This window comes from Vanellus vanellus, assembly GCF_965231255.1.
Source record: "Vanellus vanellus genome assembly, chromosome: 6".
NCBI lineage: Eukaryota > Metazoa > Chordata > Aves > Charadriiformes > Charadriidae > Vanellus > Vanellus vanellus.
The window spans coordinates 15,391,899-15,463,987 of NC_138911.1; the positions used below are offsets into that span (position 1 = coordinate 15,391,899).

A 72,089-nucleotide genomic window follows, 5' to 3' on the forward strand; every position below is an offset into this window, starting at 1 on the left:
AGAAAGATAACTCTGAAGGTCAAAGCTATTTAGAACCTGGAAGCACAATTTCAGAAACAGTGACTGTACAACAGCCACTGCCCTTTAGGTTTAGGGAAAACTACCTCAGTAAAGATGTAACATCTGAGGAGAGCCAGTTGTCTGTATTTACCCAAATCTCAAAGACTATTCTTAAAACTACTTACAAGTGACAGCAACAGTTACTATGAGGAACTGGCTGAGGTCTGCTTACACTTTCCGCACAAGGAGCAGATCCACATTACCTGCAATGATTCCATCAACCTCTCCAATTTTGTTCCCCTTCCTCCGCCCTCCCCCCCCCCCCCCCCAAATCTTTTCTGCATTTTCTAAATTTCCAGTTCTTCCTTCTGTCACTGTTCTCCTCCCTAGTTCTCCCTGCAGGACACTGAGACACGGCCTCACATAAATAAATACATTCGCTGTGAATGACCATGTCACTTTACTAACTTTTGTCTGTATCAGATCCAAAATCCAGTTTACGCACAGACACAAACTGTACAGCTGGTCTAGAAGACCAACAACCACTACCCAGATCTGACACTGCAGGACAGAAATATGGAAACCATAGCCACACATCTGCTTCACCTTGAAAACTGCCCATTTACATGCAGCTTCCTGAAAGGGGCAGAAGTTTATAAGACACCAACCATTTAGAGACAACACAAACTTAATGAAAATTTATTCTTTCAGTAAGTCATAGCCAGCTCTTATGCGACCAGGGCAGAAGCTGTTGATGATTCACTAAAAAGAGAGAAGAAAAAGACAGAGAGAGAGAAAAATATTAATTGCAAAGGCAGTTTTTCAAACTAGTTGCCAAAATACTGCTTCAGTTCAAACCTTTAACTACCAGTCCTGAGCTTAATCACTACCCGTTTAAAATTTTATTGCATAAAGGAAGATTTCTCCCTTCCTTTTAAAATACAAATACTAGGGTAACAACACAAAACCGTATATTAAAAAACCCCCACAAACTGGCTAGTTGCACTCAAGTCTTTTCAGACAAAAAGCTCACCCTGATATCCATTTGATTTTCCTAGAGAAAATCTCCAAATTACTTTCATTTTTGCCACAGCTAAGCCATTTCTCAATAAATTTTGAAGTAACATGAACTACAAAAGTATCTGAGTGAGAACAGAGATTGCAGTTTGTATAAATGATTATACAAATTATCTAGTAGTGACTTCAATTGTCGAGACAATTAGTTTTTCCAGATGTTGTGACAGTCATTTTGCCCAGCAATAAGTTCCATTAATTTATCAGTTAGTGTTTATGAAAATACCTATTTTTTGCTGCCTGATTTACCTATATGACTGATCATCATGCACTCTTCTCCCTTTGAATCACAGCCTCAGCATCTTGTTTACAAAACCTACAAGACCTCGGTGAAAACAGTAACATAAGAGAAGACTTACTACTTCCAATTGGGCGGCAGCACTCTCTTAGTCTTGTAGTAGCGAGCCAACCTATGGATTCTGCTTTCAATCAGAATCAGACGGAACTTGGCATCTTTATCCTTGAAAAGAAAGTTATATTACATCCAATCACTACTTTGACTTCTCAACAATGTACAATTCAGATGAGCTTTAATAAAGTAAAAAAATCCACAGCTACTGCTACAAACTCCACATTCCCATTACCAAAGTCTGATGAATACAGTAAAATCAGAACAGGACCAGAAATATGTGGTTTAAGCAGTGCTTTTAAGATCCTTTTCACAGACAAAGACCATTCATTCCCCTTTATCAAAATGCCTCCCCAAATCCCTAGCTTTACTCAAAGGGGGTGGGCTAACAGGAACTACACTAAGAGTCTTTGCTTTGTCAAGCTATAAATATAAACTACTATATTATTTGAAAAAAACCCAAACAAACATAGAGAGTTACCCACTTAAATTAGCACTTACCTTTCTGTTTCTCTCAAGATGTTTGCGAACAGCAACAGCTTTCTTAATCAAGTGATAAAGGTCCTCTGGAAGGTCCGGGGCCAGTCCCTTCGATTTAAGGATTCTCAAAATTTTGTTGCCAGTAACAAAGCGAACCTGGGCAACACCATGGGAATCCCTCAGGATCACACCTGAAACAAACATTTACATCTCACATTGAAAAGAAAAACCTTACACAAACAAATCTTGTGAAGCGACCTTACAGTTACAAGATATACAAAAAAGGTCTTCTCTAAATTAAAAACATTTCTGGTGGAACTGTGAACAAGTGGTAAACAATGAGTGAGCAAAATACAACTTACAGAAGCCAAAATACTTTATCAGATAGCACTCAACAGACAACTAACCTCCCCCATCGCATTTAGGCAGGTAACACATTACATGCTACAGTATTATTGGGAAATTTTCAACAGGCCTCGTTAAAGCTAGGTATTCAATCACCTTTTTCTCTATGGTTAACAAAGATGTCACAGAAATCTTTTTTAAAAAAAAGTATCACACTACAGGGATCATTAATATTCTCAGGATTAAAAAAAGTCATTCACATAGCACATAATTACACTGCATAGCTCTTGACCATATAAAGTTGTAGCATGCATACACTTAAGCAGAATTCTAGACGCGTCCAAACTACTGAGAACTAGTCTATTACGCAGCTACAGTGCCTGGCTCAGTAAACTCCTAAACATCGCACTGCTGATACTTGAGATGTGATGTCAAGTTTTTCTCAAAGAAACTGAGCAGACTAAACTTCCCTATAGCAGCTGTTAATGGCCATTCCCAAGGACAGCTTATAAGATTAAACAGATGCTTCGCATCTTCTGCTTGGAAAAAAATTACTTAACTACTTCACCAAATATGCTTCTTGCAAGAATGAGGCATATTACATTTTTAGTGGTATCCATACAGTGAATACATATGTACATCAGGAAAACTCTATTTTCTTAGCATGTTATTTACCACAAGTTGAAGGAACAATTACATTATTACAGTCAGAAAAACATGTTGTGTCTCCGTTTAGGAATTATTAATAAACCTTACCAATTTGTGAGGGAGTCAGGCCTTTTTTAGCCAGCTTATAGATCTGTTCCTTTACATCATCAGAAGTAAGTTTCAGCCACTAAAGAAAATTAGAAATAAAAAACCAAAAACAAACAACTAATGAACACTGGTTAATACAGAAGCATAGGCTAACTATATGAAAGCTTTTTATAAAGTGGTAGAAATAGATGCTTTGTAATGCTTGAAAAAACAATCAAGAACTGAAATTCTACTTCTAATTATATACAAAGTTTTTTACATCTTATGAACCTATAGTTCTAGTGAAATATAGCATGGGATGGCAGAGGTGAAGGAAGAAAGTCTCTATTTAAAACACCCCATATAGCCTCCAACCAGCTGCTTTATCATCAGTTTACTTTAACTGCCACACCAGAAGCATAAATACAAATTTAAAGAGGAAAAAAAAAAAATCACTGTTATTGGCAAGGAACTTTTTAGTTGGGCCTTTGACAGAAATGTGAAATTGAGAACCATTTAGCCACCTCTTAGTAAAGCGCCTAGAGGGATGAGTGAAAACCAGACTTTAAGTACACAAGTTAATTCATAAATGAAAGAAATTGATCTATCCACATAGGACTGTGCCTTTTCTATTACTTCTACGATTATTAAGGGGAAGACACCACCAACAAGCTAGGTAACCCTCACTCTTTCAGTGAGCTATAAGACCTCCTACTTTTTTTAATACTGTCACAGTACGAAACAGAAAAGCACAGCAAAAAAATATATTTAGAAGAGTGCTATACATTACAATAAAAGACAGAATACAAATAAAACTAAGCAAAAAACCCACAGATTTTTTTAAAAAAACTATAGCATTTGAGCATCCCAATAATTATTAATCTGTTTAACCATCAGTAGTACTTCAAGCAGCTTCATGTTATCTTACTTTAAATTGCATCTCTTTACTTTTGTATTTCGTGCTTTAATTCATGTTTCCATTTAACTGTTATTCGGCATGTGCTTTTCCACGTGCATCACAAATTGATCTTTCTGCCAACAAATATATCCTCCGAGATACAGACTTGCAAAGCAAGGCAGATAAAGCAACTGACAGGTAAGTCTTTCAACTGGAAGTACCCCGAATGAACTAAGGGCATGCTGAAGTTACTTAAGTTAGTACTCTGACCAGCAAATTACTGTTGTAACTATTTAAAAAAACAGTCGGTTTAGTTCACGATGGCAAACGCCAAATTCATGTGTGAAGAGAGTAATTTAATCTCTAGGAATTAGCAACATACAGACTAAAAGCAATTGAAGCAGCACTTAAATAAAGAGGGGTACAAAAAGGGAGTTGTTTTTCGCAATAAATCATCTGGCCAGGAAACGACACTTGCTTCCTCAGTACCCTAAAGACCATAGGCTACGGTAGCATTTTACCAGGCCAGAATTTAAAAATGACACCACAAAATATTTCAGATCTCTTCGTTTTGTTTCTCCTCCCGCGCACTGCTGAGCTGCACTATAGGAACCGGGCCCTGCACCGAACGCCACTCGGCAGCCGCGCGGGCCCGCCGAAGCGCGCAGGGGACAGGGACGTTACTTACCGTAGGCACGCTGCGTCTGTAGGGCAAGGCTGACTGGGACAAGCCCTTTCTGTGGGGAAGAAGCAGATCACAGACTAAGCCGAGCTGGACAAGCTAGCCTGCCGCCCTGACCCCACCACAAAGCAGCCTACTACAAGCGCTTCCTACAGGGCCGCGTCGAGCCTGCGCGGCCGAGGCCTGCGGCCTCCCTCCTCACCTGCAGGCAGTGCCGCCACCAATACAGGCCGCGCCGGGTCCGCACCGGGAAGAGGAGCCCGGCCACTACAACCATGCCCCTGCCCGGGGCCGGCCAAGAGAACGCGCTCCTCAGCACCAGCCCGAGCCTTTCCCCACCCTGCCGCCATATCTCCACCCCCCACCCCCCCCATCGCCACACACGCCGCGTTACTCCCGCAGCATCCCTTCTGCTCCCACACCCGTCCGCGGCGCCCTGTTATCACCCGCAACAGCCCCAGCCCGGCCCCGTACGCCAGCCCCAACCCCAGCCCCTTACCCGGGAGCGTGCATGCGACCCATGATGGCGGCGGCAGAAAAGAAAGAACGACGCGAGGCAGCTGCCCTTCCCGCCTCACTTCCGCAGGAAGGGGCGTTCCTGCGCCTAGCCCCGCCCCGCTCCTCGAGCCAATCGGAGTCGGCGGGGCCGCGCTGCGCACGCCGCCAGCCGAGGGCCCGGCGTGCACCGCGCTCCCGCGCGAGCCTGGCGCTGTGGGAGGCCGCGCTGGGCCAGGTCCGGCGCCGCCGTCAGGGCGGTAACCGGCGGCGGGTGGCGACCGCCCTCCCTGGCACCGACAAACGGAATCACGGAAATTTCAGAGTTGGAAGGGACCTCTAGAGATCATCTAGTCCAACTCCCCTGATAAAACAGGATTGCCTAGAGCACATTACTCAGGACTGCATCCAGGCGGGTCTTGAAAATCTGCAGAAAAGGGGACTCAACCTCCCTAGGCAGCCTGTGCCAGTGCTCGGTCACCCTCACCGTGAAGAAGTTTTTCCGCGTATTTGAACGGAACTTCCTGTGTTCCGACTTGAACCCATTGGCCCTCAGCCTGTCCCTGGGACCCACCGAAAAGAGCCTGGCTCCATCCTCCTTCAGCCCACCCTTTAGATACTTGTATGCCATAACGAGGCCTCCCTTCCGCCTTCTCTTCTCCAGGCTAAAGAGTCCCAGCTCTCTCAGCCTTTCCTCATAAGGGACATCATCTTAGTTGCTCTTCGCTGGACTCGCTCCAGCAGTTCCCTGTCCCTCTTGAACTGGGGAGCCCAAAACTGGACACAGTATTCCAGTTGTGGCCTCACCAGTGCAGAGTAGAGGGGGGAGAATGACCTCCCTCGACTTACTGGCCACACTCTTCCCTATGCAGCCCAGGGTTGCGTTGGCGTTTTTGGCAACAAGAGCACCTTGCTGGCTCATGGATAATTTACTGTCTACTAGGACCCCCAGCAGGTCCACCCCTAACCTATACTGGTACCTAGCATTCTTCCTCCCCAGGTGCAGGACCTTGCACTTGCTCTTGTTGAACCTCATTAGGTTCTTCTCTGCCCAACTCTCCAGCCTGTCCAGGTCACAGCAGCCCTCTGGAGCATTAGCCACCCCTCCCAGAGAGAACAGCACACTTTTTTTTCCCAGAATACTGTTTAATGTACATACAGGACAGTTAACGGAGTCACATTTAACCCAACGGAGGGCAATATTGTACATCTTTATTAACGAGCTCGTTTAATTAAAGTATTTGGTTCTTACAGATATATAGACAAAGGGAGGCAGACTGTTTGCTCTCGCTGAATTTCGTCACCTGCAGCACTACCTCAGTCACAGTGTGGCAGCGAGGCGCCCAGGGAGGGATGGCGGCGGTGCCAGGCCCAGGAGGAGCCCCCACCTTAAGGCAGGTGACAGGGAGCTATACACAGCATGAGTTGTAAAAAAAAAATACAGAAAAGGACTTTTTATCAAAGATCGCACATGCTTCCAGAGATAGGTAGCTGTAGATCGTAAAAAGGCAGTAATAAAAATTTCAGTGCAAAGTTCTAGGTTAATAGAGAAGAAGAGGTCTTAGCGCAAGCTGTTACTCTGAAATACCAAAACAAGGTCTGTATAGACAATAATATTCCTGGCTGCATAAAAGATTTTTTTTTTTCTTTTCATTAAATAAGATATAAAAAGCTGTTAGAACTAAGTTTTCAAGCTATTTAGTGTACTGGTATGTTCCACCCCAAGTGAATATTTTCCTCTTTCACATCCATCTTTTTTTATATGTAGTTTATTAAAGTCTTATTGCAACAATCACTTTTTTTTTTTTTCAATTGAGAATAGTGCAAAGAGGTGCAAGCTCGATGCTATTCCTCTACATGTGAAGAGAGGCCAAGGCCAGATCCCACAGACAAAATAAAATCCATGACCATAAAATGCTTCAGCCAGTGACTATTTTGAAAAGGAAGGGAAAGGCACAAAATGAGTTAAGCTATGAAGAAGATTAAATCAGAAGTCAGGACAAGTGCCAACAATAATACAGTACTATACATTTTTTTTTTCCAGAGTCCAGACAACTGTTAAAACTGTAAATCATTTCTTAAATGATTTTAGTTTATTTGTATTTTGTGCTGTAAGACACTGTGCTTTAATAGCAAACTGCAAAAAAGGCAGTACATATTGCTTTCATTTTATTTCACAATGGAACGTTTCACAAAAACAGTAGTCTACTTTCCTGTGTTTAAGTGACTTGTGATTCTAATGATGGAATGGAGTTAAGTCTCAAAAGCATCAAGTGAGCAGGAAATATATCTAGTTAGTTATATAGTTTATTATTTACAGGCTATATACTAAATGAAAAATATGCAGAATATGCCTAATAAAACTGGGGTGTGTTAGTGCCCATTAACATCTAACATTCAAGATATTCTTAGCTTTTTAATTGTAATAATTCCTACAAAATTGGACCATGACTATTTTAGGCACCAGGAGCTTCAAGTTCACTTCTCTCTTCCATATTGAAGGCAGATTGGTCAGTAGCAGGGGAAGGAAAATCGGATTATAGGTTTTTATAGTGTTGGGTAGACAGAAGGCTTTCCCTGTATTGTGTCTTCATCTAGTCATAGTCAGTGGTGATAGTTTGTCTTACTTCAAGATTTAGTACTAAAGTGTGCAACTTCATAGTTTTGTTTAGACTGAACATGATCATCCTAAAACAGAGTAAGGTGATTAAAAAGGCTACACCTGCAGTGCAGAAACACCTAATTAAATAACCAGTGGTATTAACAGGAGATAGTAAGTGACATCTGTTCTCCACTGTCACAATATAGTTCAAATCTAACGTTCCTTGGAATTAAGTACTTTCAGTGGAATTAATTCTTACTGGGAGTGAGAAAGAGTGTTGCTGTAAACTGTTAAAAAAAGTGACCAAGTTCCTCTCTCAAAGCTGTTAATGCAACTCTTTTCTGGCCCGCAATGCATCCAGCAGTTGTGCTTTTTAACTAGAGGCCATTCTTTACCTGGGGGTACAGGTGCAAATGCCACTTTGGATTAAGACATTTCAGAACATTGAGAGAACATTCTCAGAACACTGAGAAGCTGGGCACAATTCCTAGGCACCACATTCAGACAGCCTTCATTCAGTTTTTGGAGATCATGAGTAGAAAAAAAATTTGTGTAAGTTGCACTAACTATGAAGATCAGTGTAAATGATGTTATTTGTAAGTAACACATGTCAGGAAGAGACTTCCAGTAGGACCTGCAAGGTATCAAATACGAGAACGTTTCCTCCTTTTTAAGGAGCTGAAAGTTAACCAGAAATTTAAATACCAGAAATGAGGTAAAAAGAGAAGCATTTGAATTATAAGGCACCATTATTTACAACTTCCATTATTGGCACTCACTCCAATAAGTCATAGAGAAGCATGAATCTGGGATTAAATGCAACGCTAAGAAATTTTCTCAGCCCTTCAACCTTCATTTCTACAGGTGTGTGTGAAGCCACCAAAATTTTACCCGTCACTGCTTCTGTGATGTCTAGTTAGTAGCGGGAATGTAATCCTAAAATGTCATTTCTTTGATGTTCTCCAGCATCATGCCATGGATGACACAACACAGGTAACAAAAAGTAAAAATGTGCTATATCCACAGGCCTAATGATTAAGTTACGGTTTAACCAACCGGCATGGTCAAACTGTTCATCTCGCTTTCATTTAAAAACCTCTTCCTTTACCCACAACTCAAACATTTACAATGATTCTTTGATAACATCGCATAAGCATAAACCAGGTTTTCTAGAAATCCTCCAAATTAGGCTACATGAACATTGGTCCAACAGATCTGTTGAAATGCAGAGTCTCTTATTTTAAGATGTACAAGTTATCTTCAAGTAGGAAGATGCACAAAGCACAAGTGAATACAATAGTTCTGGTCTTACTCAGGTGTAGAAATGAGTTCACAGATAGGGTACAGCAGTTAGTCGATACCAGTTAACAGTCTCTTTGCTCAAGTTGAAGTCCTTTAGTGAGAGTGTAATTCCACCCAAGAAAAAGTTCTCACGTAACGATTCTGCACTGAGCACACTTAACTGAAGTTCTCTCTGTTTCAGAGTTTCCATGCTATATCCACTGTACACAAGCTAGAAGGTAAGAAGTCAAGAATTTTTTTGGTTATCCAAATGAAGTTACATAGACTGCCCTTTCTTCTGACTGCCTAGCCACTGACTGGTATCTTAATTGCACCTTACGACCATTCAGTTTGTCTGCTTCTCAGAGGATAGGCTGAAGTAAATCCATATTTTATTTTGTGCTCCCAATAATAAGTGTTTAAAAGGACCGGTGGTTTTAGATGGGAGCACTATTTACATGCCAAGGCTTCTGAATTCATTCTTCTCCACATTATGAATCAATTAATCCAGGGCCGTGGGAATCTTTATTCCTTCTCCTCATCATTTCTTAGAGTCAGTGTGAGAAATTTCTGCTTACTTGTAATAGTACATTTACCTACTTAGTTGATTTGCCCTTTTTTTTTTTTTTTTTTAATTACTGCTTAGAATAAGAGACAATAGCAAAACATAGGGAGTTACTACATAAATTTTAACTTGCCATTTCATTGAAAGTTGGGTTTCTTGTCTTCCGGGAGATTTTGGTTTTCCGTTTGGATGTTTTGTGCGTATCTGGAAGTAAGTATGTTTTTACATAGGGATTTGGATCTGCACCATCTTCTGTAACCTACAATCCAAAACCAAGACTAGTTAGTGTAAACCTAGCTGCATATTTATTTTCAAGTATCTACACTTTGCAGTCACGCTAACCAAAAGCGGCAGTTAAGTAAGTTGGTGGTTGGAAAATTTGGAAGAAGAAAGGTGGATTGATGTAGAAATGGTAGAACTAAATCAAGAAGGTAATTGACAAAACGGAAACAGTTTTTGGCAGTGAGATCAGTATCTCTACTTACCAGGTCTTTAATGTGCATCACCATGATAAAGAGAGTACTATTTCTATATGATATGGAGAGCTTCACTTCTCCTCCCACTTTGCCTGAGGCAGGACTTGATGGACTTGCATCTGAAAAATATACAGTTATTTCCTCTGTAATATTTGTACATTTTCAGCAGTACTACACTGACTTATTATACAAGAATAAAAAATAGAAGCCTTAGATCAAGTTCAATTTCTGATTTTATTTCTAGTTCCCTAATAAGAGGGCAAGGCCATAGGTTTTAAAGACTTTTGCATTCTACTGTAAACCAACTTGGAGGTTTAGAGTAAAAACTAGAATCATTTAGTCAAGCCATAAGCAAGCCCAAGTGATCACATGTATTGTTGCAATTTTTAGTATGCTTTTATTTCATTGAAATTGTATGCAGGCACATTTTGGAAAGAGTGATGCAAAGCTTTCAATGAGGGAAAACTACCGTTAATTAAAAAAGATTTCTTTTTTTTTAAAAAAAAATAAAAATCACATTGTAAAGGTGTCATACTATAGTCATCCTATTTATAAACATCCCCCCAAAACATTACCTACCTGTAGGTCTGGCTATTCCATCTATTCCTTCCACTTTTTCATCACGAAGTAATGGATGGAAAAAAGTATAAACAAGATCACACTAAATTTGGAAGAAACGTTACATATTAGTTCAGTGTTAACAAGTACCAAAGTCTGAAAACTCACATTGGATTTGCTTAAGTTATTTGAACTCACTTCTGCCACCTCTGAAGAACTGTTCATCAGACTCTGTATGTAGCTGTTGAGCTCCACTTTTCTTTTAGCTGCTACATCTTTTATATGTGTTCTTCCCAGAACCATCTTATTAGGAAAGCTACAAGGGAAGAACAGGATAGAATTTTCAGTTAATTTCTCTGAAGTACGTACAGTTAGATTTCATTGCCATTTCAATCCTGAAGTGCTGACATCCATTTTTTTATGTCAATTGTGAGTTGAAACACAGCACGCTAATAGGTAACAACATTATAGAAAGGCAAGGAAACATTTCTAGGCAAGTGCTATAAATGATACAACACACAGAATAAAGACTCCGAGTTGATGCTCTGGCTCTCCTCCTTAAAAGACAACAGTTTTCTCCCTCAATTGCCAACTTTGAGGTCTAGTTTGCCCCTCAGCAGTTTTGTCTCCATTTCAAGCTATTTCTTCCTCCACCCAGCTGGGAACAGTTTATTTACTTCTGTTATAATAGTGATGAGCGAGTCAGGAACATACCCTGGTAACTTCCAAAGAGGAAAGAGAATGCCAAGTTTGTTGTGGAGCTCCTGGAACTCATCAAATGTTCGGAAGACAAACGTTGGCTCAACTTGACCTTCTCTCAAAACTCTCACTACATAGATCTGCCCAAAACACAAAAAAACCCAAAGATAAGAGTAGTAACAATATTATAGAACTGATTTAACGATATAGTTTTCTTGACAGTTAATTATTTCTACTATGGTAATCCTTCTCCTGCATACATATCTCAGTAACAGTTTGCATTTTACAGTAAATTATAAATAGGCCTACTGTAATGCGAAGTAGCATCACATGATCTTCCTGTAACATAGATCCACATCGGATATGGGGATAAAGGTAGTTAAGGCCAAGCTGTCTGCATTCTCCCTTCTAAGCCTCATTGTAAATTCATAACGTACAGCATGTGTACATAATTTTAATACATCAGTGCAGAATTACATCTAGATGTGTATCTGTGGGGCCAGAACTACCACAAAGCTTTTTGTGTGTAGACTATGGAGGAAACTAATGCCTACTTTTTTTCAATCTAATTCTCTCAAGATTCTAAAGAATTCCGCTTTTAAAGTGCTAACTTCGCAGGCAGATGCAAGTGTACTGCATTATACAAAAGGAATTTTTAAAAATACTAGGGGAACGATCCAAGGATGCAGTTATTCATGTTATTATGAAAGGGAAATGAACGTTGAGAAACTGCCCAGAAAATTCAATTCAGTGGACTCATTTTATGGGCAGATGAATTAAATGCATATTTTAAAAAATGTGAAACTGGGAAGAGGTTTAAAAATCTGACAGAAGGAGACTACATCATCTTAACAGTTTCCTGGAAGGGGCTGTTTTGGTTTCGACCAGGAGTGATGAAATAAATTTACAATATAGCGATTCAGTACAAAGCTCTTCCTCACTTCTAGCATTATTCAGCTTTGTTCTACCTTCTCTAGCTGGCATCTTACCAGATTAAGACATTTACAGCAAATACAACTTAGAAAGAGATGTACATTTGCATATATCAATATAGCTCACTTTTTAAACAACCTGAGAAAAATGTAACTTGAGCTGACTATTCTAAGCCAACAAACAGCAGTAGAGAAGAAAAAAAATAAAAAAGAGATGGTAGCACTTCTGCATAGGAATACAAATATTTAATACAAGTCTTAAAATGTGCCCTCAGAATTTTGATAGACCTGGGTTAGAGTGTAATGTCTGCTGCCTCTAGTGAGACCAATGAGCAGTGTAGGTGCATTAATACAGGAAAGGATGCTTTTACTTAGGAGGAGCAAATACAACTTTAATAGAAGGTCAGAACAAAACCAGAGTGTTTGACTTAATGGCTCCTATTCAGGAAGGAGCTGTTTTACAGAAGGCAGCTAAATAAGCCCATACACATGACTCAAATCCCCATTTTAAACAAAATTGTCTCCACCAACACTACTCCTGTCCTTTCTGCTTCCTTCTAGATCCTTTTCAAGAAGTGTCTTCATTTTGAAGAATATTATTGGATGCTAAAAATACCAACCTGTATTCTAGCGCTCCTGTGGCTGGTTTACCCTGGCCAGCAGCTAAGCACCCACACAGCTGCTTGCTCACTCCCACCCCCTCACCAATGGGACAGGGGAGAGAATAAGAGCAAAAGTGAGGAGACCCGTGGGTTGATATAAAGACAGTTCTTGGGAAGGGAGGTGACGCAAAGACAATCTCTCGCCACCTCCCACAAGCAGACATGTGCCCAGTCAGTCCCCAGACAACAGCCACCTTGGAAGATAACACCCTCCCATCCCCCGCTTTCTTATTTTACCCCCAGTTTTTATTGCTGAGCATGACATTATATTCTACAGATTATTTATTTGGCCAGTTTGGGTCGGCTGTTCCTGCTCTGTCCCTTCCCAACTCCTTGTCCACCACAGCCTCCTCACAAAGTGAGTAGGGGTAAAGTGGAAGAAAAAGAAAGAGCCTTGACACTGCACAAGCATTGTTCAGCCAAACCAACCGTGTGTTATCAACACCGCTTTAGTTAAACAACCAAAACACTGCACTGTGTGGGCCACAATGAAGAAAAATAATTCCACCCCAGCCAGAGCCAATACAACTCTGTTCTTCTCCAGGAAGCAAGCAAGCCGGCCCATTGCCAGTAAGATCTAGATTTCAACTATGGGTTTTGTTTTTACTTTCAAGTCATCCACAGTGGGGCTCAACACTGGTGTAGGTTTCTAGGCTCCCATTATAGTCAATGCAGTCAGACTTCAGAGAACTCTTCAGCTCATCCTAAATCTGACATTGTTCAGTGCCTAACTGAATAAGTATCTATAGCTGTATTTACTAAATCTCTGTCAATAAAGGGAACCTAGATGTATACCTCAAAGCTTGCTACTTAAGGCTAAACAAAGCAAGTTTCCTCTGGACTAATTATCTGTGATTAAGTACTGAACTTATGGCAAAAAGGAGAATGTATCTTGTTGGAAGAAAATGCATAGTATCTTCACTGAGTGGAAACAGATTCCATATACTTACATAGTATTTATCTGGGTTATATCTCTTCTGGTATGTAAACACAGACACTTGTTTGATTCGGCCATCTTGTTTAAGAGAATATGTCTTAGCAGAAAATGAGAGGATGGGCTCATCATTAGAAGGCAGACCTGAGAAACGCAGCTGAGCTAAATTGTGAATGAAGAAATTAAACTTTGTGGCAACACTTCCCAGACTGGATTCAATCAACCTAGAAAAGAAAAAAATAATGTCAAAACCCACAAGAGTGGTTCTGTCAATGAACCATACTTAAGTCTAAGAAAAATAAAACACAATTCTTACTGACAGAGAAACAGTTTTTAAACTGTGATCAATGGGCTATATAAATATCATCGTATCAGCATTTAATAGAAGATTCAGTATCCAAACTTTGGAATAGGTTGTTATCCAAGAAGTGCAGGTGTTTATTTCACCAACTCTGGAAAGCCTTGAGTACTCCGTCCAGCTCTGGAGCCCTCAGCACAGGAAAGACATGGACCTGTTGGAGCGGGTCCAGAGGAGGGCCACAAAAATGATCAGAGAGCCGGAGCACATCTCCTATGAGGACAAGGTGAGAGAGTTGGGGTTGTTCAGCCTGGAGAAGAGAAGGCTCTGGGGAGACCTTATGGCAGCCTTCCAGTACTTAAAGGGGGCTTATGAGAAAGACAGGGACAAACTTTTTAGTAGAGTCTGTAGCAATAGGACAAGGAGTAATGGTTTTAAATTGAAAGAGGGTAGATTTAGACTAGATATAAGGAAGAAGTGTTTTATGATGAGGGTGGTGAAACAGTGAACCAGGTTGCCCAGAGAGGTGGTGGACGCCCCATTCCTGGAAACATTCAAGGTCAGGTTGGATGGGGCTCTGAGCAACCTGCTCTAGTTGCAGATGTCTCTGCTCATGGCAGGGGGCTTGGACTAGATGACCTTTAAATGTCCCTTTCAATCCAAATTATTCTATGATTCTAAACTGCATGCATACTATTGCAGTTTCCCCACATATTTAAAATGAAGTACAATGACACATTTTGTAATACACAGCAACAGCTCAGTTCAGTGTATACACACCCCCACTTGCATCATCTCTCCCTCCCTCCACAGTCTGCAAAAGCACTTCTTGAAAGCGAGAACTTCTTTAAAATGCATTACAAGGTTTCCATCTTATACACTGCTATTAAGCAATTTAGCATGTATTCAAAATGCAAGTCTCAAAACTGCCAGACAGAATTATCTACTCTCAGTATTTCAAACAAGTTTTTAGCACAAGGTTAGTCTTAAAAGCATTAAAGTATTTCAGCACAAGCGTAAGTCTTGCATGAAACCGATCTTATTTATATTGTTCACTGGTTAACTGATATTTTATGATTGTACAGTATAACTATTCAACTTCTATAGACATGTTTGTGAAAGTCCTTAGTACATTTTTTTTCATAGCAGAGGATGATGCTGGGAGATATTTTAGTTTTCACTTATCCAGTACCTTGTGAAGAAAATGGTAGCTTCTGCATCTGTTGTTTGGGGCTGGAGAGCATCCTGGACATACTTCAAGTCCTGAACCCCACTCAGTTCTGGTAACCCAGAAGAAAGCATCTGCAAGAAATTAAAATTTACAGTTTTAATGCAATAAAACAAATATGATTTTACATTGAAGTGATTAAAAATCTTAGACCCTCAAATTAATTTGAAGCTGCACTAAATTACTAAGTGCTAACAGCAATAGCCAACAATTATGAGTAATCATAGAACGCTTTTAGGTTGGAAGGGACCTTGAAGATCATCAAGTTCCAACCCCCCTGCCATGAGCAGGGACACCTTCCACCAGACCAGGTTGCTCCAAGCCCCATCCAACCTGGCCTTGAACACCTCCAGGTATGGGGCAGCCACAGCTCCTCTGGGCAACCTGGGCCAGCGTCTCACCACCCTCACAGTGAAGAATTTCTTCTTACTATCTAATCTAAATCTCCCCTCTTCCAGTTTGAAGTTATTATTCACCATTTCTGCTGAATTAAAAGCAGTTAAAAAACAGTTTGCAGTGTAATTTATAGTATCATCTTAGTTTAAAATTTTTAGGAAGCACGTAGGTAGTAACAAAAGCTTAAAAAAATTTTTGAAAATACAGCCTTCCTAATAAGTACATCTGATGTTTCTGGCTTTTGAAAGCACACATCAACAGCTTTCTGCAGCTTAAAAAGCATAGCATTTAATACAACCCAACATGACAGATCTATCAAGTTTTAATTGAATTTAATTAAATGATTACCAATGAGAGTAGATTAAGGAAGAGGCTTGCATGTTTTCTTATCAAATTGTAAGCTTGACAACAGAGATCCACGAACAACTGAAAGCGAATAGTGGGTTTTTCACCACCATTAATGACATAAGCCATATCTGATGTTAGCACAAAAGGAGCTCGATCCCTGTTCAAAGAGCACAGAATCCATGTTAGTTATAAGATCTATTCACTATGTCACATGCTTCCTCCTTCCCTCCATCCCCACCCCGAGGTAGCAATATTAAATAATCCATTAACACCATTTTACTTTTTTGGGTAGGGTTCAGCTGCTTAGTGCTATCTCAGATTCCCAGCACATTGACATGGTACTGGACTTACAGAACATTTGGAGGCCAGGTTACTTTATAATGCCTTCCACACCAAAACAAATGTAATTACTATATTATCACCCAATCAAAACATAGCTCCTCTATCCTGGATATAGATTTTCTTCCCCTACACAGAGGAGTAGTAAATACAAACTCGCTGTTCACTCTTTTCCATAACATTGACATTCACTACTGTTTTTATGAGCCAGAGTCTGTTCTCATTTGTTTCACATGCAGATATTCAGATGACAAAGGTTCTGGCACTCAATTTCTCATTAATTGATAAAGTTTACCTAACAAGCATGCAATATATAATTGCATGAATATAGCTATAAAGATGAAACTACACTACAGTTTTATCCAGTGTTCCCGGAAAAGTATCACACCAGGATTTGTGTTAGGTATAAGGCTCCCAAATACGAGTAAGTTGTTACATTAATCTTTTCCTGTAGCAAAATACTTGGCTTTCATAACTATTGTAAAGAAATTGCCATTGAGATTTGCCAAGTGTGTATAGCACAAAGTTCTTAGGCACAAATGCAGTTTGAAAGCATTGAAGTTAAATGATGTTTAGGAGACCAAATTCCTTGTTTCCATCTACCAGTAGCTAGAACAGTAATTTTATTTGAAAGCTATGCCTATGTGCTTTGACTTAAAACAGTTTCAGAGATCAGAATACAGAAATAGGAAGCTGAAGCCTTTTCAAAATTAATTCTATACAGGTAAATTTGAATGCATTCTGGAAACCTTGTGGTTAAATTGGAAGATATTGGCTTCATAGTGAGAATAGCTGACAACAGGAATTTAAAAGTTAATGCTTAGAATTACAATGCTTATAAAAATATCCTAAAAATAATTTCATTCTCTACATTGCTTAGCTACAGAAAATACCTTTTAAAGCTACCAAACATTTGTGCGTGACCCAAAAATTTTCCAAAGTCAATGTGAAACATATGCCCTGTGTTTCGGAGCATTATGTTATCATTGTGGCGGTCACAAATTCCCAATACGTAAGTAGCTACACAGCATCCTGCACAAGAGTAAATGAAGTTTTCTGAAGCCTGGGAAGGAGAGAAAAAAGTGAACTGAGATCAAATATCAGTGGGAAAATAGCATTCACACACTCAACAGTCAATCTTGACAATTGTAAAATCCAAGCCAGACATGACAGGCCCTAAAATTTGTTTTTTTGGTTTTTTTTTTTTTTGTTTTTGTTTTTTTTTTTTTTTTCTTCTCCAAAATAGCATTCTTCAAACAGATAGCTTTGCAAAATCTTTAGATATCACACCTTCCAGCATAAAATGTTGTTTTGTTTTAAAGAAATAAACATGCTAGCAGAGAAAAGAAAACGGTACAAAACTTTTGCAGTGTGTTGTAAAAGTGTTTTAGCCAAAAGAACACATTTTATTTTTTTTTTTAAACCCACGTGCTTGTACAAGAGGCCGCTGCTCCTAACCACAATTAAGAGCAGCCACCATTCCTCCCTATCTTAAATCTGAAGTACACTTTTTCTATATCCAATAAAAACTCCTGATATGAATGATGAGAATCCATCTGGCCAGAATACATTACATAGATACTTGTTCTCCCAGACAGAAAGAGAAGAGGCGTTGAAGACAAATCTTTTTCAAGTATAGGAAAAAAATTAAGTTTCCTAAAGATATAAAACAAAAGTTTCAATGGAAGATCTGGAATAAGAATTTCACTCCATCATAAGATGATATTTATCCCTGTTAAAAGATTTTCAAAAGAGTAACACTGAAAAAAGTTACCTTTTCATATTCCTCCTCTGTAGGATTATACTTTCGCAACCATTCTGCCAGAGGCTTGTCTTTAAAAGAACCTGTCACTCCATATTCCACTTGAATTTTCCTAAGTGTATCTGAAGCAGGAACAAGCTCTACCATGCCTTTATATAAAATATAACAAAGCGTATTTAACCATCTCCTTAAGTTATGCTGCATTTTCATTATTCAAGAGAAACTTTCTTGACAATGATGGCTTTTACAATCTTAGACTAGTTTCTTTCAAAACCCGGTTAGGTGTAAAAATAGTGCTATTAGTCCACTAAACGTTTCCGCAGACTATATTAAAAAGCATACTATGAAATGCATGTGGCAATCCAAGTTAGGCTTACTTTACTACAATTAGTTATGGTTGCTAGAATGCACATATAAATAGTACTATGAATAATTACTTTCTACTACATAAACTAGCATTGGTCTATTAGCAATAACTGCGAAGTATTTTGATGCTGACATTTCTCATACACTGACACTTAAGTAATCTAGTAACTTTAACTGCTGTCAAGTGTTGAAACAGACCAGACTGTTGCTCCAGAAATAAGGCAGTGGGCTTTACATGTTGCCTGATTACTTAAAATATTTGTACAGCTAAATGATAAAAGGAAAACATTTATTTGATTAACAGAATTTTACTTCTATCTTGGCAAGAGCCACCAAAGGCAAATCTGTAATTTACATCCATTTTTCTTTTCTACTTTAATCCTTCAAGTACTTTAGGAATACTAATATTAGCAGCAACAAAAGTGTAACATGCTATGCCATCAAGTCATCATTCAAAGTAGGAAGAAAAGCCATCTGTTTCTCTGAAAAGCAAGTCTTACATAAATAGAAGCTTTTTTGCTTAGTTTTGCCAACCTAAATTCCTAATGTTTCCATGTATTTGAGAGTTTTCATCATGCTGTTCTAGTATTTGACTGAAGAAATACTTCAGTTATTGTTTATTCTCTTGTAGCTCCTATCAGTTAGCTCTAGAGAATTAGTGAAAATTAGCAAAAAGCACGTTCAAGGTGCAGGGCAGTAAGTACACAAACCTAGAGTTCTGTGACCTCATTTCAAATCTAGGAGACAGCCTCATATCACCAAGGAACTTCTACCAGCGTACGATGCTAATTCTGGAGAACAGTGTGCACGTGCTTTAAATTTTTCTTCTTTTTGCACATTTCAGTACATAAAGGATACTCCCTGGCTCAACTGCAGCAGATTCCAAATACTTTAGAATTTCAGTTTTGACTTGAATGTGTTCTTTCACCGTAACTAAATTTTCAGAATCAGGATTGCTACGGCACTGTCATTTTCTTGTGTTGCAGTAAGAGCATCAAGAGGAACCGTAGTTTTTATCATTCTATTTACTTGTTTGCACCACTGTTCATGGACAACAGAACATATAAGAATCTCAGAACTCAAGAGGAGAAACACATTTAAATGCAACTCAGCCATCAGGAAATTCAGAACTATTTAAATTGATATACTCTCAAGTACTGGAGTTCTTTGCATGGAAGGCTTTTGGCTTTCCACTGTTTATTGGGCTTGTGTCTGCACAGAAATTTTTCTGTATCAGTGCACCAAGAAACTGATGTAGGGGAGCAAAAAATATAGGCAGCATCTGGTTTTGCACCTCGGTCTTTTCCAGTTGAGAGACACTTGAAGATAACCATCCGTAGATCCAGTCCCTCCTGCAGCCAGATCTTATCCATAATCTTAATCATTTGTAAAGCCAACATATCTTGTCTCAGATCTTCTCCAACCTTAAATGGACAAATAAAGGTTAGAGACATAATACGCTATCAGTAAAACTAAATTTCACAGATTAATTGCTTTACATTTGTAGGAAGTGATACATTTCTTTCTACTTTCTTTCTCCGAGCTACACACCTAAAACCAGAAATAGGTTACATTTAAGCATTCACATGCAGTAGACTTACTTTCACATTTTACAACCTACTCAGATGTTGGTTTCTACATACACAGGAACAAACTCACAAAATAACTAAGCTTATTGGTCTAGGCTAAAGCTAATTGATACCAATGAAACTGAGTATCATTCAATTTTTTTTCCTCTCCAATACACATGGAGGCCTACCTTAAACATCACATTAATTTCTTCTCCCAGAGGGTCTGCATTTATCAGTGCAACTTTCAGTGGTACTGCATTGGAGCTGAAGAAAGAACATGCCTACAAGTAGATTTAGTGTTAATACTCAAAAAGGACTATTTCTGCTAGCCCAGAAAACAAGACATTCTTTCAACAAGCAGGTTTGACACACAATATGTCTATTCAGACTTTTAGCATTGCAATTGTGACAAATACGTGCTTCCTTCGAATAAAGAGCCCTTTGGTTATTTGTTGCCTTCTTGTACAAAAGCCAATACTGCTGCACAGTGATATTTTTTATACATTTTGAAAGGAAGAGTAAAACATGGATAAATATTTTAACATCTTTTTTTGAAACCTAGAAAAAATTATAAAAAAAATCATGTATCTGCACGTTTCACATTATTTTCTCATTTATCAGCTTTCAAGTATATACTCATGATTTAATAGTTACAGTAAAAAAGGAAAGCAAGATGAACTCTCTCTCCACACATGATCAAATCCAGTGGTCACAGACCTCTAGGTTCTCAGTCATGCATGATGATATAAATTGAGACTGTAGTTGAGCAGGTATTGTCAAACCTTGCAGAGTTCTGGAAAAATAATTTACCTGCTTGTCCTACGTTATTACTTACTAGACCTTCACAATAAAATAAAGCTACTGTCTGCCTCCCTGGATTCAGTACATCTCTTGGACATAACCAGTAACAGGTGGTTTCACCTATTTCACAATATCTACTCATTGTTTGAACTTTATAGCCTTGGTCAATTTTGCTGCTGCAAACAGGACTTCTTTCATGCACTTTGAATAGTCCCCTGCTTTACTATAACCAGGATTGTTGGTCTCAAAAGACAGTGTCTGAAGAAACAGTAAGTTATTACAGATATCTACCTTTATAATACAAGGACCTTTATTGGTTTTACACAAGTATTTGTATAAAATTTTATCTTTGCTTAGCTAATTGCACTGCCTTGTTCAATCAGAATTTTTAATTAAAACCCTCCCCCCAGCATAAAGAGCTTTCAAGAACTTCAATTATTTTTTCAGTTTGTAAAAGCTTTGCCTATATGAAATTTTTACAAAAATGGTTTGAAAATCTGAATGAGCAGTACCTTAATATTTAACTCTTTAGCCACCAGACTGGGATTGAGAGGCAAACGGCATTTGTTCTTCAAGAAAAATAACTGCACACGTTCCATACCATTTTGCAAGGCAGCCTGCAGACAAAAAAAATAACTCAGCTCACGTTTTCCTAACTGGAGTATCTACTGAAAACTTCTGGACAAAGTTATCCTGAAGCCAGTGTTTTAACTGCTTGGTGTCAAAGGAATACTAGAAGTTATAACTGCTGTTTTAGCTATTAAAAATACATAAGGCTAGCAGCACAACACTAATATCACACAAGTTTGTGATTTGCCCTTTTTCTTTTTTTTTTTTTTTTTTGATCAAACCAGATGATAGCATCCCACTCTATCAAACTGTAAGTTTATATAAGCATATAAACAGATATCCCATTCTTTTGCATAATGGGATCATTCTCCAGCAGCAATAGGTTTAAATCCAATTGCAGTTTATTGTACACAGAAAGCATCCTACTTTCTTACCCTGTCACCTCAATCTTATGTTTCAGATGACAAAAAAGTTTTACGAAAACATCAACTGCATTAAGCCATTAACTTGTTAAAATGCAGTGCAATAGATGAATAGGTTTTCCTATATATTATACATATTTTATTGAACTTAGACTAAAAAGACAATTGAGTGGATTGTAAGTCTAATCTTAAAGAATATTAAAAATATTTACACACCTGCCGAGAAGATCCACTTGTTTGCTTTACTCTTTCTGCTACCATTCCAAAAAGCTGCACTAGTCTGGTCTGCTTCTCCAGCTCTTCCCTCAGCCTTTTTCCACAGACTGAAAGAAAAGCTCCAAGAATTTGCTCATACCTTACACCAAACTTTGTATCATACAGTGTATCCTTAAGAAGCCTGAAAATAAAGGATTTAAGTTAAATTTTCCTAAGGAAAATATTGCAAATGATGCAATACTAACAAATTAAAATATTTTAATGAATCAGTACTATACATATCTGGAGTTACTGATCTAGAGGATATAAAAGGCAAGAAGTTTGTGCCTCATAGAAGCACTTTTTTTCATAAAAAACCCCCAGGATCTACATTTTGTATACTCTCCATAACATTCATTGTTATGAACTATGATATTAAGAAAGAATATTTTTTCTGGAAATATTAATCTTATAGTAAACACATTATGTGAACAATAGAACAAAGAACATCTTACCAATATAGGTAATGTGCTATTCGAATGCTTCCCAGTGCCCGAGCCAAAAGAAATTTGACAAGAGCACTGTCAAGGTAGGTTTCATACTTCAATGCCTAAATACAAAGAAAATGAAATAAATCGGGTCTGGATTTAATTCCTGATGAAGATTGATTTTATAACTAATGCACAGACAGCGTCACCACAAATCCACAGGACAGTCACAAAGCAATTTACTCAAATCGTTTTCCATACTATACATTAAGGTTATTAAGTATACAGGCATACAATTGCACTTCTGCACTAGTAATTAGCAATTCCTTCATGTTTTCAAAAGCAAAAAAAAAAAAAAAAAATAAAAAATCAAACTTTAGTGTAGGCAGAAAGTCTTACCTGCACAAATTGAGGAAGGAAATCTGTTAGCTCATCATCACTTAAGGTCTCTATCCAATTCACAGCTGTGTTTCGTACTTCCTGATCAGCAAACCTAGAAAGTCACCACAAATCCATACTAAGTTTATTCTGTCCAAGTAGGATTTTTTTTTCTTTTTTTTTTCTTTTTTTTTTTTTTTTTTTTTTTTTTTTTGAGATCAGCTAGATACAAAAGAACCAATATAAAGTCTTTAACAGTTTAGTAAAGGACCTACAAGTTTGAGGCCCTTTACCTATGATGCAAACACATGTGCATATTTAGGACAAACATACTAATCTCAAACCTTCAGTCTTGATATCTTGATTGTATATCTTGCTCTACTCCTGTCAGAAATTAGATTTCAGAATCCTAACCACTATTGCTACTCTTTTAATACCTGACTTGGTTAATCCTACATGAATGAAGTAAGCATGTGTTCTTTAAAATTTTAAGGAAAATTATCTTTTGCTACAAGAAATTCAGCAATATTTTTCACAAGAATGCCACTTAATCCTTTATTGAAGAAAAGTCATTTAATGCACAACACACAGAGACATTGGTTTTCTTACTTTGAGTCAAGTAGTTCCAGTGCAGCTAAGGGTGATAAAGGAGGCCACTGCTGAAGTAATGAATATATTTCTGGAAGACTTGCCCAGTCCCAGTGAGGAGCACTAACCAAAATTTTTGGTAGGCTACTAGTATGACTATGACAGTAATGTCTCTTCTCCCACAAAAATTCTTTATCTTCTTTTGATAGCCTACAGACAAAAGCGTTTCAGTTTATAATACACGTTACAGACCATCACTTGAATAACTCCAATGCTACTGGTCATTATATATATACAGATGATTTAACACACAAAATGGAATGAAATTAAAACAGCTATTTCCTCCACATAAGTAAAAATGAGTAGCAAAATAAAATCTCAAACATTATGAAAACAGTTTTTCAAAGTTATAATTTGGGCAGGAAAAAAAATAATAAAAGTTTTAGTATAATCTGAAATAAACCAAAATGTTAACGTTAGTTTGGTGCAGCTGAGTGGGAAAGCCTGCCAGAAAAGCTTCCATGCCACATGAACAGCCACTGCTCCCTGTAAGCAAAGAACTGCCAAGCAGGAATAGGCATATAACAGGCAGACAAAAGGGTAGTGATCTTGTAACAGTAGAATATTATGACACCAGCCATGGAAAGCACAAGTAAATTCATTAAGTCAGCACCATTATTTTGCAAGTTTAATTCAATCTCTTGTTAAGGTCTCCACACGTCTTCAAAATATACTAGAACCATATTAAAGAAATTTAAGAATAAACAAGTATTGCATACGCTAGCCATAAGTTGTCACATACAATTGGACCATAGCTAGAAAGAGATGAACATACCCAAAAGTGTTATCCTTGGAGAGAATGGCAAGGAGATGTTCTCTCAATGGTTTTTCCAATGTTTCTATGGAGTGATGAACAGTAGTCTTCGCAGCTTGAGGAATTTTATATTCAATATCAAAAGCATGAGAAGGGAAGTCAATCTGAAAAAAAAAAAAAAAAAAGAATAAAGATGATGCAAGTCCTTAAAAACAGTACAGAAAACTCCCCTTCAGTAACCTTGGATGTTTAGGCATCTGAACTCTTCAGTTCTACATATGTAACAGTTTTCAGATACTGTTTCCTGAGTATTTTTTTCCAATCTCAATTCCTCTATGTAATTGTGGTCCTTAAATGTACAACAACTGTAGAGTAGTCCTCAGAAGGGAAGTGAGTATGCTTAGAGCGGAGACTAATCACAGAACTTAAAATCCACACCACTGGTTTTAACCCAACCACCAGCTCTGACCATGCCTTGGGACTGCTAAGCCATACCTAAACAAGATGCCTTCTCTTTGGAGAGAAGTTTGGACTCTGAATTTAGAATGAGAGATGCTTATGTAAAGAAACTGGAATTGATATTTTTGGGGTCTAGACAACTCCCATCTCAGCATACATTTCCATAGATTGCTTTTCAAAGATATTCTCTCCCAGTACTGATAGCATGCACTACCAAGGCATCTCCAGTTTCTCTTACTTTAAGATAGTGAGTGATTCAATAACTGCCTTGCATGCACTTACAGCAGCTTTCCATTCTTTGCCCTTAATGCTCTGTAATCACTATTCTGTAACATTAATCGAGCTATTACCACTCATGTAAGAGTTACAAGTCACAATACTCAGACAAAACATAGTCATATCAAGTCAGAATTATATATAACCTGCAATACTATTCTTTCCATATTTCCTTTCTTACTGGCCATCCCTGATGTATGATGTGGATGCGATGAGGTCCAGAGTTGCAAGAGCTTTGTTCCACAAGTTAACAATCTGCAAAAAAAATTAAATAGTGTCACAATCTGTTTACTTCAACAACATATTAGTTATTAAAATACTATCTGGAGAAGATCAACGATCACTACAGGGAAACAACTCTGAAATATTAGTGTGGTATAGGAGGACAGTTCAAATTGAGTATGTATTTCTACTGCAGAGACAACCTCTTATAAGTACATCACAATTTGCCTGGACTTTCCACATTACTAGACCCTGCAAGCGCATGTCAGGTGATGTTTATATTTGCTAGTTTATTCCCAGTATTAATACTGTTTCCAACTGTAGAAAGGCAAAACTGAGGATACTTCATACATCAGTTAAGTGCTGAATGTTATGCACAGAAAACCATCAGTCTTTAAAAGTCAAAATGCAGCCTCAAAAGACTGCTTGAAGGCCAAGCCTTTAGTATATTTTGAAAGATGTTGTGTTTCAAAGAAAGACCAGTTCTTTATATGTAAATATTGATTAACAGGGAGCTTATGATGCCAATAAAAATTACAAAATTGGGCTACTAAAGCATAACTGAACAGCCTGTTCTTTTTAATAATTCTCCAGTTTAATTCTCCAGCCTTTTATCTCATCCACAAGTAAAGATATTTTAAGCCATTCCACACACACTTCATCTGAAGAGATTTTAACTTGACTACAGATTCTTACAAAGTACATATATGACCTTTTATTCTTCCTATGTTTTAGTTAGCTACAAGTTTTAGCTCCTGCCTGCTACTGACGCTATTCCCAACTTTAACAGGAGTATTTGTCTAGTATCTTTAGTTACCTAGGTCTGGATTTAATTTACATAGACTGCAAGTGGATTAGACCACTAGCATCTCTACAGCTGCCATATACCGGCCATTCAGTAAACTCTGGCACAGCACATTCTATTGCAGTGCTTTGCATAAACAGAAAATAGGGTTTTCTCCCCAAACTAATTACTATCAGAACACCATACAGTATGAAGACAAGATAAATTTGCAATTCAAATCAAAACAAAAGCTATGTTTTCAATCAAATACTGTGAAATGCGATATTTAGAGAGGAGACTGAAATGGAACGTTTAAACAGAAGGCTGAAATAAACATAATTTATGAAAAGAAATCCAAGTTTCAGCAGGCCATCTTTGCAATGCAGAAAAGCTTAAGCTCTTAACCACCCCCAAGCTGTTGGAATTGTCACCATACAAAAGAGGAAGCAGAACAAGTAGAGCCATATGTAGAACTAGAGGATGCAAACCACACAGAACAGACATAAGCAATACACAGAAGTAACTGTCCAGGAATGACTTGGTTGTCTTTCTGCAGCCTTGGTTGACAATTAGATAATTTAAGCTTCCAGTAAGTCCTAGAAGTCAGAAGCACATATAATTAGAACATCTTAAGCGTAAATCCTGAAGCTACTTTGCAATGGTGTGATCACTTCTGTAACACCATGCCTAATTCTGGTATCTGTGGTTCATGTCTATTGGTTAATGTTTCATTGAATAGCTACAAAAGTGATAAGCCTTTTGGAATACACTTCATAATGACAATTTAATGGACAAGGCAACTTGAACAAACCCGTGAACACTTAATGAGGAAAGTTACAGTAGGCTTTTCATTCTTAGTGAAAAAGGTATAAAAGGATCCAGCAGCTGTACTTGAAGGAAGGCCAGTTCAAACTAGAAGTACGCCATACGTTTAACACAGTAGTTAATTATCCCTTTATTTTTTAAATAAATCCAGCTCTGAATCAAAAGGAATAATTTCAGCGTATCCTGGGATCTCTATTACTCAGAAACACATTAAAGGAAAAATAAGCCATTTCTTCCAATCTATGAAAATGCACCTGTATTTTAAAATAGATATAAATTTTAAAACATCATGCAGATTCTCTTGGCTTATATATTACGACCCTATTATCAGATTTAGGATTTTTTAAAAGGATCAGAGAAAAAACACAATATATACAAAATTCTCCAGTTTGGCTCCTGTGGATGTAAACTTATAAAACACGCAGCATTGAATATTTTGCAGCCAAGGCAAGGATGTCTCTAAAGAATAAAAGTACTTAGAAATACTGCAGACCTTAAAGATTTTTTTTTTTTCTAAAAACTTGAGCCATCACCGTATTTTGCTCTATAAACAGGATTGGATGAGGAACAGAGCTGCTATTTCCTATCTTCAGACAGCTTTAAGGCAAAAGTGCTTCTTCCCCAGTGACCTGATGGAAGTACAGCACATTATTTACCTGCTGTCAGGATTCTGTTCTGTTTTGCATTGCACTAGACACTATTCCTGCTGAATCCAAGGCTTGCTGCAAACACTTTCTTTTGCAAGTTGCATTCTCTATCACTGTGGCTCATGAATTGGCTAAGAACTGGCTGTTTACACTTCATCTGCTGAAATATATGGGAATACTGACTGAACTGCCTCTCATCAATATAACATACTTTTAGATCTTCTAATCAAGATATTAGAATGCATGAACTGCCACCTACCAAGACCATACTCCTTCAGTAGAAGGGAGGCTATCAATTCAGTAGACAGCGACACCTGCAGATACTTTAACTGCATATGACTTATAGGGCAACATCTGGCTATCAGTGGATTCCTCAAACAACAGCTTGAGTTATGCTTGCATACTCAACTGCTGCATACTTACAAACAGTTGGTACTAATATGACCTCTTTTGGCCCACATTACTATGAAGGTTTCCTGCAAATAAAACCACTTTCACCCAAACAATATTCAACTTCCTCCAGCAGGGAAGTTTCTTCAGCCAGTTAGATGGAAATACTACAAGACGGGACTGTGGCTTGTACCCTATTTAATTAAATTATTTTTATTATATTATTTCTGTAACGATATAGTTTACAATTCTTACCTTTATCATGGGCTACTACATTCAGTGGCAGAGGCAGTTTCTAAGTTTTACGCAGAGTAAATAACATTAATACTCTTACCCATATTTTGCATACTTACCGCCTAAAATCAAAAAGAGGTAGAGAAACCTGACCCAAAATTTCTGGGCCCTTTCTCTGCTTATTTGAGTCAGGAGAACTCCCACTACTTTGATTTAGGATTCCAAACAGAGTCAGACATAAGACTGATTCCAAAGGCAGCTGTGAAATCTGGATGGGGAAAATAATTCTATAAAATAAAAGCATTAAAAATAAGTCAGTCGGAGGAAAGACAGTTGTTAGTAAGTTACAGGCTTATTCATATAATCCACTGATGACTCTTGCTTTCAAAAAGTTAATTAATATTGGAGAAAAAGTGTCAGATTTCCACACAATTGTATTTCACTCCACTTTATCTCCTGTACCAATAGCTTGCAAAGCCTGCGACATTACACTTCTGCCCTGTAGCCAGATTTGGAACAACCCTTTTTCATCTCTGTCTATAAATCACATTCCTTACATAGAACCGCACTATCCAGCATAACCAGTCTTCCCACTCTACTCAGTAGGAAGACATACACAATTCCATGGTGGCCGCCTGCTAATCTTGCGGATTTAAAGAGTCAGCTGACAATAGCTTCCCAACCAAATGAAATAATTAGGAAATACTGAGAGCTAAATTCAAATGGTACAAAACCAGCACCCATAAAGAAAGCAGCCGAGGACCATACACCTCACTGATCAATTCAAACTCAAGATTTTTGTTTACTGTTTTTATTGCTTAAAGTGTTCTTTAAGTTTGATTTTTCTTTAACATATCAAAATATAATTCTAAAAGTTATTACAGCATATTACTAAGCTAGTTACACTATAAACCACTACAACTATATTAAGCAGCTTATAAGCAATCTGACATCTTTCACTGTAATGCACTAGTACTTGCCAGCAAAAGATCTGGCAATCCCTTGCGTCACTGAAAAAAAAAGGTAGTTGGAGTACTCTCTGAAGGCAGGTATTTTAGAACTTGAAAATCTCATTCCTGGTCTGAAATAATTTGTCACTGCAGATTTTCGGGGTATTCCTCAGGGTCTATCTCTCTGACCTTTAAAAACAGTCAGGAAAATTGATATAGGGCAATGTGGAGCTCACCTGATGCTCCAATTACGACAGGCTGCCTGATAACTATTAAGTGGAAAGAGTAAGCTGTGCATAGATAATGAAAATATTTTCCTCTCTCAGTTATCAGGTATCACCCACCATCCTCTCCCTATTTTTCCTCTGCATGCCCTTCCTTTCTACTCTCTTCCCCTGCCCAGTAGAGAAACTTTTTAGTTTCTTTCTAAAAAGAAGTTTAGTAGCTGAAACCAGACATTCTCATATGCTATAGACAGATGCTTTTACGCACTTATGCGTCTGCTCTTTATAGAAATAATCCTAAATTGGATATTTCAATTAACTTACAAAGTTGTTACAATATATGGGGAACAAAAAATGATTCAGCATTTATGTTAGTAAAAGTGAGTCCCTTTTCCTCTCCTTTTACATAATTTGAACACTGCTTATAAGCAGGCTTTATTCATCCTTCTTTAAGCCGCACAAGCTGTTCCCATCACAAGGAATGCTATGACCTTCCCAACTCCTTATAGTTGTATATGACAAACACATTAGAATCATAGAATTGCTGAGGTTGGAAGGGACATTTAAGATCATCAAGTCCAACCATTAACCTACCCTGACAAAACCACTTCTAAACCATGTCCCCAAGTACCACATCTACCCTTTTTTTAAACACCTCCAGGGATGATGAATCCACCACCTCCCTGGGCAGCCTATTCCAATGCTTAATAACCCTTTCAGTGAAAAAAGTTTTCCTAATAGCCAATCTAAACGTCATCTGACATAACTCGAACCCATTTCCTCTTGTCCTATCACTTGTCACCAGGGGGAAGAGGTCAGCCCCCACCTCTCTACAACCTCCTTTCAGGTAGTTGTAGAGGGTGATAAGGTCTCCCCTCAGCCTCCTCTTCTCCAGGCTAAACCACCCCAGTTCCCTCAGTCATTCCTCATAAGACTTGTCCTCCAGACCCCTCACCAGCTTTGTAGCCCTTCTCTGGACACGCTCCAACACCTCAATGTCCTTCTTGTAGTGAGGACTACAAGGACTAGCACAAGGCACTTGTCCAGTATTTTCATTCCCACTTTTAAAATGAGTAGCGAAATACCATTTAGAAAATCATTTCTTGTTTTGGTCAATGTCTCACACATTGTTCTTTCAACACTTCAAATGGAATCAGAAGCAAGAGCTGCTTGAATGACTACATTCAGCAGCTAGCTAGGTAGGTACGAGCTAAACCAAAATATTTTAGTGAGTTTTAACATGCTAAAGTCACTTACAGTTCATCCCATTTAATCAAGTAGAAGAAGTTCTTGTATGTGCCAACCTTCTTGGACTGAACAGGTTTAAACAGATCTTTTCCATTATGGGTCAGAGAACAAATCAAGTAGTACTTTTCATAACTGGACAAGGAAAAGAAAGTAAATTAAACAAACAAAAAAAGAATCTATAAAAGAATGAATTTTACAATTAATAAATTACTCACTTTGATACCCAACCAGGAGAAATTCCATGAGCAGCAAATATTGTGAACTGGAGATGTTCTGTGGCAGTCCATGCTTCCTTGGTACTCTTACTATCCTTCGAAGAAATTGCTGCAGAACTGCTACATGAATTCACGTGGAGTTGCAGAAGGGCCTCAACTGCCTTTGTTAACTGGTCTATACTCACTTTCAGAGGGTTTTCAGGCTGCAGTGAACCTAAATTATAAATTATCTTTAATGCATATCTTCCTAAAGCAGCCACCTGAAAGTAATTTATAAATAAAATTGAACTTTACTCACCAGGTGAGCTCTTGCTAGTGTCATCGCCACACTGTAAGGACACCTACACAGTAAAGTTAAAGCAAATTTCAATACCAAGAAACCCATATTATTTTTCCATTGCTCACCACCTCCAGGGTGTTTAAGTATCCTTAAGTATCCAGGCTCTTAAGTATCTTGTACAGAAGTTATGAAAGATCTGAATTAGGACCATATTTGGGTTTATCTAACATCTTTTTACTCAAAGTTCCTCAAGAGTTAACTGACAGCATCACAATTTCCATATCATGCAGCAACTACTCACCAAGTTCAAAAGCTCATGTTTTGTCAAGACAGAACTATTTCAACACCCTTGATGAACTCTTAAAAGACACAGTACATTTGAATATTGCTCAGGACACTAACTTCTCTGAGCAGAGAGAAAACTTGGTCAGGGCTGTTATGGATGAAAACAGCAGCTGTTAGCTCTATTACCCAGTAATTTCAGTCTGAACAGCTGGGTTTTTTTGTGGTGTTTGTTAAGGTATCTTTTGTAGGCAGAGTTATTATAAACTTAACAAATAAAAAATGTTAAATAACAGAAAGCTGAACAGTAAGTACTGTAACTTTGTTCTGTCTGCTGTGTTTGCTTCTTGGTCTGTGAAAATGGAAGTCTAAACATGCTACAGTATTACAGCAATGTCTAGTCTCAACAAGGACACTGTTGAAGCCAAAAAGCAACAAACAAATCATGGGAATTTACTCCCTTCTAATAAAGAAAGATTTCATGCCAAATTCAACTTCTGATAAAGGTAAAACTTTTAATGAAAACTATGTTTGTGATTTAAAAAACAAACCCCACTGAATTCCTAATACTTCAGAGAAAGTCCAAGATTGCTACAAGTGCTGGAGAAGAATGCAAGCTCTCCTTACACTTTTGGTGTATTAATTGAGCATCTTGTCAACATTAAGTTTTAACCATCAAAAAAACTTCACATTCTTATAAAAGACATGCAGCAACTTTGGAGGGAGTTGGAAATCACATCTTTTTCCCCTTTCAGAAAAACTACCTTATGTTTCCACCATACTTGTCAAGCAGTCCAAATACTTTTGGATGACAGGATGCCAAACTGTTGAAACAGCACTACACGTGTAGTTTTCTGCTTGGCAATCTACTGTTTTCTTTTACTTTCTGGCTACTTCTTCCAACCATGAAAGAGTTACTTTAAAAAAAAAAAATAATCAAACAATATGCTATATAAAGTTTCGATGCAACCATCTCCAGTCTTTACAGCATTTTCGTTTCTTTAAACAATCCTGTATACCTTCATATGCATTACTGTTTAAGCCAATGTTCATCACAAGAGAACTGCAAAGTTTTAATGATAAAGTACCTTTTTTCAAATTCCACTAGGATAGTGTTATTTTTCGAAGTTATTTTTACACTGTAATCTAATTATTTCTAGTTTTCTCCTATCAAAAAGCAAACATTGAAGAAATATTTGAGACGCTGTATTTCCCTAAGTTTTCTTAATGTCTTCTGCATTTCACTGCAAGAATTTTACTTGACAACTATATTTACTCTGTGCATTTTGCAAGACTTCTTCTGCTCAGCATTACAAATGTATCACCGAACTGATGAAGCTGAAAGTAAGAACAGCACATGAAGTGCCACTGTAATAAGGCAGCAGGATAACAGAAGCAACATTACAACACTGTTTAGCTTTTTTATCTGCACACTTCTCCATTTAATGACGGGTTTTGACAATGTGACTTGAACCCAATTCTGCTCAAGTGAACTTTTCATTGTAAGGCAGTTTTATCATCAAAATCTGTGCTATTTGAAAGATTTTATTTTTGTCCATATGCTCAGGAATGCAGGCACATGAACTGTTAGAGTTTTAAGATGCTACTGCTATTCATATCAATACTGCACAGAAAATACAGGATGTGAATTCCTCCTTTAAGCATAACTGCACTGATTTTGGATGGCATGAGCTAGCTGTCAGTTTCCCCTTGGTCAGTTTTAGTAGCATCTACCGTGACACAAGTATGTAGTTACAGAACCAGAAAACAGTGTTTTTAAAAAGTCACTATTTAGAACAGGGAAGGATTCCAAGACTAAGTTATTAATACATTAACAGCAGACAGATGTTAAAATAAATGGAGGATATCAGGTAAAATAAAAAACCCCAAACAATATAACCCTGACTGGACAGTTGCTGGTATTTGCAACTACCAAAGATTATGAAATAGTTTTTATTAGTGTTAAAAAGCATACCGCAGAACACAATTTATAGCGTGAAAGTTTACCTCAGCATTTTTAGTCCTTGGAAGATTAACAGCCCTCCTTAGCTTCTTTACCGATTCCGTTATTGCAGGAGTCTCTACACAATCCAATGTAGAACAGATTTTTCTGACAGTCTTAATTACGTGATCTACTGCTTTATGCTGGTTCTAATAAGGAATGTATGAGAGAACAGATTGGTCTGATCACAATTGTGAAAGTATTGCTTTAATTTATTTTTTTTTATTTTTAGAATGAATTGCCAAGAAAATTTTGTTACGAGATGCATATCTCAATTACATTAAACTGTGGCGTTATAATTTGATTAAACAAAGATCTCAGTATTGAGAACTTCTTTATAGCTCAGTTATCAATGCCAAAAACATAGGAGTAGTACAGATTCTAGAATGGTGTCTCAGGAAACATTTTCTATTAAGCTGTAGGCTGACAAGTATTTTTTAATGAGATATTAAGCTCAAATTCCCTCATGGCATAAAAAGAAGGGGTACTTTAAAAAAGGATATTCACCTAGTGTGACAAAGGAATGCTAGAGTAGTAGTGTTTCAATTTCAGCCCTCTTAAACATGTAGGTTCAAATTACACTTACACTACAGTATAGCTTCCATAATGGAAATTCATCTTTTTTAATTCACTTTAATATATTTTTGAATTAAGTTTGTTGCAGCTTTTGCCTTATGTATAAATTAAATGGTTCTTTCATATGAAGCAATTGCAAACTGTCATCTTGGAGAAGGAAAGGAAGGGGGATTGCACACTTAAAAGGAATCTTTTTTGAAAGGAATAGATCAAGTTCTTATCAGAGAAAGAAAATGCTGGTAGGTCTCTTAAGACAAAGTCGAGCTGCTCCTAATATTCCCTTCCTTCTTATCTTTAAATAGAAAAGCCCCTTAATTTAAATATAAATTATCTTAGGTTTCTTATGTTTCGTTTATTAATATAAGCAGTCTTCATCCAATTTTAAACAATATGTGAAAAATGAAAACATTTGCTTCAAAATAACTGTTTACTTTCTAAAGGCTTAATGTATAGGTTTCTTTCACAACCACTTAGGAGCACTTACAACCAAATAAGAGGGATTAGTGTAATATCCTCTTGGTAAAATGTAAACTGATTCCCAGCCCCCACCCTCCCTGACATATTCTCATGACCTTCCTACAAATGATAGCAAAGAAGCCATTTCAATCAAGAAGTTTTTGAATTGGGTGATACGTGGCAACAATTAACTTTGTCCTGGTAAGAAAATAACCACAGAAGTCAGAAGACATTGTAAATGTTTAACCCATACTTTCAGAGCTAACAGTTTGAAGATAATAGCTAGACACATGAAAAACAATTTCCACTGCTATTTTCCTCCCAGGCTCTCAAATTAATGTCAATAAAAAGACAATAGATAACTTGTACATACCCTTGATTTCAGACTTTAAAAGTTATTTATGGAATACATCACCCTGTTTCACTTCGATTAGCAAGCATCAGCTACTGAATATGTACAGGAATTAGCTTCAGGAAGTAAAAAATTTCAAAATGCAACAACTGCTGATATTTGGACCTAATCATCACCACCTACAAGCTACATCTCCCATCCTCAAAAAGACCATAGAAAGAGAAGAACATAAGCCTGAGCTGAGGTGTTTTGCATTAGTCACCACAGCCTGTGAAATCACAGTTAAACCACCAAGCTGAAACAGCTGCAAGAGCAAAGCAACAAAACCACCACCATTTCAAGAGGCAGTAACATCTCACTCCTCAAAACTGCCCTTGAGAACGTGGTGAATCACCATCAAGGGAATTAAATAACATTAAGGGAATGTGTAAATAGTGGACATCAGCTTGTTCAGACCTGCATTCCCAGAGAGGCAAACAAACATAGTGGAAGTGACAAAGTACTGTAGTTAAGTCATTCATTTCAAGACTGTTCTTACAGAAACTCTAAGAAACACAGTTATCTGTTGTCTAAGAATTTAAGTTTCCCAGTTAGAATACTATCAGGAGATAAAGTAATCTTCTTTTAGAAATGAGTAAAGCAGGTTATCTTCAGCTAGCTTTTGCATTTGGGAAATCACTCTAGACTACTTCATATGCAAGCTGTTTTAAGCTACCTATCATACACTGAAATAGACAATGGTTTTGACAGTGTATTTTAAATTAACCAAATAGTGCAGAATAAGATGTTATTACACTTTTTGTAAAACTTACTTGTACGTTCCAAAATGCTTCAGTTATAAATCCCATTGTACACAACTATTACTGCTCACTTCTGTGTAGATTTTTATCTGTTACCAAGGTATCATTCATGGCTGACAACTCCTCACATAGTCAGAATCCAGACCTGTTCGCTATTCCCCCAAGTTAAACTTTGCCTCAAAAATGCTGCAAAAGATTATTTTGCACCCCAGGAGTTCAAAGATACATTTCTAGTTGTTATGATTAGCTAATAGTTTCCAAGAAAATCCAGGAAGAGGGAAAGTAACCTAAAAATCCTTGATTCCAAAATTTCCATTTGACAGCTTGTTCAGATCCTGGATTCCCCAAGAATACCTGCAAGTCTTTTTTTCCAGCTAATACATTAGTAAATTTTCTTGTGCTACTTTTGGTTCAGCAATAACTTATTATGACCTTACCTGATTTTTCAGAGCTATGTTAACTTGCTTGTGATACACATCTAGAAGCTCTTCAATAGAAGACCTGCAAGAAATAGTAGTTATTGAACACAAGTACAAGAGCTCAACATAACCTTGGTCAGAAACTCAGCAGTGGGCTTGATTACTAAAATAACCACATAACTTTACCTTATAATAGGTTCTCTGAAAGGCTTTTCTACTTTGTAGAGGTGTTTGGTTAGATGTATGGGTGTTCTGTCATCATCTTCCTGCAATAAAGTATTAGATATTAAGTCAATTTCTCACCTTTATATAATTTGTAATAACATTTTATAAGTTTCATTACTAATACCTGTGGGGTAGAAGGGGAAAAATAGAAGGTGATCTTTTCAAAAGGGAAAAGAGCCAACTAATTAATAGCCTATGAAATGTGTACACATTGGGACAGGGGCAAGAGGGAAGAAACAGCAATCAAATGCCTAAGTATGCAGATACCAAATATTCCTCCTTTCTTCTTTGATGGTCTGATACATATCTATTTAAACTCAAAAACAGCTCTTAACTTTCATTTAACTCAAATTTGCTGCTTCTCTTTCAGGCCTCAAGTTTAGTCCAAATGCTTGCATACTTTTTCCAACTATAGTACTTGGTCTAATAAGAAAGATTATCCATATTTATATTATTTCCCTTGCAAAAATTCAGTATGTATTTCACTTCCTCTTAGTATAAGAGAACATAATTCCTAACACCAAGCAGACATACCAATTTGTTAATCACACAAAAAGGTTATAGCCTCAGATCCACCAACTCTGATGCAAACTCCCAACTTCTTGGAGATTTATATTGCTGCTGCACTTTAGGAGGTACTTACTGTTCGTGCCAGATCTCTGCATATTACGCTGTGGGTCAACAGCTGCAGTTTGATTTCTGTATCCCACTTCCGACAGTTCTGAATATATTCATGACTTCCTACACAGTGCTTACTGTTAAACAAAAGAAAGCTATAGTTCCACCAAAAATATGCAGTGTTTTTCAAAAAACTCATACAGAATACTTAAGGCAACCTGTTGGCTCGAAATAAGGAAATGGTAAATCAACCTCCAACACCATTCTTCTTGATCTGATTTTTACTTCTGCAGAAGTTTTATTATACTATTACAGATACCTATACTTTTGCTAAAGCTCTTAACTACTGTGACTAACATTGAAACCAAATAGTCTAACCCAGAAAACTAACAGGGATTTGTAAACCATTACTTTTGAAAAAAAAAAAAAAAACAACCAAAACCAGATTATTTCAGATTATTAGAAATCATCAGTAGATTTTTTTTTTTCCTAGTTGTTGGGATTTGAAGAGCAGCTGAAAACTACAACATCCATCTACAGAAATGCTCTAGAAATCTGCATCTAGAAAAACCCCTGTCTGTGTTCAACACAACAGATGGCAGATTAGACCAGATTTCTAGGAAGCTGTTGAGAACCTACTTGGCTGTATCCCAGAGCAACTCTAAAGACTTCTGATCTCTGTGCAAAGTATGACTCTTCTACATTTTTAAGATTTCTGCTTTCACATATTTAATCATTAAAGATATACTTTCCAGTAACTGTGCCATGAAAAATCATGAAGTTAAATATTAATGAAAAAGAGTTTGCTTACTTTTGTAAGACTTCTTCGTGGCCACAGACTTTCAGGATATAGCTGCCAATGTCCACTTCATTCAAGTCATCATGCACCCAGCAAAGTGCCTGCATTATTATAAGCTCAACAGGGGAACTCACTGTTTAAAGAGATTACATCTAAAAGTTAAATATAAATCTATAGCAAGTGATATTAATCATTGTTCAATCACAAACTGTAGTTATTTAATGAAGTTCATTTTTATACTTGTAGGAAAAACTCTTATGCTTCTATAATCTCCGAAATTTCATAGTTTCGGATCTTCACTTTTTTCCCCACAAAGGCAGGCATCTTATAAAACCTGCCTGTAGTTTAAGAAATCAATAAATCCTTTTAAAATTAGGATACAATGTAGTCACTTGACCAAAAGTACAAAAATAGTCTGTAGTCTGTTTTCCAGGAGGTTTTATACGAGAATAGCTTTTCTTAAATTATAAAATTGCCTTATTTAGCAAGGACTTCAAATAGCTAAGTGATCCCAGAGCTTCTTAAAGTTTAAATATCATTATCTGAAGAGTTGGTTCTGTATTTATTCTGCTTTTGAGGAAGTGAGTATCAGCTGCAGCAGAGGCAAATCCTACTGGAAGTCCTTCCCCACCCTCCCCTTTCCATTTGTCTAGGGTAGTTTCCACATCATACAGGTCAGATCAAGTAAGCATCACCAACCCTTTGCAAAAAGCAACTCTTAACTACCAGTATTTTCACATCAGGCTCCAAATGCTTTTCAAAAAAAGTGTCTCTTTTCCATCCAGCAACTACAGAGCAAAAGAAATAATCCCAGTCAAACCCAAAATCCACCCCCCCTCTCCCCCCCAACACCAGATGTCACCGGGGAAAAATACACTGATGTGTTTTAACACTACAAACATTTTAAGTACAAACTGCTCTCTACACCTCCCTACCTAGTTTCTGATCTTCGCCTTTAAAACATTTGCAAACAGTGTCACTAAGTGCGTCAAAGTTCTGGAAAAAACACTACACTTTATTTTTTCCATCAGTACCTTAAGAGTGGTGCTTTTTTCCCCTCTAGGGACCTTTCTAGTTTTCCTGAATCTTCTTTTTCTTAAGAAATGTTACTACTATGGTGGATACAGAGAGGTAATGCCACACCAATATTTTTCACAAGATAATACAAGTGCTTCGGCTCATTAACAGATGACTAATTATTACAAGCACAGAGGTATTTGACAGCATACAAAGAATGAGCATATCTAATTCAAGAACAAGAAATAAGAAGTATGAATTCAGAAACTCATTATTAAGGCTATTTAACTTATTAATCTAGAATGGAACTGCTGTACTACCATCAGTAGAGAATATGGTGGTTGATACAGAAAAAAAGATGCAGTAAGTTTGTGGGCTACAGTCACAGGCTGCATTGGCAAAGGTCTGCCAGTCCTGCAAAGCCGAGTGGAGCAATGCAAAGATAACGTTACCACATTTTCCCCACCTTGTCTTATTGAGAGACATTAACTTCTTGCTGACGTGCTCAGGTAGACTTGTACTTCCACGTAAAGTCTAATAAACCAATGCGAAGTGAATAGACAATGCAAATAAGCTCTAAAGTTCATCTGTTTCCCTCCTGGGTCCTTTCTACACATTGAGACATCAGAACACTGAAAGGCTTCGGTCCTTTCTGAGCAGAACTGAAAGCTATACTAAAGTAGCTCTAGCATTAGGATGCTGAGGTATGCAACAACTTGACCAAGAGCAGAAGGAATTAAAGGAAGAGAAGAACTTCAGACCTATTACTAGTCACAGCATAAGCTACAGATACCTATCTTTCACTAGCTATGGAAGATAAGTAGTTTAACTGTGATTAGTTTCAGCATCAGAAAAAAGGAAGCGAGCAAAAAGCACAAAGAGTAAGGTACGTGGGGCTAGAATGCAAAACACATTCCAAGGTATTAACAAAGCTTCAAGAAATAAAGGGCTGAAGCTGTAGCATTTTAGTTACGCTACTAAAGCCTTTTGTAGGAAAGGATTAATCCTGTAATATTAGGAAAGTGTAATCTTAAGGATGAAGAGCAGAAGCCCTTCTGAGGGTACACTTACAGTCCACCTCATTTCTTGACAAGAGTATTAAATCACAGCAAAATAACTATAAGGCCCAGCAAATTAATATAGAATGAAAACACTTAAGCATTGAGAGCTTGTTTTCCAATACAACAACTTCATATCTTTTGAGAACAACCAACTCTACACTGTCACAGATGGAGAACCAAATGATGGAGAACCACAGCACAGATCCACTACCAGGTCACACAGTCTGGGAATGGGAACTGTCATAAGGGCTAAGAGACTACAGCAGTACAGAGGTTAAGTAGTAAGTTTCTCAGCTGTTTTATCACCAAGAACTGCCAGAAGGTGACAGCATCCACAGTTACAGCCTTTAATACAAACATGCTGTGCATTCTGGACTGCAGACTTTATGTACAAGAACAAGGTAAACCTAAGAGTTACACTCCAAACTAATATTCCCAGCTACCCACAAAAGTAGACCAGCTAGTTGTGGCACATCGCAACAATACTATTTTAGTGTTTGTGTTCATAAGTATATATTGAAGTCAAGTAGTAGATAATTTCAGTATTTATTCTTATTTCCTCACAGCAACTTTTAGATAGCCTGCGAGAATTTATTTAAACACATGTTAGCCTTGAAATAAACAATTAAATTAAAAGTTAAGAATCTCAGTCCTGGTGGTGTCATCCCCTCGATTACCATAACGTAGGTCAAACTCTTGAAAAATTGTTTTAACATTCCCAGCTGTGGATAAAATAGCACTTCTAGTTTGTTTGGCTTTCCTTTTTAAAAGAGTGTTTCCCTTTGTCAGCTTCCAAATATTTTCTTATGGAGGCACTGACCCAGAATTAGGTTTGTTCTTCAGTTACCTTTTCCACATTCCCCATAAGCAATCCACGCACCTGGGAGCCAACGATTACAAAAACTGAAAGCCATTGGCCTAGACTGAGCGTACAGTCTTAACCCACCATTCTAAGTCGTACAAGCAAACACCAATTTAAGAAGCAGAAACATACCATCACATGTAAAAGTTACTGGTTGCTGGAATTCTTCAATTTCTATAGAAACCTTGATACTGGCACTCTCCCCGCTTATATTTCTTTGCAGCATGATTGGACTCAGCACAAAGCCTGGGTTTGTTTGCTGATTAGCATAAGGAAACTTGGTCCTCAATCTGAAAGTAGAGAAGGCTTATGAAACATTGTAATGGAAAAGTCTAAGACTAAAGCAAAATAACATGGTAATAACCACAAGCCAGAACAGTAAAAGACTACCTTTTGCTGTTTTCCCAAATTGTATGTATAAAACACCATTTAATTTTTCTACTCTCAACAGAACACCGGCCAGAATAATTAAACAAGTGGTACTTAGAGGGGAAAAAACCTAGCTTATAATTAGGCAGGTCATCTATATAGCTTAAAATATTTAATAGGTCAATGCTTACAGGACATATGCAGCTTCTGTAGAAGCTAACATCTAAAACAGTCTTAAAAAAAAGCTAATCCATGGCATTTGCTAAAAGTAAGTTTAAAAGCAACATAATTTATTTTATGTACAAAACACCAGAAAACTCTTTACATGCTTTTATTTTTGCAAGCCTAATCTGAACGTAGATACTATGCAGAAGGTAGTTATTCCAAGTTGTGGAGGTTGAGAAAGAGGCTTAAATTAAGGGAAAGGCTTTTTGTTAGGACACAAACAGTATGAAACATCCACCTAGTACCAAATAGACAGTACTGTGATAGCTGTTTCTTATTTTGTGCTATTTAACATCGATAAACTAATTCTGCCTTAATCTTCTACCAACACTGAAGTAGTATTATAGGAGATTAGGAATAGAACTAATCTATAATGGTCATCTATTTCACCATCTTGATTCCTGACATGAATGAAAAAAAAGAAAGAGGAATCCCTCTAGCAAGAGTTGTCCAGTAAAAAGTCCATCAGCATTTTAAGCAATAGGTCTTGAAAGAAAGGGTAACAATTAGATTTAACTAGAAACGGTTGCAACAAGCCTATTTTATGTGAGCTTTGTCTTAATGTTGTTCTTCAGTAAGTTTCACAGGTATATGACTTCTCATTGGTTTTCTGGAGTTTGCTTTTCATTTCATAAACATTCCTGTTTTAAAAAGTAGCTGTTATCCTTCATATTCAAAGATCTTTATTTCCCCCATTATTTCTTGGATTTTGATCTTGAGAGGAAAAAAGACAAGACTCCTAGTTTGTCTTCTCTAGGAAGCAAGCAAAAAACCCACAACCTCTCATTAAATTATGGCAGTATGCAAAAAAAAAAAAAAAAAAATAGAAGGAGGATTCTGGGTTATCAAGTCCCATCATCTTTGGTATGACCTTTAAGAAGCTTCACCACCTGATGAAAGCAGGAACCAGTTTAAAGGTTGTATTTGTTACAGAATTCCCGTTGTGGAAGCAATAAACCCAAGAACATTTAAGGGCCAGAAAGACATTAAGTGTCAGGATTTAGTGAGGTTCATCAACTAAGAAAAAAAAAAATAAAGACTTCAAATTCTTTCAAAAGAAATTGTATTAAATAGATGAAGGAGATACAGATATATGGAAATACGGAAAAACCATCTGAGGACAAAAAAAGTATTATAAAAATAAGGAAAAGAGTGAGAGGAAAGTCACAGGACCAGAAGGAGGAGATATAGTAATCCAAAACCTTTGTGCTGAATACCTTAACAGTTCTGTTGCATTCTTAAAAAGAAAAAAAAAACAAAACACACACACACACACAAAACCACCCAAATCCCACCGAAAAACAACCACCACAAACAAACAAAAAACAAAACAACTAACCAAGACAAACCCAGGAAAAACTGGGATAAGAAAAGGGGAAAAAGGACACATACCAAATTCCACCCCATCAAGCAAAAAAGGTAGCATTGGCCCTGTCAATCCAAGTGATTTTTTTTTTCTGAAAGCTAATTTGTATTCAGTAATTTCTTACTTTGTAACTGCTTGAGAAAAAGCTGACAGTTCTTGATTCTGCCCTTCAATTTCTTGAAGCACATTTTCTGTCAGCATGCCAGTGGTCCCATTGTCTTTCTGCAACTCAAAGATAATACAGTATTTAAATAGCTGCAAACATATTTCTATAGCCAGCAAAATCACATGTAGATGATAGATTTTCAGGAGTCTGAGGTTTACTATTAACTATATATGTACTTCTATAAGGAGAAAAATGTGTATCATCACTAAGTTGAAAAGCAAAGACTCACTGGACCAGTGACTCCTTTACAGAAGGCAATTTAGTTGACAGCATCATTATCAGCTAAGGTTAAGTTGCAAGCATAACAGTTCCTAAACTCTCAGCAATGTTCTGTTGTATTAGAATTTGGCTAGGTTTTGCTGAACCAGAGGAGGAAGATGGACAAATGTTTTTTCCTCCACTTCTGCGATTCAGCCTTCAGTATAGTCCCAGAGAAAACCATTACACATCAATTCTGCCCATGATTACCTTTTCCTACAAAGCAGGAAAAGATAAATTGTACACTGGAAGGAAGCAGCATTCAGAACACTAAACTCTGAACTAATCTCATGGTATCAAATTACTGCTGTTTTAATCTCTTATGCCATCTGCACCCGCCAACTCCCAAAAATGTAAACCACAATCTTTGAAGTATCCAATCGAAAAAAAACAATTGCTAGAAGTGAACTGCAGATTAAAAAAAAAAAATCTAATAAGCTTTAAAAAAACCCCAAACAACAACACAAGCAACAAACTGCAGCAATTTTTAAATCTGTATCTGTTTCTGATCCGATTCACAATACAGCCATATGAATGCTAGTGTAAGCAAAAAGTAGAGAGCAGCTGGAACAACCAGTGGGGTTGAGGTGGCAGTAATTCCTCTGTAGTCTAACAGCCACCACTAGCCTGCAGCACTCATGAAACTCCAGCCAGATACACCCTGGAGTAAGTTGATCTTGAAGAGTTTGCTCATGTCCAACCTAGGGTCATTGTACACAGAGGATGAAGCCGTCTGACCAGTTACATTTTACATGCAGAGCTTTTACAATGCTTATAGAAATCTTTAATCCACTATGAAGTCCAGAAAAAAAAACACAACAGACTGCCCTATAGTTCTTCTGAATATCATCACAATTTATTCACACTTGAAATAGTGAAGAACCACTTAACCAGTATGTGGGTTATTTATTATTAGCTAACAAAGTTAGCTGAAAATCTAATTTCGTTAGAGCTTATCAGACAATATAGTCAAATTAGCCTGTCTCAGAAAAAGGGGTCAAATCTGTAACATGCGCGGCTAGGGACTGTCAGGTCTTAGCACTTTTTCCCTCCCTGCAATTAACTTGTTTAAGCAGGACTGTGTAAAGAAGGGATAATACACACAACCCATAATTGCCACTTGAATTGCATTTACACCTAGTTATTTCAGCTAAAATATTGGCTTCATGAACACTGATCAATTCAAAAGGATGAATTCTATGTAATGGTGGATTAGACATACCATGGGAAGCTATTAGAGCAGGAAGCAGTAAAGCCACAAAATCTGGAATGAGATCCCGGAACATGTATAGTACCTTAAGTTTCAAAAGGCTCTTCCATTCTAACATCTCAGACAAGTTCTATCACATAAAAATCCTTCTGGACAACTGCACAAGACCTGCTGACAAACCTGTGCAATTGTATCTAGTACAGGTATTCTTTAAGCAATTACACAATAACAAAACAAAAAAAAAAAAATCATACAAGGAAACAGGAAGTTGACCTACAAAGTGAAAGGTAAACACCTTTGATAAAGGTTCAACTAACTGCTGGTCAGCACTCAACACAAAACTCAGTCATTTCAAATCAAGAAGCCGGCTATACAAACATTATATTTCCTCTATTTAAGAGCTCTTTTTAAAGAAGTTAGGTAATACTACAAGTACTCAAAGCACTTTGCAACTCTAACCAGAGTTAATTAAAATAAAGTCACACCAGTGATGCAACATTGCTACTTTGTGCTGCTATGTGACACTTTTGAATTATTTACAGCAGAATTTGCAGGTTAATCTGCTGTTAAAAGAAGTTTGGGGAACTACAAGGCATTCGTACACATGCAAACTTAGCCAGGGTAAACAGTAAGTTCTAGTGTAATAAGCAAAGAAAAATAAAAACAACCAACATTTATTTGGTTACCCATAGTTGACCTCAGGGTCACATTTGGCTAAGGAGAGAAACCTAATGTTATTAAAAATATGTATTGCTGGAAATTACCTCCTGGTAGAAAATTAAGAACATTAAATACCTCCTTGCTTTTTCAGTTAAATTTCAATACTAATTTTTGATCACTTTGTGGAAGATAATTTCAGGAGGACAAACTTTGACAAACTGAGAAATCTATTTGAGAAATCCACTGGACTCAGATAATTAGGGTGTTGAGCAACAAGTAGGTTTTTAACTCTTTAATTTACAGATGAACAAATCTAAGAGGTGCAAAAGCGATCAGTCAAACAGGAAACAACTTGTAAGAATCAACTTCAGGCCAAGCTAGATAAATAGTTCATATCAGCATAGCTTGCAAAATTAGAAGTCATCTGCAAATACAATTACTCTTAACAATAAAAAAATAACCCTGATGCCCAGTAAATTACCAAAAGTCAAGTTAAATTAAATTACACAAGTACATAAAGCCACAGGACTCTTCAGCTCTGTGGAGAGGAAAGATAGAGAAGACAACACCTAAAATAGGAGAAAATTATGATTTTGCCTCTTCTTTCAGAAAGGAGAGTGACAAACACTAAAGTATTTAAGGGGGAATACCAAATATACAGATACTTCCCTCAATGAAGCAAAGCTCAAAGCAATCTATTGATTTGAAGGATTAGATATAGTATGATAGTACCAAAATATATGACTAGAATTTTTTTTTTTACTAATAGTTGTGTTTAAAGGGGCAGCAAGACTATTAGTTATTCAGGGGAGAAAACGATCATGACTAGTTAGGATGCAAGACTTCAGAATATACTTTGAAAGCAATATATACCTGGAGGCAAATGGGATAAAATACAAGAAAACTGCCAAAAATAGAGGCTAAATAACTCAGCTTCCTACTATACCAGATGGAAAAAAATCACTTAAACTGGAAAACAAAGTAGTAGCAGAAGATGGGCAAAAGATAAAGCAAAAGTCACAGGTTATGTTGAAAGGATATCCATCTGAGAGACTCATCTTTAGACCTATTTATTATCTTCTTCAACTCAGCACAAGCAGCAGAAACACCCCTGCTGGTACTTCAGTCTTGTATCATCAGCTAACTTCATAATACAGATGAGAACTGGAGTATTATGCCAGAACTAGTTAACCATAGACTGGAGGAACACAAGTGGAAAGTAAATCTTGAACCTTCAATTAGGCATTCACTGCAGGAGTCTGCTATAAACTAAGAACTTGCTTGAAAAAGAGGGCAGCTTAAGCAAATCAGATATATTAACTGACTACAGGATTGATATGTGTTGATGTGGTGACATCATGAATAAAGCAAATGCAATAAAAATGTATCAAGCAGGATGCCCATACCTGTAATGAGTGTTTATTCATGTCACTGTACAAGGCACATGGTACACTGAGCTCTCACATAGAGTACTAAAATTCTCATAAGCCATCTTCAAAAAAAAAAAAAAGTGACAGGAAAGAGAAGCTTACCCACAGAGCTTGCAATGAAAGCTGACAGAAAGTCACTGCCTCTTATAACATGTTGAGGTAAAGATCAAAATGATTCTTTATCTTAAATATCTGCTGTTCCATCCTGCTAAGAAGAACATTTGCCAAGAACTAGTTATGAATGCATTTCTACTTAAAATCAGATGACTGATGAGGACAGTAAGGATCTGGAACAGCCTTTAAATCAAAAGTAGCAGGAGGAAAAGACCACACGTGAAGGCTGAGCTTGAGCATTTTATGAATCAGTTAACATATGAACTGCAAGTAGCGTGGGATTGAGCCTGATAAGCAGGAAAAACCCTTTAAAACCCTGCATTCTTGAAAAAAAAACTGGAATTTATAAAAACAGATTTCATTCAGCAACCATGAAATATTACTTTCTACAGACAACACAGAAGCACTGATCCAATACAGTCTAGCTATTCCAGTCAACAGTCACATTACAATCAATCAAACATCACTGGAAAACTGACAGACACCTCACTAGGTAATGTGACAAACTGAAGAAGCAAACTGCTGAAGAGCCCGAGGTTACAAGTCTCTCCAAATACTGGAAAATAACTGAGCTCACATCACAGCTCACAGTGAGTGGAAAAAAATAAAGTTAGGTTAGACCCAAGATCTTCACGCATATGTTAAAAACGTGATCCCTTAAAAACAGAGGTAAAGAGGTTTGGGGGGTTTAGGTTTTCTTTGGTCCTTCTCCACTGGCCTTCTATGAAACTTTTGCCAGAATACTGACAACTAGCCCAGAAAAACAGGAAATCCTTCAAATGAGGGGCCAAAAATTTCACTTCAATGGAAATTTAGGCAGCCTAAGCTAAAGTCTAGTAAATCTTTCTTTTTCTGAGAAAAAAAAACCTCCACCAGGTGGGGGGGCAGGGGAGAAGAGAGAATTAAGGAACAATTTGGGAAATATCTTTGACTGATAACAGTTGTTTTTCTATAGCACATCCCTAGTCTATTAAACACACATAGAAAGACAACACATAAGATTCAAAACAGTCACAATCCAAAGTCTCCAAGGCAAACAAATCTTTTACTCCCCCCTCTAGCCAGTTTCTACAAATATGATTTTTCCTGCCATTATCACCCTTGCCAGCATGTTGACTTTTCCACTGAAAACTTCTCCTTCAGCCTTTGTATTCTCTCTACCAAAAAAATACAAATACAGAAGTATTCATATTCCTTTTCTAGGGAGATAACTAATATTTTAAAACGTACTATCTTTCTTTATGATGGAATTGCCACAAAGAATTTTAAAAGATAAGAAAAGTTAAATAATCTACAGTGATTTACTGGACTTGGAAAAGGGTAGGATGCACTTACGGGGTCATAATTAACCAGATTACACTGCTACAGTATTGATCGTCTGCTGTATAGTCTAGTTTTGATACAAACTGCATGTGTTCAATGTCCAAAGAGATGAGTGTCATAACTAAAGCCTCTGTTGACATTTTTGTCTTGAAATTTTGACAAAAGCAGTCCTGATCCAAGAGCAGAAATCACCCTTTTGCCCTGCCTGATAGAAGTAACATCACACAAAGATGGTTTTCCTTCTTCCAGCACAGAAGTAGAAGGTTTCTGACCCAACAGGCATCCCAGTTTCCAGGACAGTGTAACCAAAAAGGTTCACAGTTACAATCTCTCTAGCATTCCTGCACAAGAGGAAAGATTTCTACCTACGAAAGAGAATTATAGTGGTCCTGTGAAAGACTGCAAGTGATACTGGGAGAGCAGAAGAGAGTTTGGACTACGCCTCATTTCTACCTTTTTTTTTAAAAAAAGTTAATGGGTTCAAATATAAGGCAAAAAAAAGATTTTTTTTTTTCCAAAATCAGAGATAAAAACTGCTCAAGATAAAGCTTTCAACATCTAACTCGCCATCTTTTTATTTTGTAGTATCATGTGAATGCTTATTAAATATTTATCAATGCGATTTAAATAGTTAATTGTTCTAAAGATTATTTCCATTTCTTTTTGTAGTGTGTTGAAAAACAGCAATTTCCTCAATAAACGTGGAAAGATTACACAAGGGCAGAGTTACTTTAGGATTTAGTTCAGTAGTAATGTTCAGTTTTCTGAATATCCCTAATACACACATACACCAGTAACATCACATTATTTGGACACTGCTCAAACTAAATAGTATTTAACAAACAAATCCAGATATTAAAGTGTCTTTAAAATACTGTGATTAGTCTTTACTATTATACTGCAATTTAAAAATACTGACGTACTTACCTGTGATGTTTGGCCCTGTAACTTTGCAAGTTGAGTTGTTCGCATGTTTAAGGACTGGCTCCTTGTAACTGTTGCTCCAGAAGACTTCCCATTAACTTTTCTTTCCAGATGACAAGTTACTAACAACTTTTCTTCTAACAGCACAGCATCCCATGGATCTTCAGCAGTCATGCTTGAAGCCCTCTCTCCATCATTCTCTGCCTTATTTAAAGTCTCCACATTATCCACTTTTGGTTTACTTAGGGGATCCAAATCTAACCAATCAAATTTACTAACATCTCTGCAGCTTTCTGAGGGTGGGAGGTTAGAAACTGCAGACTTTATAGCAGTCATTTCTAAGTCCGTGCTTGACTTCCCATTTTTCAGAAATTCCGAGGTGCTTGCAATCTTGTCAAATACTTTTGCCATTTCTGGTGTAAGTACTGGAGGATATATAGGTAGGCTTCCTTGTGGATGGAAAGGTGTAGTAGCTGCCAATGGGTATGAAATGTATTGCGACTGTCTTGGAAGACCAAGATAAATAGGTTCTCTAGAGTGATAGGAGGACATACTTGGATGGAATCCATTCTGAAATATTCCAGTCTGTTTTGTGTAAGAAGCTGAGGGGTAAATAGGAGGTAAAGTGCATGTCACGGGTGCTGGTATCCCAGGCGTCCACTGTCTTCTCTGACCCGTAGGCCCAAGATAAAATTGTGAAGACACAGATGGGCTTAAAATAGGATTTACTGGTAACGTAGGTACTTTACTAGATTCAAAACTGTCATCCAGCAGCAGTTTCTCTAGTTCGGCATGAGTAAGCTTCTCTATGTCAATGGTACTTAGTTTATCGTCCATGCTCTTGGCATCAGACTCTGGAAACACCATGAGATCATGGTCCTGTTTGTTATGAGTCTGTGCTATTTGTCTGGTGCTGCTTACAGAATGAAAAGTTTGTTTATTACCAGCTACACCTCTTTCTTTCTGCATCTTAGCTAATGCCTCAGCTTCCATCTGCAATGCCTCCTCTTTGTCCACATCTTTTGACCTTGCGGCTGCCAAAGAAGGTGATGAGCGCTGTTTAAATCCATTGTTACTGGATATCTGGGCCATACCGTAAGAGCAGATGTCCATTTAAAGAAGCCACACTTCCCTTGTACTGGTTGTCTACCCTTGGCTTTGGAATAGATTTAGCAGACCTGAAAAGGAAGTGAAACATTAGAAACACATAGTCGTTATCCACTTACGATTTCTTTTAAGTCATACATCACCAACTGACAAGGTTGCACATGTCCTTCAGAAACCCAGGACATAAAATTTTAAGGAGAACACTTTTTTTTTTTGGGGGGGTGGGTGCATGTATCAAACTTAAAAAGAGAAGCCACACAATTAAATTCACAGCCTTTGAACTACATGAGACCCATTTATTTTTCTTACCAGTACTTACCAGTAGGTAGAGTAAGTACTTGGTTTCTTTTTGTACTACTAAACATAAGACACAGAAAAGCTACATTCAGGTACCTAACTATTTTCAGATTGGAGCAATTCTGCACACTTATCCAGGTTCAAAGTTGTTCTAACAACTATACAAATATCTAGCGTTGATAAAGCACATTATCAAGAAGACCTCCAAGTTTTCTTCAATACATTACAAAAAAGATAAATGTATCAAACTGCTGTGCCATGATTATGACAGTCATAACGATGCTGAAGGACCTCCCTTCCTTTGGAAAACATCATTGTACTTTACCCTCTTAACAAGAGAAATAATGCTTATGAAATGCAATTTCTTGGACAACCAAAATAAGCGAGTTAAGTACAGCTGCTCATTAAGTAATTCCTTTAACAGCCCCTTAAAGGAAGTTCCATTCTCTACTAGGTAAGTGAAGAAACTCTGAAAGGTCACTTTTGCTTAAGGCCACCACCAAAAAAGTAACATCTTACATTTTTCCAATTCTGATCTTGTGCTCAGTATTATTATACAACTTCCCTTATTCACCACGATATCTATGCCTCTTAATCTTACAAGAGACTACCACAAGAACTATGTTATTTTTCAATATTATTTCCGCTTTACTCTACAGCTTTTACACACCAACAGGTTGGAGTTGATTCCAGGAGATGTCTTCCAGCAACAGCTAGTATGCATATCACGTAGCAAGATAAAAATCATGAATAATGAGTTTCTGCTAGGAGAGTTACATAAACAGCAGTTCTCATTAAAACACAGTTTCACTGAACTAGATGAGCCCATCATGGGTTTAAGTCATGCAACAATCTACAAATTAAGAGTTCTCTACAGCAAATAACGTAGATAACTCAGAAGCCTGTCTTTATGTTCCCTTGCTATTCACGCCGACTAAACGGGGGTCTTTTCCTCCCTTGAATCAGACCAGAGATGTGTGCTTTAAACAAACTGACTGTACTTCTGTGGACTTGCCACAAATGGCAAGGTTCTTAATAGATTTCTAATAGATTATTTAAATTCTTTAACACGCTAGCTGAGCTTGTTTTATCTGCTTCACTTTGGTGGCTTATTCCATGAAGGACAGACATCTTTATAAGAGGTTCTATACATTTCAGCTAAGTCTGAAAACATAAATTCAGGTGAAACCCTTCACAAAGCAAGATTAAACCAGAACTGATGTTACAGGTACCAAGACAAGATTTAAATGAAAGAAGGTGTCTTCAGAAAGACTGAAACAGTGACAAACTTACAAAGTTATAAAACCCTGAAAACCATACAATTAAAGTCCTGGGGAATAAAATCTTAAGGAGGGGATTTGGAGGTTAATAGTATGTATCCATTCCACATGATAATGATATTCAACACAGATGAAGTCTAGAGAAAGAAAGCAGACAACAGATCCTTTTCCATACAACATATTAAGCTGCAGAGTTTGACATTCATTAAAGCCACAACTATTGCCATTAGAAAGAAGCCCTGTCCTATCTACTGCCTATTTGCACAGCTGAGTGTTTAACCTGATCTTGATTGAAAAACACAGACCTCAAACTTTTTTGCTGGGTTCCTTTATAGACAGTGCAGGTACCTGGTCCCATTTACAGCACAGCTGCAGCCTTCAGTGCCATTCGGTTATTTACTAACCTCCTGTTAGCAGGATAGGCATTCTAAGCCTTCTAAAGTTTAGATTTACTGAATATTTTGTAGACAGTCTAAGCCTACTACCCCCAGATAACATTCTAACAAGAAGTCTGATATACTTTACACCAACTGCTCAGACTTCCTAGATATCCAAGCAGGCTTTAACCTCTTTATTAACTTACAGCTGGTTAAAATTGCTATGTCAAGTTTTCAGGTGCAAGAACACCCTGACTTACAAAGTAATCTCAATAATTCCTGCTTGGCATTTCCAAGAAGCAGCAGCATGAGGTAAGTGCAGTTTTCACAGTCTTGCTGTTGCCTAAGGATTCTAAATAGCAGCAGGCTTTTTTTTTTCCCCTGACTTTTATTAAAAAAAAAAAAAAAGCAAACCTTAAACACAATCTACTTTCTGAGACTATACAGAACTGTTTGGGCTACAGCTTTGACGATGATCATCAATGCATTCTGGTGCTGCTTGATAATTACAGCAGCAAGTGATTTTTCTTAAGGAAAAAAAATATCAAGACCATATGGTCTTCCAAGTTACTATACCAACTCTGGCTCCTTAAAAATCTAGGGAGCCTTAATTTTCTGCTGAAATCAACAGCTTTGATCTCCATATTCACCAGGCAGTTCCTACTCACAAGAAGTCTCTCTTCCACAAAGTCACAACTGCAGATAAACATACATTCCTTACCACTCAAACATGGTGCACATCTGCAGCACATCCACTCATAACATCTAGAGAATCCCAATCAATCAATAATTGCTTATTTTACAATTTCACATTACAGTGCTGCATTTTTGTCAGTGTACGATTCCACACTTGCACTGACAAATCCAGTGACTCCTAGCATTCAAGACAGAAGAATGCTATCGTTAGAGATTATGTGAAAAGTTGAATTTTACTTTTATTTTTGCAAGGCAGTCTCATCGGCATACAAACACTTCATTTGATCACTGTATTTAAGTCCTGTCCCTGGGAAACTTCTAAAACCAAATCAGTGTATAAATGTCTCAAATTTTATAAGCAGACTGCAGTTTTTAAACAGTTTGAAGTTAAAAACTGATCAAAAGAAAATCTGACAAAATCGCAATACTTTTCACAAAACTTCATCCTGCATGCTAGTTTTTAGCAGTAAACTGACATGATAAAACATCAGAAGAAAAAAATCCCTAGGCATAAGCATGATTAAATTAAAGACAGGCCCTCTTTTAAATGCTAATTACACCTTGTCAGTTAACATTTGCACATAAGAAGTTTAGCTTCACTTTGAACTTCTGACTTTGTAGCCATCTAAGTTCAAAGGTAGAGAGCAAGCAGAATTTAAAACTTCTCCAACATTTACGAGAAGGGCAAATTCCATTTGGACCATCCATCAGCAGGAAACTCCTCTCAAACACTCAGAAGAATGTGTTTCAATTCAAATCCCAGAAACAGGAAAAACAGATACCTGAACCATATTCACAAGAAGTTTGCAGCTGGAATTCCTTGGAAGACCTAGAAGTAATCCTTAGAGGCAGGATTGTTCTCATCTCAACTGCTGCATACTATTTTAAGTAAGAGTAACAATCAATTTTCAACTGTAAATCTGTTCACCTCTGAAAGCACAACTCTCTTTCCAGACACTTAAAGAATGGGTCAAATGCTTTCCTTTTTTTTTTTTTTTTTTTTTTAAATAAAAGGAAAACTAAAAGCAACTCAAGGGATTATAACATAAATTTGAAAGTGATAAAACAGTTTCCTATACCACTTATTTCTCCCCCAAATTTGAAATTAAATGGACACATTCATACTTTATACAAAGTCCCCATATTTACACTGCCCTAGAGGTAACTCACCAATACTGCCTGCTTCAAGATTTGTTTAAAAGCAGGTCTAAAAATCCCTATCTACAGCCTTGATGAAAGGTAAGCTGTCTCTTGCAGTGCGATTTAGTTAACTTTAAGCAATATTTTCTTTAAGTATTCAATCAGATGTGATCAGACATGAGTCTGCAGACCTTTTTCTCTGGCTCCAGCCTTTCCCTAAGAGCAACACTTCCTTGGTCACAATTTTGAAGAAATGTGTTTAGAGTCGAAAGTTAATTTGCTCAGTTAAGTACCCATGTATTGCTATGTGATTTAATTGACTAGTGCTCATTATTTCAAAGGATTTAAATGCTCTTTTTAATATAAAAAATAAATAATGCAGCAACCAAACTTTATTAATATCAAGAACCAAGAAACAGTAAGATGTCTGACCGTCTCCTTCAGATCAAACACTCTACATGGAATGGAAATTAATTTCAAACCAGGTTTTCACTTACAAAAGCTTACATAAAAAAAACAGAATATATTCACATATGCACTAATCTAGCAAATACATCAAAATGAACCATGAAGAGTTATTTTCCTAATGAGGAATTTATAGGTGTTTGGTAAGAAACTTCAGGAGAATCAATACAGGATATTACATTTCTACCAGGGCAAAGACTCTCAAAAATCTAAATTAGTTTCCTATCTTAATGAGCAAGGGATGACTTTATTAGAGATAAATCCTGTTACCTTAAGCAGAGATAATCTCACCATCTGCTCATGTACATGTTAGCATTCTTCTATACTTAAGATGAGTTGCACAACAATTTTCTTTTCAAAAAACCCCAAGGCTTTTAACATTCTATTTATAATTTGTTCCAGTGCTAAACAAGCACAGAACGTATTATTTGGTAACTCATTCTTAAGAAATACTTTATAGTTATCACAAATCAGTGCACATAAATTCCCTAGAGTCCAAGCACTAAATACAGAAGCAATGATAACAAGTCAGACCATTTCCTGCATGCCTTATAAAGTAATGCCCTGACATACAGCAGCCAGAGCTTCCTCAAAACAAGTGTAATTTTCACAGTAACTGTGTTTATTTTGCCATTATTAAAAATATATATATATATTTGAGGCATTTGCCTAACATTGAATGATAGCTAACTTAAAAATTAACAAATCTTGCCTGCATACCAGAGACGGTAGCAGTTTTATGGGATAACAGGGAAAACTTAGCAAAAGACAGCAGCAGTAATATACTATGGAAAGTACTAATCATCTGGAAAGGAATTCATAGCAAGACATTTGCCACAGCAGTAAAACTCCTTAGCAAGAAAAAACATAGGAACTTTGATGTTCAAAGGCCTCTCTGCCAGATGCATTCAGATTGCTACAAATCGAGAAACAACTGAATAGATACTCATAATACGACTTTTTGAAGTAAGTCCAATATTTAAAAAAATACTGTTAGGTTTAAATTAGAAGTTTTTCAATAATGTGTACATAAACAGTCCTTAAAGGCTAATGTTTCAGGTATATATTTCTACCGCACTGTCTTTCCACTAAAAATTTAGTAGCTTCTTTAATCCAGTCATCTCAGCAAAATTAGAAAGCACCCCCTTACAGATGAGGTTACCCAAAGGACTGAATCCACTTCATTTCAGGTCATATCTACAGAATCTTCAAAGACAATTTCACTGGCTTAAATATAGGTGCAATTTTTAATTGGGCACAAACTGAACCAGCACTCATTTCTGTTTTGCTCAAATCATTCAGCTCATAAATAGACCAGCAACTGCATCTCTTAACTTTGATTTTGAAAATTCATTTACATCTTAAAAGTATGATTTCATCACAAAACCTCTGATCTTGAGAGCTAGGTAAGAATAGGGTGTTTCCAGTACTAGAACAGGAAGCCTCCAGGAACATTTCAAGGTCTTTCAATACTAGCAACAAATGCCTTGAAAAATCCAGCCTCAGCTGTTTCAGTGCTTACAAAAACACTTACAAACCCTTCTACTTAAAACAATTTTCATCCATGACACCGTGCAAAAGACTTACTAGATTTGGCATACTGTGCAACTGTGGAATCTTGATTTTTTAATCAATGTTTCAAGAAAGACAAAGGGTGCAAGCATCTGTGATGATGTTCCAGCCAAATCTTAGTGTAGGCAGCTACAGCTACCTACAGATCATGTTTTCCATTGAGGTACTCTTCCCCTTCTTGAACCAGTGGTTTGCACCATTAGCCACTGCAAGCCACTCCACCAGGAGATTTATTACAGTATGTTTGCAAGCTTCTTCAGTGTATTTGTGCTGTTATACTCCTCCCCTCAAATTTTGAACACAATCACCATTTCATTTAAGTCGGTTGAAGAGATAGGGGTCTTAAAAATAACCGAATTCCACGTAAGTTTAATAAAACCAACCAACCTGCCGCCGCCAAAACACTGAGTGTCATAGCCAGAATAAAGCAGTAGCATGAGCTAATATTATTGGACACCACGGATTTATTACCAGGATAAGCTTTATAAGTGCTTGATTCATGGCAAGAAGTCCTTAAAGCCAATCATCAGTTGAAGACACAAATCAACAAGAAACTACATTGGTTTCATCAGCTGTAGAACTACTCACTAACTTTTGCATCTCTGCATTTCTTCTTATTTTGTCCTCAGCTCTCTAACATACCTGCAATTCTGTTCCTGCACAGTATTTTCTGGATGCAGATACCAGAAAAAGCAATAATGAAACTGATGGCATCCCAGGCTGTTTCATTCTGATGCACTTGGCCAAGATTTTTTTTTTTTTTTTCCATGCCTTACAGCCAAGGCTATTACCAGCATTGTTTGACAAAGGCTAAGAATTTTATTTCTGTTGCAATGTTTCTCCTTACAGAATGCTGCTTTCATATCCACTCCTTCCGTTTCAGAAATTTGCTTTTAAAGACTTTTTACTGGTTCTCCTGCTTTTCAGACACCTCTAAAGTTTTGCTTTTCTCCACATCACCCTTATGATTCATACTCTTGTCCACCAACCCCTCTTTTCAAAGGGTACTTGAAAACACTCATGCAATACGAAAATCTTCAACACAGAATGAATATTAGCTACTATTTTAGGTTTGGGTTTTTTTTATTTTTTAAGTAGTGCCATTGCCCCGAGTATTTTGATGCCACAGTTGAGTAATTTGCTCAGTAATCCACAATTTGCAAAATAATTTTACTCTGGAGTACCACTTTCACAGAACAATTAAGACTGGAAGGGGCCTCAGGGGGTCTCTAGTTCCATTACCTGCTAAAAGCAGGGTCAGCTATGAGAAGGTGACAAGGGTGCTCAGGGCTTTAACCAGGCAGCAGTATCACAAAGTTTTAGATATTCATACAGTGCAGGCCTGATCACAGTAGAGCATGACAGATTACCTGGAACACCTATCTATACTAGTACTTCCACTAAACCCAATACCAGTGGTACCAAGCAGAAGGTAGACAACATTTTAAACTACATAACCAATTCAATCAAAAATCTAGAAAGTGTCTAGAGGGTGGGGAGGACAGAGAAAAGAAACATTTGTGCTATCTGCTTTAATTACCCAAATAGAGATGCTCAAACACCTTCCATATAGTTTTATAACATTCTACAGCACAGACAGAGGACCATGGTTAAAACCCAAATTTTCTTATGTTACATGCCTGAAGTAAGACCTGCAAATATCCTTCTAATGTTACAAAGCATTAAAAACACAGCAAAACGCAGGAAGTTCATGATGCAACATCCAGTGGCTATTAACATACAGAGATAAAAACAACCCTCCCCCACAAAGATCCTATTCTATTCCCTCTGCAGCAGTGCACAGTATACACCTTCAACAAAACATAATCAAAATCATTATTAGACAAATCCATGTCACCACAGCTCTGTCCCAAATGTAACTCTGTATCACTGTATTAATATCAACCTTCCAATCTAACCATATACAATTCTGCTGCAGTAGCCAAATTATTTCTACCACTCGCTTCAGCAGATGAGTTTCCCCTCAGGCAGGAAACTTGCACAGTTTCAGTTATAACCAGCTGATGATTCTCAGTCACAAACCTAGTATTTATGAAAGTATTAAGCAGAATTGTTGATTATTAATTGACAGAACAAATGCACTGTTCCCAGGTATCTTTTTGCTTTATACATTGGAAAATACTAAAAGCTTATCTATTAGACGCATTGATTCAATGATTACTTTTTTTTTTAAAAAAAAAAACAAACAATACTACACTGGTAGAAAACTGAACAGGATGGCTATACTCAAGTCAGACCAAAGGTTCATCTCGTGTTTAACTTGTCTCTAAGGATGGCTTCAGAAGTGCAAATGGAAGAAAGTTAAACCAAGACAAGCATGTAGTGACACTTCCTCAAAATACTCTTCCAGTCTCCACTAATTTGCCACTCAAGGACTTCCTGAATCCTGAGGTAACTTCTCTAACATTAAGACCCCTAATGGATTTTTTTTTTTCTCCAGGAATTTCTCCAGCTGCACACTGGACTCGTGTAAACTTTCAGCACTCACCTTATAACACAGCACTGTCACCACCCTCTGCTTTTCTGCTGTGACCATATCGGTTATCGATGACCTATTCTTGATGTGCCTCCTATAACTATTAACTACAACATCGAAACCTGTGAGCTTCAAACTCTGTATGGACCAAATTATTTCATCTAGGTCATCAAGTGGTAACCAACCTCTAGATCTGAACTACTGACATACTCCTAACATAAATACCATGAGGTTCTCATACACTACATGCTGCAAGTTTCCAACTATGTTTGGGTTTTTCTAAGTGATGTTTTGTTTATACCTTTAATGCCACACACCTGAAAATTACAAGTTACACAAAATACACAGACATACCTCCTCTCTCTACTTGTTTCCTCAATGAAAGCACTCTGAAGTGACCACCACTTGGAACAAATTAATCTTAGTCTAAAGAAATAGTTTTGGGTTGCATTTCTACTAAGGTATAGATCAAAGTAATATTTCTCTTAACTTTTTTAATGTGAACTTTGAGGAAAATATTTTATTCTAAATCTTTTATAGGTTAAGGGAGGTTTATCATTACTGGCATGCTTTGAAACATTTCCTCCTTTATTTACTTGTCCAGTCTGGAAGCAACTTCTGCATAAACTGCCATCACAGCAACCTTCTCATGTACAGAGTGGCTGGATGAACACTGTATTAGATGACTGATGTTATTGACCACTGCTGATAAAAACTGAACTCTGGTTCTGATAAGTAATTACACATCCACATCTTCTACTTAAAATAGGGAATATGTTTACAGTTACACTTCCATGAAGCAAACAATTTACATTTGTGCTATACTCTTATTTTTCAGTTTGTTGCACTATTCTAAAAATAAAGAAATGCAACAGTAATTTCTGCATTAACTGCAGACACTAAAAGGCAATACTTTTAAAATAAAAAATGGAAGATCATTATGTGAATGTCAGTTAGGCACCTTAAAATACATGCTGTATTTCATGAATTCTAGTCATGTTAGCACTATGCTTATACTGTCCTACCTATCAATGTTAATTTATTGCCATTTTTAAGGCTTCCATAAGATAGCCTTAAGACTGCTCAAGAGTTTACATACAAACAACATGCAATCCTGCTCTAATCTAGCATTCATTTTTCTAGATAGCCCCATACCACGGTGTCTGGTTTTGGTCCCACATCAAAGCCTAACACAACAACAAAAAAAAAAAACAAAAAAAAAAAACCACAAAACAAACCACCCAAAACATCATATCAGCATTTTTTATATTTCTTAAGCAATGTTTTAATTCCATTTTCTTCAGCTAGGTAGCTGACATAATAGCAGCATTGGATACAAAATATCAGCAGTTTCAAGTTAACTTCGTTTGAGAAGTAAAAAACAAAGGAACATAAATTCAGAAGAGATTTTTTTACCTCACATTTTGAAATGCATAATTTTCCATCTAAGGCATTCAATAATCTTTGTTGCTACATAGGTAGCTACTCAAAAAAGATAAAAATAACTAAATAATCAATTTATCTTTATATACACTGATTATCTGTACTGATGAATGTTTATATTTGAGTTCTTAATGATGACAATAATACCCCAAAAGGAAAGAGAAACCTCAGGTTTCTAAATCAGGATTACTATTATATTGTAATTAAGTAGGACTAATCTATTTTATTAAGTCAATCAGAATTTTAAATCTTTCTTGAGACCTCCTATGTATTTTTTTATAAACAAGCATCTTTATGTAAAAGACCATTCAAGTACAGCACAACATTTAAAGAGATGAGACTCTAAGCAGTTTATTACTTTTTTGGTTTGGGTTCCTCCTCGCCCCCCCAACAAATGGCCATTTAACTTCAAATATTTGTTCCTTTACTTCCCCCTGTGCTTTCTCCCACTGCTGTTATCTTTCATGCAACTTTCTTTCACTGCCTATTTATTCTTAGTATAGTTTAGTTTCAACTGGCTTTCAAGTTTGGGTTCGTTTTTGGTTTTTTTTTTTTTTTTTTTTTTTTTTTTTTTTTAAAAGTTAACTTGGTGGGCATTATAGTGTCGTTCCCCCCCCCCCCCCCCAAATGCAGTAAGTGAGCCCAATTTGAGCAACTTCTACTCCTCCAAGACACATAAAGGAAGTTTTTTCCAGGCCCACTCTCAGTGTTGGGGGAATGAAGGACACAACTGCCTTCAAAGCTACCAAAACCAACTAACAAAACACTTTTGTCTGTCAGATTTCATTCCCTCCACTCTATTTCTGATTCTTTGTAAATCACCCATCGCTACTACTCTTGAACACAGATTATATTCTAAGTAGGTATTGCACAACACCTTTTACAAACATCACACACACTTCTTGCATTTTCAGTTCCCTTTAGAAAAAGATTTGCATTAAACATGCAAGGTTGTTATTAAGACCTCTGCATCTCTCCCCTACCCCAAATCAGCTTAACTGCACTATGCTCTAGGACCACGTTTGCAAGAAGTGATACAACTATGAGGAAAGGCTTCAGAATCTTTTTCTTCCAAGTTCTTGAGTACATCTTACTACTGTATTCTCTTTTCTCAACAACAGCATAGCTGTTAGTGGGAGGTTACTTGTGCTAACAAAGATGCAAGTATACCTTTTTTTATTGCAGCGATGAAGAATAATAAACCCGATCGAGTTGTGAACAGTAAACCAGTTACATGCTTGCCTGTATTACTACTAACATCTGAAAAGCTCCCGGAGGAAACAGCAGAGCTGTTTAAGGCTCAGCTTTGTAAACAGCCAACTTCTGTGGAACCACGGTAACGCACCAATCCGAGCTTAGTTAACCCACCCAAAATGCCATCAAGAAGATGAATAAAAAGGGATTGTAAACCTGGCGGGTCTCAGCGGCGACAAGCCAAGGTGTCCCCCCTACAGAGGGGCTCTGAAACCCTTCCGAAGCGCCTCCTGTCCCGTGCCAGCCGCCTGCCACCCCGGAGACCTCACCCTCAGGTACAAAAAGCACCTCCAACCCGGAGCGCTCCGAAGGACAAGCGGCTCGCCAACACGGCTCGGAATTACGGCTCCGTGTCAAAAGCGGCGCCGCTCCAGCGCTTCAGACACGCAGTTTAGCCCACGAAGTACTTCAGCGGGCAGCGCCGCCGCCGCCTCCCCGCCGCAGAAGCCCGCACAGACACGAAGCGGCGGGGACGAGCCGTCCCAGCAGCGCTGCCCCCGGACCCCGCTGCCCACCCGCCACTGCGGCCCAAGCCCCGGGCCCCGCCGCTCGCAGGTGCCGCCCCGGCAGCGCGGGGAACACCGGCCGCCCCCGGGCCCGGTGCCGCGCCGAGGCCGAGCCGACCGCTGTGGGGAGCGCCCGGAGGCCGCGGGTCGCGTCGCGGCACCGCGACCCCCTGAGGGAGGAGAGGACGAAGCCAGGGGGGAGGGGGGGGGAGCAAGCGGACACCGGCAGGGAGGGACGGGACCAGGGGGAGGGAGCAGAGCCCCAACCCGACATCCAGCGGCGAGCTCCCCGCGCCTACCTCGCAGCGCCGCCGCCCCGCGGCAACAGCCATTTCCCTTCTTCCCCCCCGCCGCCGCGAACGCGCGCGCCAGGCTGGAGGCAGCCCCCTCCCGCCGCTTAACCGCCGCCGCCGTGCGCTCACTTCCGGCCCCGACCCGCAGCGCTGGCGCTGGCGCGGGGGGCGGGGCGCGGCCCTGAGGAGATGGGCGGGGGCGGGGCGGGGCGGGGCGGGGCGCGGCGCCGGCCGCTTCACTCGGAGCCTGCCCCGGGCGCCCGCCCGGCTGCCACCTCACCTGTCCCCCTCGCCTCCTCCCTGTGGCCGGCGCCGCCTCCCCTTAGGCACGCTGCGGAGCCCGGCGGTAGCGGGTGGTGGGGTGTCGCCCCCCCCTGCCGGGGAAACGGGCCGTTAGCGGCCGGCGGGGGGCCCCGGCTGTAACCGCCGCCGCTGTGGCGACCGGGCCCCGCGGGCCACCGGAGCGGGGGCTGGGTGGCTGTGAGGTGACTCTCCGTCATTTCCTCCCCTTATCGCCCCATCTTCCTAAGAATGCTCGGCATGACTGGAAACTTGAACAAGGCACCGAAAATGTCGGCCGGGGAGGGGGGGCAGGAGCTGAGCCGCAGATACAATGAGCTTCCCCTGCGGCTGGCTGCGGAGGAAGGGCACGGCCCGCGCCCGCCGGGAACAAAGAATACGCGGGGAGGAAGAGCTTGAGAAGTGACGGCAGCGAGACGAGGGTGCTCCGCGGCACACGGGGTTTAGTTGTGGAAAGAAATACTTTCGTCACTTGCCAGCCGACGACTCCCAGTGGTTTGGAACGACGTGTTCCGCTAAGCAGAATTGTGCTTAATTTAACTTTAGGAACTCCTTCGCTCGGCCCCCGGCAGATCCCTGTTGTCAACTGCAGCCTTCCTCACACACCAACACGTTTCAAAAACACAATATTTTGGTTTGACCTTCACAATAGCTTCAAAAGAATATAATGCTTTGAGTATGCTCAAAAGCATTGCATGTGGGATTTTATACAAAGTTTGTACAATGGGCCTTTCAAAAGATCAAGTTAAAAGTTGTAATGGGCATTTAAAAGTAACAATACAATTTTTAATGTAGATGCAAAAGAATTCCAGAGAGAATTACTTTATGTTCTGTCTATTCAGGGGATACTACTTAAAATAATCAAAGAATTCGGTTTATGCCTATTGGTATTTTGTTCAGCACTTTTAGCACACTAAAGTTCCAAAAAATATAAAAAGGCTTAATGAAGCATAGAAGACACATGAAGAAGTGTTGGTTTAGAAGCTACAGTACAAATGAATTAATAAAAATAAGTCATAAATACATGGCTGGCAGTGACATTATCTGTGTGACTCTATATAAACTTCACCATTTTAGCATCTAAGCATTTTTGATCGGATAAATCTTGACCTCACACCATTAAGGTCAATGAAAGCCCTTGCAGGTGACTTCAACAAGACACAATGGAGACTTGGAAGGCTGACACAAAATGTGTTCCTGTAGAAGCATCATAGGTGCGACTCTTTAGTTACACAGATTTAAAAAATTACCAGAGTTCTTACTACCCTGATGATCTAGGCTATGAAGATTTTTTTCAGGTTTTCAGTCATTAAGAGGAGAAATTGATCCTTTCAAATGCCATTCCAGGACCAACAATCAATAAGCCAATTCTGCTCCAGATTTGAACACAGAATGGAGCATCAGCAGAAGACATCTACTTTGCTCCCAAGCTCCCAGGTTTCTTTCCAGACCGTCTGTCCAAATACACCTGCTTGGTGGATTGCATTTTAGATTTTTTGTCCTGGCAGTCATGTCTCCTGACCACCTCTTCCCTTGGGCTCCTGTAATGTCCTGGCCAGAAGCCCACTCTATGTGGAGGAGTTAGTGACCCACATAACAATCAGACAGAGGCCTGTGCTGTGCTGCCTGTACAGGCTGGCCTTCAGACCCGTGTTGTGCTGTGCGTATCCTTTGGCCATGGGATAAACTTTGTGGCTCACTGTACGAGGAGTCTGCAGGCAGCTCCCACTTGGTACCGGCAATTACACCACCTGCGTGTCCTTGCCTTTATCTAAAAGTGCAGCAGAGGTTCCCATGTGAACAGCCTTTCTGTTTGGCAGTACAAATTATGGACAGAATTGTTTTCTTGTAAGAAAATCCTATAATGACTGACATGGGAAGCCCTTCTCTATGGATGAGGTCTGCAGAGTGTGCTATGCCCATTCAATGCTGCACAACTGAGGGTTCCCAGCATCTATAGGGGTGCAGGATTATCTATGCTACCCTCTCTTTCTTCATAGTCCTTGCTCTAATAAACAGCAGTTTAAATGATATTTTACAGAGGCAAAGTGCCTTTCTTACCGGGATCCTAACGAACCAGCACCTCCTGGTGCAAAACAGTTCCCACGATGTTTGTACCACTTTTCCCCTCACACACATGTCACATTAAACTGCTCTGGATTACACCTCCGACTCACCAGCCACAACCATTTGTCCATGTTTCATCCATCACTAACCAAAGCAGCACTAATCTGCTTAGCCTAAATAAAAGGCAGCTACCATATCCAACAATTTTAACAAGATCAGGACTATCTGACTGACCAGCCTCCAGCACGCTACGTAATATGTGACAGTATGACCAGGTCAAATATGAATCATAAAAGTTGAGATAGAAAAGAAGATTTGGTTCATTCTATGGATTGGTGCAGAATTTTAGACTATTATCAAGCCTGTCTACTAGTACCATGATAACTGTAAGAACCTTCTGTGACTTTCCTTAGAAATTATTTCCTTCTTGTCAGAAAATTTTCCTGCTATATTAATAATTTAAGTCCATTCTGTTTAGCAATACCTCACTTTTGCAAAATATTCGAGGTTATGAAGGATTGCATAAAACCCCAAATCCACTTCATCTTAAATAGGTACTGATTTGCTTTTATCACGCTAAATTAGGAACAGAATATGCTATTTTTTCTTTGGCTTTCGTCCACTACACTGAAGAGTAACTCTAACACTGGCACTTCTGCCTCTGCTTTCATAGTTTCTCAGCTGCATTCACATCAAATACATACCGATTACCGGGTGTGCTCTAGAAGCAGTACCAGCTGGTTTTAGAAATGGCATTTGTATATCAGATGCCACGTAGCATTCTCCATGGCTTGGCAGCCAAAATAGTTCTGCTTCAGGAGAGAGAACTGCTTGGCACTGGAAGCCCAGCTTCCAAGTGAAATGACACTATCCCCTAGATAGTTGAGTCAACGAAGGGAACAATGACATAGCCTGCAGACTTGCTTATGAATGGGTAATTACAAGTTACACATTCCCGCATGAAAACGTTACGTCAGTTCTCAAGTATTTCTTATACAGGAAGTTATTAATATGGCTATGTAAATACAATGTACAAGGTGTGTGTCTTGGCAGCCTCACTACCTTGCTACTATGTATGTCCTCTGCGATACATTTATCAAATGCCACAGTTGCCCTGAGTTTTCAGGAGATACTTGGTAAAGCTCACTTGTAAAAAACAAAAAAGTGGGTTGCAGATAGACAAGTAGCAAAAATCCATATAATTTTATTACACAACTTTTTAATTAAAATTTAGATTGTATACCACAGGCAGAATAAACAAGAGAGAATTTGGTCAAATGTTTGGGGAAAGTAAGTGCTGTGCTCACTACCCCGATACTCAAACTTCACAAAAGAATTCCAACACAACATATGCAAAAATCAAATCAACTTGTGTAACTTAACTGTGCTGGTTTTGGCTGGGATAGAGTTAACTTTCTTCACAGTAGCTGCTATGGGGCTTTGTTTTGGATTTGTGCTGAAAACAGTGTTGATAATAGAGGCATGTTTTCCTTACTGCTGAGCAGCGCTAACACAGCGTCAAGGCCTTTTCTGCTTCTCACCCCACCCCACCAGCGAGTAGGCTGCGGGTGCACAAGAAGCTGGGACAGCTGACCCCGACTGACCAAAGGAATATCCCATACCATATGACGCCATGCTCAGCATGTAAAGCTGGGGGAAGAAGAAGGAAGCAGGGGGAAGCATTTGGAGTTACAGCACTTGTCTTCCCAAGTAACCATTACGTGTGCCGGAGCCCTGCTTCCCTGGAGATGGCTGAACCCCTGCTGCCCATGGGAAGCACTGAATGAATCCCTTGTTTTGCTTTGCTTGCGCACACAGCTTTTGCTTTACCTATTAAACTGCCTTTATCCCAACCCATGAGTTTTCTCACTGTTACCCTTCTGATTCTCTCCCCCAGCCCACCAGAGGGGAGCAAGCAGGCAGCTGTGTGGTGCTTAGCTGCTGGCTGGGGTTAAACCACAACGCTGAATATACTGACACTGGTTTTAGCTGGAAATACACAAACTGCAGCTGGCAGATACCGTTTAAAACAATACTTAGGATACAAGGAAGCTTGATGTATACCCAGATCAAAAGGATGACTACACATAACAAAGCATAACAAATGTGTTTTGGTGAAGATAACACATGGGAAGTAAAAAAAGAAACACCCACCCCACCCCCCACCTCCCACCTTCCACCCAAATCTCTTTAAAAACAAAACTGCCTTAATTTTCTTCTCAGCCTAAAATGCATTTATTTAAGCCCTCCACGTTCAACAGATGAACGCCTTAATGTAACTACTGGAATTGCTACTTCCCTTTAACTAATTGCAAGGAACAAACTTGATGTCTATTGTTAAAGAGTATCCTTTTTGTGAATGAGAAATTGTTAGTAAGCACAGGGATTACTAAATGACAAATGTCTTTCCTTTGGCAATAGGAAGATGGAGTATATCATACCAAGGACAAAAACCTCTTTGCAGATAGCATGACGTGTACCAGAACATGGTACCTACTTTGTGCAGCATTTCTGTTCCATGGAAATTCCCAAACATTTGTTCATCAGGGTGGGGATTGCAACACAAAGTTCCTGTCCCGCTGACACGCTCTCCTCGGCACAGACCACGTGTGGGTGTCTCACCACCTTGTGGAGCCGTCTGGGGGAACGGCACTGCTGAGGCGCATAGATCGGCAGGATGGGCAATGCTGTGTTTTGGCCAGGTGTGATCATCCATCCCGGAGCAGCTGGCCTTAACATCGCAGGTCCAGTGCAATTCAGAGAAACCTCACGCAGTTGTCAAAACTGGTGAGCTATGCTCAACACTGTAGCTATTCTTGTGTGTGTGGCCTTCAAAAGCCTTATGGACTGTGACTTATATTTATGCAGCAGTTTAGAAACTTGCACTTGAAAGAAAAATGCTTCATTTGAATTATAAAGTACGCTAACTCAGACTATGCAGGAAAGGAAAATTATGCATCTGTGTTTACAACTCCAATATTACGTTGCTCTTCAGGATAGCTACAAGATGTGATGATGTTTGAATTAAAGGCTAAGCAGTTTAAATTTACCCTAAGTTATGTTTCCTTAAAGATGTACATGTAAAGAAATCATGAGAAACTATTAGCTTAAACAGAGTAACTACTACAAAAATCTACCAATCCTCAGCTAATCAAGACAGGTAGTTCTAATGTCCTCAAGGCGACTACTATGTATTTAAAGGCAACAAGTTCTAAGCCCTAATTCTGGAACACCTGGTAACTTGTATCAAAATTTCAGCTATGGTTTTTTAGTCTCTATAAACTTTTTTTTTTTTTCTCTGAAAACCAGCAGAGGGAGACAGGTTCTTTTTTACTCCTAAAGAAAGCAAAAGATAGTATTACTTCCTCAGAAATATACCTTCTGAAAATTCAGTATCATTTCCCAGATTAGTCTCACAATGCCTTTTCTTGGTAATTTTGAACTTTATTATTAATACTCACTTTTCTCGTTCTGAGTGTTTATTCAAGCTTAAATGGCTATTGCTTACATCTGCAGATGTTTATTCAACGGTTTGTTGCTATTAATATTTAATTGTGGATTTCTTTCAGGCAGAAAGGGGTTAGTAATGAATGAAAAAGAAAAATAGGCCATGGTTATGTTTTTATTGTTTCACTGTTATGCAACAGCTTGCATGTGTTTTCAGCATGTGTAAGGTCTGCATATGGCTCTCAAAATCTATACAATAATTTCATATGAGTTACATATTTAAGGGTCAAACATAAGAAGAAAATTCTGCTCTGCAATCAAAAAATACTGCTGATAGCTTCAAGAGTAAGTAAATTCTTCTCTTGCGTTAACTTCTTAGAACCCAGGTCTGTTTCAGTAAATTGGAATGTGGCACTAGAAGCCACAATACTATTACAGATCTTGGCACAGAAAGTTAGCTATGTCCCACACAATTTAGGCAACATTCTCTTCAAAATGGCATGACAGGGCATACATTTGAAATTCATAAAAGGTTTTTCGTATTTACCCCAATTTTTTGGAATAAATGATGTCCAGAAGAACTACTGGACCAGGGAACTGAAGAACAGAAGCAATTTAACACATTTCACTACTTGTTTTACTGTAAATATTTTGTGATAATTTTCCAGTTTATATAGTTTTTTCATATAACTTCCTTTTATAGATGGTTTATATAATCAGAGAAGAAATTAATAAGACATGGTTTTTGGATAGGATGTGTTCTATGTAGATATGCACTATTTCTATCATTTGAAGATCTTAAGCAAAATGAAGCTTCTGAATATTCCTAAAATGGAGTGGAAGTAGGAAGAGTTAGAAAATACACTCAGAAACTCTGTCAGTGCTGCAATATACTCAGCAAGTACCGTGGGACTGTTGTTAGTCTATAGTATGCTTTGGTAAGGGCTATTAATGTAAGAACGATGCCAGAAAAACCTGAGGGAGAAACTGCGGGCAACAGGATGCCTACCTGGAAATAGCAATCATTCCTTGGGTAAAGGTAATTGTGGTAATTGGGAAGACTTCTGGTATTTAAAATCCCAATCACAGCAAGTCATACTTAATCAGACATCCAAAGGCAGAGGGTGATAAACTTCATATTGACTACTCACTTGAACTATCCCACATCGAAGAATTAAAATACAACAAACAAAACAAAACCAGCACTACTAGTAGGAATCTTAGAGTAAGAGACTTCCACAGTGACCTCTTTGGCAGGCTGCTGACAAAGAGGCTACAAGGTCTTCTTCCAGCTGCCCAAATTCCTGCAGCTTCATGGAAGATCCAAGCCCTCACCAACAAAATCTGGTATTTCCTTTCTGGTATGAGCTAATTGCATGAAGCTTCTTGTAGTAACCCTATGTTCAACAGTAACACAACTTTGCAGTTCTCTAAGCGTTGCAAGTCAATAGAAATATTCTACTATTTAAAAAAAAAAAATGAACAATTCCTTATGTCACGCACTCATTTGTAGTCACACAGTGTATATTGCTGAGAAGAAATTATCCTGTCAAGTACATTCAGTGAGGTAGTTTTCATATCCCTGTCCAAGCCTAATGCTGTCATGGCTCTGGCCCTTAATCCTTGTATTTCAGTATACAATTTTTTTTGTAGTTTTCATAGGGGAAGTTAAGTGCACAATGTGTTTCCTGGAGGACATTTGTAAACCTGGTTTTCAGGTTAAGGGTCAATGCTTCAAATTCAACAGATTTTATCTAGTGGATGTTCTGGAAGCAGCAGAATTAATTTAAAATGCCTGAAATCTTTGCCAAGATGCTTTAATTGGTAAATAAGCATCTTCTACTCAGGAATGAGAGTTATGTAAGAGTAGAGTACTGGCACATTATTCAAAGGGGTTTATTGCTCGCCTTTGCTGTCTACATTCATCAGTAGAGACACCCATGCTTGAGGGACAAAACTTGATATTGTTTTAATGAAAATGATCTCTGAGCCTGGTGGAAAACTTTTCAGACAAGATTGCAGTAGTCAGCCCCAGCAGAAAGAAGCCAACAGCATTAATATGTGGCACAACTCACTTAACTTGACACAGAGCTTTGTGCGTGGGAGGAAAAAAGTAGCGTGTGCTCATGTATGAACTGCCCACTGAGAAACTTCAAGCAGAAGGACAGCTCATCAGCATACCGCATGGTTCTGGCCTCATTATGAACCCTGTCTTTGTGGATACTGCTCACGCATCAGAATAACTCTACCAAATGTATCAGGAACTCCGTCAGGACCAGGCTTATGCACTGGTGTGGGTGTGCAGAGCAGGTAAGGAACGTCACTTCTCATCTTCCAAGGTGTCAGAGAAATCACCTGTCAGCAAACCTTCTCGGGATCCACAGTCATCCTTCTGCAATGAAGCAGTGACACATCAGGCCATGGAGAAATACAGCACTCATCCTAATTAAAAGCAGCGCTTGGGCAGCAGCGAAGCATTTGCAAACCTAGTATTAATGTTAAGAAAATTATTTATTTTCCAAATATAGATATAACATTAAGTTTTAAATAGTAATGGCCCTTTGCTTGAGAAATATACTCAAGAGTAGCTGAAGGATATGGAAAAGGATACAGATAAGGGAATGGCACTTCAATATAGCGTCATTGGCTAATTCTGCCTATGATACCATACTTAATTTGCCACAGTGCAGCAAGTATTTAAGTTTATATGTGTGTGTGGTGAAAGTATACAGTGGTCTACTGACTAAAACTTCTTAATGGAAAAACCTTTAGCTACCTCATTTTAACTAAATCCCACGCCTTTCAGAAAAAAAAAAAAAAAAAAGACTAAATTGCGTATGTCCTTGCAAATATTACTTCCAATAGAGCACTGCGTAGTCTTTTGGAAGAGCAGAAATTAATCATCCAGGTCAGGAATCACATCACAGCAGCATAAAGCATGATCTTGGTTTTGTATTTAAATCAGTGGAAGTTTTGCTCTGGTTTCACTGAAAGCATAGCCTTAAAAAAACAAAATTATCTTTGCTTCCTCCTACTAAAACCAATGGATGCATCCACTTGCAATGTTTTGGCACCCCCCAAAGGTACTTGGCTGAATCCTTGACCTGTGAGAGACTATGTATTAAAATACCAAACTAATGAAAAGCTAGGTCCTCCAGCTATTTGTTCCTACTCTGTTAGTAAGGTCATCCTGTCTTTCTCAGTCTCACATTATTACCAAGTCCATCTCTAACCTGGTCATTAGATTATGAAGTAAAATGCCCACCTCCTATCTAATATTAAAAACCTTTGAAAATCCACAAGATTTATGTCAGAAAAGCCAGAATTTTTCTAAAACCAAGTCATCCTTATGAGATTTAAAACCTGAATAAAGATGAACATGTTAGTCTCATAAAATGTCCCTACCATGCAGTGAAGTATTGCAAACGTCGTTCCTGGCTACTAGATTCTCCTAAAGCAGCAGAGAACACACAGTACTAATCATCTCTGATCTCTCTCTTTGGTTGAGAGAGACTTTAATAGCTTGTTCTAAGGACAGAAAGAAGTTGACTTTTTTCAACCCTGAAGATATAAGACACATTCCCAGGCTTTTAAAGAATTCCCCGGATATCTCTGAGTATGCATACAGCCTTCACTAAAGGGGGAAGATAGGGATTTGAAACAGATTGTTTTTTTCTTTCTTTCTAAAATTATTGCTATCACATATCCTACAGTTTGGAATAGTCAGGCTAAAAATCCCATTCTCAATTACACCACTTCTATGTGCTTAGTTTTTCTCACATCAAAATTTCATGAGTAGTGCAGTCACCACACAGTTTTTTAAGGAAAAAGGATGGATAGCCTAACAGCTGTAGGGGGCTTACACTGAAAGCCTTTAAAGAATCCCTCTTTAATCTGATTTTAGTGGAAATTAAGCTTTACTCATTTTCTATTTGCACCAAAATTAACAGGGTTGATCTCATGGATAACTAAAACATTCTCCAAAGTCTGGAATCTGTTATATGCAGTCTCAAAAGCTATTATTATGTTAGAAAGAAAGAACGAGAGAAAGAATGAAAGAAAGAACGAATGAAAGAACAAACAAAAGAAAGAGAGAACCAGAGGAAAAAGCTCAAACTATTTGTTTCTGTGACAGTGTGTATCATAATGTAATTTCTTAGGATTCCATCTAACTCCTCAATAAAGGGGATTTGCAGTAAACCCTGGAGTATATTCACTTTGTAGAAACCAGGCCACACAGCGGTACGTAGTTATGACCAGAACCCGGGTATACAGCTTCCCACAAGCTCTTCCATAACTATATTTTTCCACTGCTGAATATCCTTTCCCTTTCTTAAATAAGCATATAGGTTAAGCAAGCTCAAATAAGCATGCTAGGTTATTTTACCACCTAGCATTTTAATGACCTAACCCAAGTCAGTTAGGGTCAAACCAGACTTTTACAACACTGAAGACCCTGCAAGTCATTAGAAACCATTAGTTCATCAGTAAAGAACAAATGTTGTATTATACTCTCAACTAAGTGCACACACAGAGATTAGAGAGTACTAATAGAGCATGACTAGCACCTTTGCAAATAAAGGATTTCAAAGATAAACACACTGCTTGCCTAATGGCAAAAGGCAGACAGATGCGATGAGAGAGGTAGAGCTTGTACTGAAAGCTTTTTTTTTTTTTTTTTTTTTTTTTTTTTTTTAAAACCTGTGCTTAAACTGTATGTCCCTCTGTGATCATTAAGCACTGGGAATG

At 38.1% G+C, this 72,089-nt stretch overlaps 2 protein-coding genes and 1 long non-coding RNA gene across 3 annotated transcripts in view; all 3 read right to left on the reverse strand.

Annotated features, from left to right (window-relative positions):
- Nucleotides 1-683: 683 nt before the first annotated feature.
- RPS13 (ribosomal protein S13) lies at nt 684-5,138 on the reverse strand. The gene is made up of 6 exons (XM_082485868.1): nt 5,063-5,138; nt 4,570-4,618; nt 3,005-3,083; nt 1,925-2,094; nt 1,434-1,534; nt 684-762 (listed from the first exon to the last, which is right to left on the reverse strand). The coding sequence occupies exons 1-6, from the start codon at nt 5,083-5,085 to the stop codon at nt 729-731; spliced, it is 456 nt and encodes a 151-aa protein (XP_082341994.1). The 5' UTR covers nt 5,086-5,138; the 3' UTR covers nt 684-728.
- A 3,604-nt stretch (nt 5,139-8,742) lies between these two features.
- PIK3C2A (phosphatidylinositol-4-phosphate 3-kinase catalytic subunit type 2 alpha) lies at nt 8,743-49,712 on the reverse strand (the record flags this gene model as incomplete). Its single annotated transcript, XM_082485242.1, has 32 exons — nt 8,743-9,173; nt 9,640-9,765; nt 9,992-10,101; nt 10,562-10,643; nt 10,739-10,856; nt 11,255-11,379; nt 13,784-13,991; nt 15,258-15,367; nt 16,038-16,194; nt 17,270-17,439; nt 18,151-18,287; nt 19,799-19,928; nt 20,264-20,356; nt 21,389-21,493; nt 22,085-22,265; nt 22,579-22,673; nt 22,951-23,044; nt 23,539-23,727; nt 24,353-24,495; nt 25,213-25,321; nt 28,288-28,455; nt 30,600-30,722; nt 30,806-31,019; nt 31,104-31,146; nt 33,375-33,518; nt 35,991-36,054; nt 36,159-36,238; nt 36,841-36,952; nt 37,627-37,747; nt 40,687-40,844; nt 42,639-42,736; nt 48,603-49,712. 32 exons carry the CDS (start codon nt 49,710-49,712, stop codon nt 8,991-8,993), a joined length of 5,100 nt encoding a protein of 1,699 aa, XP_082341368.1. The 3' UTR covers nt 8,743-8,990.
- A 17,404-nt stretch (nt 49,713-67,116) lies between these two features.
- The window catches only part of LOC309673395, a 9,885-nt gene continuing 4,912 nt past the window's right edge, over nt 67,117-72,089 (reverse strand). The window contains exons 2-3 of the long non-coding RNA XR_014269308.1: nt 69,590-69,732; nt 67,117-67,229 (exon numbers count right to left, since the gene is read on the reverse strand). This is a non-coding gene — a long non-coding RNA (uncharacterized lncRNA). The remainder of the gene's footprint in view (nt 67,230-69,589; nt 69,733-72,089) is intronic.

What these genes read in the sequence shown, in the direction of transcription:
- RPS13 (XM_082485868.1), bottom strand. Translation starts at nt 5,085, where the DNA reads ATGGGTCGCATGCACGCTCCCGG. An exon ending in ACAGACGCAGCGTGCCTACG is followed by an intron (nt 3,084 to 4,569) that starts GTAAGTAACGTC and finishes AATTTTCTTTAG; the next exon opens with TGGCTGAAACTTACTTCTGA. An exon ending in CTGCCGCCCAATTGGAAGTA is followed by an intron (nt 763 to 1,433) that starts GTAAGTCTTCTC and finishes CTCTCTTTTTAG; the next exon opens with TGAATCATCAACAGCTTCTG.